We start from the raw sequence: 72,089 nt of genomic DNA, 5'->3' as shown, positions 1-72,089 counted from the left end.
CTTTGAGGCCTTGTAGGAGCGGACTGGTATATGCTGCGTAGTCTAAGATCCATGCTCTACAATAGTTGCATAACCCTATGAGTGGCTTGTGTGTGGCGCGCACTGTAGCTGCCCTGTCAGGGATTATCATCTTGCCATCATTGGAGATGAGTTGCCCTAAGTAGAGCACTTCCAGTGAACAGTACTGGAGCTTTTTCGTATCCACTTTGCACCCTTTCCTTGCTAACAACTGTAGTAGTGCGATGGAATACCTTCGACAGCTCTGTTCACTCTCGCTGCAGACCAGTAGTTCACCTACATACTTAATGATCATGCTGGGCACTTGGGTATTCCCTAGATCTTCATGTAATATCCTGTTAAAAATACTGGGGCTTTCACAGTACCCATGGGGCAAGCAACTGTGTTCATAGCGTTTTCCTCCGAGGGTGAATGCTGTAAGGTACTGTGAGTCTGGATGGAGGGGCACTGTGAAGAATGTCTTCTTCAAATCAACCACCGTGAAATGGGTGGCTTCTTTGGGAATGCTACACAAAATGGATGCTGGGTTGGGAAGAAGTGAAAACTCTTTCTGTACAATGTCATTAAGGGGTCTTAAATCCTGAATCATCTTCCAACTGCCTGTTGCCTTTTTAATAGGGTATATAGCCGTATTACATGGTGAGGTGGGGAGTACTATGATTCCTTGCTGTAACAGAGCCTGCAGTGTTTCCTGAATCCCTTCTTCTGCCTCTCTGGACAGGGGGTATTGTTCGACCCGTGCAAGTATGGCTCCAGGTTTGAGTGTTATCTTTACAGGTGTTACTTCTTTCAGCATTCCTACGTGCGGGTTTGTTGTCCACAAACGTGTAGGGACATACTGAAAATCACTCTCACTGAATGGGGGTGGTCCACTGACAACTGCCAAGAGGGGGCTCTGCACTTTCCTGTATTGTACCATTATGTCACAAGGTATACACATTTCGAGGATTATTTCTCCATCGTTATTAGCATCTTCAAGGAAGTCCCCGTCTGTCACTTCTTGTAGGGGTACATTTGGATCGATACACAACACTGTGCGCCATTGGCCCCGTGGGGGTCAGTTCCTAGCACTACAATCCTTTTAGTAGACACAAGCAAGCCTTCCAGATCTAATGACAGGATTGTGCCAGCAACCACTTTAGGGAACGCCACAGGTCGAAAAATGAAGTCTGCAGGTACTCTCCATTCCTTTCTGATAATCTTCGAGACAGCTCGGCCAAGTACTTAAACAAACATGTCTGGGTTGACAAGGATGCCCCTCATTACCGCCTGTCTGGCCACAGCATGTATTACCAGCATCGCTCGGAGGGAGCACATGCCAAGGGTGGCACAGACAAATCCCCCTGTCTGTGAAGGATATTGTCATGTTTAATTAACTAAGCAGATCCCTACCAAGTAGGTTGACAGGACAGCTCTCGGAATACGTGGGTACCACTGATCAGGCTCTAGCCTGGCTGACCTCTTTCCTCTCTGATCGACCCTCCCAGGTCCAACTTGGGTCCTTCCTATCATCTATCTTCCTCTCTACCTGTGGTGTTCCCCATGGGTCTAACCTCTCGCCCTGGCTTTTCAACCAATACCTGGCAACTCTCACCCACTGCATTGCCATTTTCTGCTCAAATTTCCAGAGCTACACTGATGACACTCAACGCAGGCTGCCCTCGGCCACCTCCTCTCCCTCTCTCATCTCAAATTGCCTAACTACCATTCAAGATTGGTGTGCCGCCAATGATCTTTGTCTGAATGCCAGCAAGTCGGAGATCCTCCTCATTGGCACACCTTCACCATCCTTTCCCCTCACTCGCTGGCTGGCCTCCATTGGCCCTCCTCCTACCCCCACCTGCGAGGCTAAGAACCTCAAGTTCATCTTTGACTCCATACTTTCCTTCTCCACCCACATCTCTGATGTCTCTAAAAGTCGAACTTCCTATTGCACCTCCTCAGAGGTACTCTGCCTTTCCTCTCCTTCCCCCAGAAGCTCATGGTCTCCCAAGCTCTGGTTCTCTCTTGGTTGTAACAGCCTCTTTCTAAATATACCTGCATCTACTCTCTAATCCAGAATAGGACTGGAAGACTTGTCCTTGGCCTCAAGCTCTGTGATGGTATCTCTCCAGCTCTGAAATCTCTCCATTGGCTCCCAGTGGATACAAGGATTAAATTCAAAACCCTCTGCATTGTCCAAAAGGCTTTCTGGGCTCTGGGCCCAAAATACCTTCAGCTATCCCTCTGCAAATACCTCCCCTCTCAAGCGCTTGCTCCTCTACCTCGAACTCCCTCAGGGTCAGTAGTTTTTTAAAGAAACGAGCTGGGGTCAGATCTCTGTCTTCGGATGGGGCCTCCCTCTGGAACAGCCTCCCAGCCACTCTAAAACTTGAGGAGAGCCATCTCCGTTTCTGGAAGCACTTCAATACCTTCCTCTTTGCTTCTGCCTTTGCTCCCCTGCTGATCTGTTCTCTCTTGGCACTGTGCACCTGGCCACCCTCTGTCCTTTGGGCCCAGGTACCTGCTCACCCTGCCACCCTACCGCACTGCCTCCGGGCCACCCCTTGCACTGGGGTCTGTATATGTACTCATACAGCCCCCCTTTTTTGTTCTTGCACTTATCAGACCTACCCTGTCTGCTGCCTTAAACCCAGCACTTGCCAATTTCTGGCTGCACAACCACTGTTTGTTGTCTTTATTATTTATTTATTATTATTTATCTGTTTCTCCTTTGCTCCGCACTCTCCACTTCTCCCCTCTTCCATGCAACCCCCCCCTCCTATGCACTTGCACATTCTCAATGTCACTGGGCCTAGTAAGATCATTGTTTTGTTCTCCCCTGTTCCCCTCCCTTGCCTTGTTGCACTCTCAAACACTTGTGTACAAGAGCGATAGAAATAAAATATCAATATCAATAAAGGAGGGGTGCTCGTACAACCTTCCCTCCCAGCTTGACGTCTAAGGCCCTCATTCCGAGTTTGGAAGTAAGTACTGTCCCTTACCGGCACGGCGCAAATAGTGTGTCCGTGCTGGCACCAGCCCGCTAATAAAGGACTATTACGACGTTGCGGGCACGAGCTTTGTGCCATGCCGGAAAGGGGCGTAGCGCCATGCCGCAAAAGGCCCCCAAAAAGCCCTTACCGGCATGAAGCTAGGCGCAGATTACACCTCCGACATAGTCCAATGCGACAATAGCAGTGACTGTAAATAGCAGTGACCGTAATTAGCGGTCACCGCTATTTACGGTCACTGCTAAATAGCGGAACCGGAAATAGCGTCATCGCACAGGAAAAATACAATCCATTGCCATCCTCAGCACACAGGACCCCTGGGACACTACAAATCGACCGGAAAGTTCATCCTACCACCCAAGAATGCCTAGAGCACTCAAGAAGGGATCTGCCTGCCTCCAAAAGGAGAGATTCAGCCAGGATGAACTGCAGATGCTCGTCGACACCTTGCATGAGCATGCAGGGACAGTGTTCAGCAGCAACCTGAGGAGGGAGGCCGTGTTGCCCAAAAAGGAGATTTGGGCACTAGTTGGCCAGAAGGTCAGTGCAGTGGGCAACACACCCCGCACGGTGAAGGATTGCCGTAAGCGGTGGGATGATCTGCGCCTGAGGGTGCGCAACATTCTATCTGTAAATCGTACCCAGGCAATGGAAAATGGAGGAGGACCAAGCTCTCCCATTAAGCTCACCCCGTGGGAGGAAACATGTGCAAGCATGATTGGGCCAGAATCAATAGAAGGCATAGGAGAGATGGAGTGTGGCGCCACGACATCTGCTGATGGAGGTGAGTGCCCAAAGTAAAAACTGCTAAGCCAAATCTGATGAAAGTCAATGCCAAAATCTGTCCAAAGAGTAACGCCATGGTCGGCCACACACACACACTCCCTGTAAAGTATGCCGAAGCAAGTGAGACACATGCCGATGCCTGGTGCAAGGCCGTAACGTACATGGCACATTCCACACAAAGTAGGAAATTCCATGAGGCACACAGCGTGCATGACCTAAATTGTGAGCATGTCACACAGCACAGTACCTGGCCAACATGAGTGACACCGACATATGGCTGCATTTACCACCCATGTATGAAATGACGTGCCCTTCCCAACACAAATGCCTATTACCCACAATTGTGTGTATGTGCAATCATACCAATGTATGAATGATGCCTATCCAAAGATCACTCATGCCGTCTCTCTCTTTCACCCCCACAGGCAGTGAGCATGACAGTGAAGAGCAGGACACCACCCCTGCACAGGACAGCAATCGTCCGTCTACATCCAGGGGATAAGCCCGGGGACGCCGTGTCCCAGCAAGGGAGCCACCACAGGGACACATACCACCTGCAACATCAAAGCCCGTGGAGGGCACACCACCCCCCCCCCCACTGTTCTGCCTGCAGACACCTGTCCGACACCCCATTCGGAGGAGTCAAGTGTGGGTGGGGAGGTGGCAGCCAAGGCACCCCTCACATTTGAAGACATCCCTGATGACATCTGGGGCACCATTGAGGATGATTCAGTGGACACAACACAATTAGCATCCCCCCAGGTATCCTTGTCATTCACGTCCATATTGTTACTTTCAATACACTGGTTGTGTAAAAAAAAAGAGTGGACATTCATCATTGCGCATGTGTCATTTAATCTTGCACAGTGCATAGTGTACATGTACCCCCACACCCAGTGCCCTATGTACAACCATTACGTCACCGTCTGCTGACATATATGTCAGAAATATTGTGCAATCACAGACTGGCGCACAGCATGTCCCTCCTGTGCATCGCCACCGTGATGATGTTGTGCCACATCTTCATCATCCCCTTCATCATCATCAGGTGGTAGCAGTTGCATGTCAGGGGGCAGGGGCACGTTCCGGCGGATGCACATATTGTGCAGCATTACACATGCCATGGTGATCTTGGCCACCTTCTCATGTCTGTAGAGGAGTGCCCCACCAGACCGGCTGAAGTAGCAAAATCGTGCCTTCAACAGGCCAAAGGTCTGCTCGATTACCACACGTGTACGGGTATCGGAATGATTGTAGTCCTCCTCGTGCCTGTTCTGTGGGTTTCGGACAGGGGTCAGGAGCCACGGCTTCAAGGGATAGCCATCATCACCTGCATGAGAGGGGAATGAAGGTACATTTTTGCTATTTCATGTTGGACAACTGTACTAGTCTCACATGCCTGCAGGTAATCAGTGCCCACATGCACATGCCCCTGGATGCACTGACCCCATTTCAGGTGCCTCTATGTGTCCTGTGCCATGGACTAATGGTGTGGGTTGCATCTTCAAGATGATACATGGTGTGCACTGACATCTTGTTGCACGTGCATCGTATATGCATACAGCAATGTTGGAGTCAAATTAGTAATGTGTTCTGTGCGATTTACTAGTAGCGGGCGTTGGCAGTAGTCTGTACAATATTGGGCATTCTGCGCTGATCATTCCCATGGTGACATGCAGCACTCCTATGGGTGTGCCGACCTGGTGACACACTGTGGAATCCCTAGTTGGTTCAGTTCAATGCACTCCCAGGGATGATTGCCCTGTGTGGTGATATGCTGGAGACAGGAACATAGTGCATATGCACTGCATGGTGCAGGATGCCTTTACGGTGGGTGAGGGCCACTGATGAGTGGTGCATGTGTTGTGGGATGTGGGCTGGTTACCTGTTAGTCATGTAATGATAGGTGTCGACCTTACTGCATCACTATGGGAATTGGGTGTCATATACCGTTTCTGATGCTTTGGGGCACAGTGTTCGGTGATGTGCACATTGTGCAGTCACATCAACATTCCCACCCAGGTGGAGTATGTATCCCCCCCATTGCCACCAAGGTGGAGTATGCATCCCCCCCATTCCCACCCAGGTGGAGTATGCATCCCCCCATTCCCACCCAGGTGGAGTATGAACCCCCCCATTCCCACGCAGGTGGAGTATGCATCCCCCCTTCCCACCCAGGTGGAGTATGCATCCACCCCCATTCCCACGCAGGTGGAGTATGCATCCACCCACCTCACAACCCCGATGCACTGCTATGGCCCAGGTCAGGCAACTCACCAAGCAGCCAGGCACGTCGTCCAGCATGTCGCTCCATGAAGCGTGGTAGCGTGGAGTTCCGCAGGACAATAGAGTCATGAGTTGATCCGGGATATCGGGCACAGCAATGTGTGATGATCTTGCTGGCGTCGCATACCATCTCCACATTGATGGAGTGGTATTGCTTGCAGTTGCGATACACCACCTCCATGGCATGCGGGACCACCAACTCCACGTGGGTGCAGTCGAGGGCACCTACACAATTTGGCATGCCTGCCAGTGCATGGAAGGCAACTTTTGTATCGAATATCTCCTGGGGAGTCCGTGGTAGGGATATGTAGTCCCTTGTGTTCTTGAGGAGGGCATCCAGCACTTGGTTCAGAATCCTGGAAAATAAGGGTTTTGATATGCCATGCATGTGCCACACTGTGTGCTGGTAGGTGCCTGGCAAGGAAGCGGAGCACAGACACTACCTTCAGTAGAGGGGGGGATGGCAGTGCGTATTTCTATGAGGCTTACTATGTCATCGTGTATCAGGTCCACTATGGTGGTGATGGTGTCCCGGTCAAGCCGGTACAAGGTGTGGATCTGCTCAGGGGTTAGATTGAATTGACTGGCTCTGATGCAAGGGATTGTGGGCTGCCGGGTGGTAATGGTGGCTGCACTGGTGGGGCATGCTGGGCCTGTCTCACCCTCCTTCTCCTCCTGCGTCTCCTCTGTGGTAGCGGCTGTTGTTGTTGATTGTTAGGCAGAAACCTGTGCAGTTCCCTTAGGGACCACTGCAAAAGATTTAGGACTACAGGTGGTTGGCAGTAAACCCAATTGGTAGCAATCTGTACCACCCAGATTTACCTGGTAGCTGTGGCTGAGCAGTCAGACTTCTCTCAAGATGAGTTAGGCAGTATATAGAGTATACACAATAGGTACAGAGACACAGTAGCACAAGCAAACACTGACCAGAGCTTTGGTGTAAAAGTATATAATTATTTATTTAAAGACACACTTGTAAATTACACTAGCACAAAAAGAGGTAAGTAACTTCAACACACAGTCACTATTATATATATATACAACCCTGAGTATTTACTAGACATGTCTTAGTGAGAAACACCACTTATTTTCAGACAGAGGTGAGCGCTTAACCTAAGATGGCACTCTAATAAGTTATATAAACAGGGGGAAAAAAGGCATAGTTTTGAAAGCACACAAATCTTAATACTTTTCAAAGATTAAGTTCAAAACCCTGTGCATTGTCCACAAGGCCTTCTGGGGCCTGGGGCCTAAATACCTTCAACTCTCTCTTCCTAAATATCTTCCTTCCCGAGCCCTTCGCTCATCCGTCTCCAACTCCCTCAGGGTCAGCCGCTTCTCAAAGCAACGAGCTGGGGGTAGATCTCTCTCCGCGGCAGGGGCCTCCCTCTGGAGCAGCCTTCCTGCCTCCCTGAAATTTGATGAGAACCATCTCCGGTTCCGGAAGCACCTCAAAACCTTCCTCTTTGCTTCTGCTTTCTCTGTCCCTCTCCCCTGCTAAATTCTTCATTGAAATTGCACTGAATCTGCAACTGGGCCACTCTCACCGACCTCGGTCCTGAGCCCAGCAACTCTCCACTTGCACTGCCTCCCTGGCAACCCCTGCACTGCAGGACTGTCTCTGTATCCCTACAGCCCCCCCTTCCCAGCACTTGTCTGCACTTATTCTTGCACTTGCCACCAGCTGGCCCTATTTATTTATTTATTTTATATATATATATATGTTTTTATTCTACTTACTTGTACTGCACTTCCCCCCTCCCCTTCCCCTTGCACTTTTCCCTTCACCTACCCCTGCACTTGCGCGGTCTGAATGATACCTGGCCTAGTAGGATGGTTGTCTGTCTTCCCCTTGTTCCCCCCTCCCTGCCTCGTCGCGCCTTGAAACACCTGTGTACAGGCGCGTTACAAATGCCTTATCATATATCATATCATATCATATATCATATCAAAGAACCACAGTGAGGCAGGTTAGGCAAAGTCTACTGGAGAGCAAGGAAGTTCAAATGCCAGGCCCACTCTTAGAGAGAGCAAGCGAAATGTGTCCAGGGTCACACACTGGGGTTATGCCCAAAGAGTCTTTGTAAATAGTTCACAAAAGATTGAGATCAAGTCAGGAAAAGTTAGTTAACAGGTCCCAGGCTAACCCAGGTTAGAAAGTCGAGGATTTACTGTCACCCCGAACGATCTGTCGCAAGGGAAGCCAGGCGGGACACAGTACCTGAAAATGGGAAGAATGCTCCAGCGGGGGCAGTTGTTCCTGGCAGTGGGTGCAAGTCGGTGTTTCGTCCAGAGGAAGAGGAGGCCTCGACGTGGAGGAAAGCTGGAGGTCGTTGCAATGCCAGGGAAGAAACCAGCCGCAGAGTTTTCCGGTTACAAGGTACCACCCTTTTCTTCGCGGTAGTGGTAAACCGTGGTATTCCGGTTGCCGGGGTGCTTTGCACGGGCAAGGCGGCCACGAGATGGTCCAGGAAGGCGAAAAGACGGGCAAACTGGTTATCCCCACCAGTCAAAGGAAGAAGACTCTCCGGGCTGGAGATCTCCTCTGCCGTCGGGAAAAGTGGTGAGACGGTTCAGCAGGGCTCCACCGGTGGTGTCGTCATTGCAGGTCAGCTCGGCTTCTCCCTCCTCGGATTCTTTAGGTCCTGTGGTGACTTCTGAAGTTCCAGTCCCCAAAGTCCTGCTTTTATGCAGAAAACCCCCATTCATTCAGCGTAGCTGTCACTCAAACATGCTAAGTGGTGAGCCGGGCGGCTCACCACTTGGGCCAATCACACAAGAGTGCGACTTGAGTTGCCGAGGCAACTCAGTCCAGGGTGCCTAAACTCCCTCCCACACCCCCTGTGGTACCCAGACAGAATGGCACCACTTTTGGAGGCTTCTGTGGAGAAGCCCGCCAAAAAGTGGAACAAAGGGCTCGACTTGGGTTGGAGTCACAGAAACAAACACAAATGCCATTTTGGAACCAAGTTTCGGCAAAAAATAACAACCAGTGAATTTATATTAATTTAATAAACCGGCGGTATGTTCGAGGCTATTTTAAAAAGTGGTAGCCTCGAACAATGGGAATATCCCATAGGAATATATTCGCGGTCGAATATAAAAAGTAGTATCCACTGCCACCAGCCAAAACTCGGTCGGGGGGAACTGGACAGTGCCCCCTCGAACAACAGACCCCGGGGCAATCGAATTGCCCCGACCAGTACGTCCACAATATGGTGGTTTGTACTGGTTCTGTTCACAAATTGAGACTAGTAAAGCCAATGGTGACTTTCCATGCCCTGGGAGACAGTAGTCAGTCCCAGGGTATGGAGTCTATGTTGGGGGGTCGCTACGACACCCCCGGGTTACTGTACGGAGGGTGCGGTGTAACCCACATACCAAAAACACATGAAGCCCTATGGGGTAAAAGACCCCATAGCCCATAAAACACATTACAAAGTCAAAGGATCTCTCAATTCATGTCTAAGAGTGGGAGAAAAAGAGTCTCACTCTTAGCAGGAGAAAAAAATAAATCCCAAAAATCCAGCAAAGCAGCTGGGGGACTCACTAGGTTTGGAAAATTAGCCTTTACAGAGAATTCTCCCTAACACTTGATGTTGTGGCAATGCAGTAATGCTACTACTATTGGAATCATCTTGCTGTGGGAGGGGGTGTGGTGTGTGGGTGTGCTCCTTTTGTACTGGGCCTGAGTCCATTGCCTCCACCTGTGCTGATTGTGTGCACCTGTGGCAGTTTGGGACACTGCTCAGGGCTTTTTACAGCATGTCGGCGATGCCGGTATTTACGCCGTGCCGGTAAGCTTCATGAGGCCGTTATTTGCATGTCCGTCTCACTTGTGATCTACTCCGGTTTACGGCGTGCGTGCGACCAGACCGCTATTAACTACATCGTACTTTACAATGCCGTTAATAGTGGTCTGGTTGGTTGGAATATGCCGTAGCGGTAATCGATGCCGGTATTCCTTTACCGGCTTCGTTTTTCCCTTTGCATCAACCTCGGAATGAGAGCCTAAGTCTTTTGTGTAAGGAACCATTAAAACAGCCACAGAGAATCCATGCGTGTTGAGAGTCTTTCCTGATAGTGGGAAGTTTCCTTCACTAATGCACAACTTCTCTGCTCCCTAGTCCACCATAAGGATGAATTGTTTATTTCATATCTATGCCCCCACCAGTGGTTCCTCTTCTGGATGTAAGGTCCTTGACAGTACTGGACACGCAAGTGCTTTCTGTGGGCTGTCCTACTCGCGGTATGTGTCTGTCCCAAGGAACGAGAAAGGGTTCCCCCCTACCACCATTGCCCCCTGGAATGGGGCTGCTGCTCCGTTTGGCGCAGTTGCAAATGGGTGTCTGCTTTCCGTGGCTTGTTGATTGGGGCGGTTTTGATGTGGCTGCACGGTCTCTTTCTGGTGTTGTGGGTGGTAAGGGCCAGGGATTTGGGGAGGCAATTACGTATATGCCTTATGAATCTCATACAGGATTAAGGACACTCCCTGAACAGGCCCTTGTGGGCTACCTGGGTGGGGGTACAGATAGGGTTGTTGATTGTAATTATAATTCCCTCCCTGTCTGCTGCAACATTCTCTCGAAAAGTTTCCTCACCTTCCACACGACCAGCACTGTCCTGGCCCACCACCCCTTGGTCCTTGTCCACCAAATCCCCCTCCTCTTTGCCCTCTGGACCCACCTCATCCTCACTGGGGCGCTTCTTGCCACTGGGGCACCGAAAAGTGTTGTTTTCCACTGTCCTTGTCCGTTGTCTGCCCATACTGCTGCCATCCTTGCTTGTGTTGCGATGGAGGCACACCCTTCCTCTCCCCTCTGTTCTGGGGCAGCACTGTCGATACCACTGTTACCTTCACTAGTTTATTTTGAACTAGTTTCACTTCCTCTGCCTGCCGCCTCTGGATAGTTTCTTTCTCGCGCTCTTTGATCCTCCTACAATGGTGCACTATGATACTTTGAATCTCTGGCCATCCCTTTGCCTCCACCCCAGCTATCTTATCGAACACCTTCTGCACTTCCTTAGGTAGTCCCCTTTTCACAATAAAATAAAACAAGGATGTTGATTGATCCCAGGCGCTGCTCTCCACATCTCTTGAACCCTGAAAATGTACTGTGCAGCATCTTCCTCATCCCCCATTGTGGACTGCATTGTTGATTTTAAGTCTGGGGTGTCTGGAAAATATTTGTCAGAGCGCATCCCATCCTCGCGGTCTAATCTTGTTGAATGATGCTCCATCATGGGCATTGTTACGCTGTGTTACTCCCGGATACCCCGCTTTAATCCACACTGTCTCTGGCTGATGTCCCACTGCAGCTACTAGCAAACTCTTAATGTCCCATATGGCTAGGGGCAACCCTGCAGTGTTTTTCTCAAATGCATAAATCCATTTCCCTGCTCCCGTGGTAAGCTGTGGAAGGGCCTTAAGGAGATTGTTTTTGTCCATTTGCGCCCAAGGGACATAATGCGGTTGCCCTGCGCCCTTATGTATTAAGGGCATTTGTAGTTTTGCCTTTCCTTTCCTGCCCTTAACAGCACTTCCCTTCTTTTTTGCCAATGCTATCCAACCAAAACTTTCCCTTAATCTTCTGTCCCATAGGCTTTCTACTCTCTGTATAGTCATGGCCGCTTGCTCGGCCCCTCCCTCTGTATCTTCATAGAAGTCAATCCAATACTCCTTGTCCCCTCATCGGGACCCAACATCCTCATAGCCCAGACTGTCTGTTTCTCCTTCCCGCTCTACATGAACAGCTCTTATCCTGAACAAGAAGTCACCTGACTTCCATTCGTCCCCGGGCAGTTGTGGGGGCGTTCCTGAGGGCAACATTGCAACCTCTGCCACCCGTGTTGCTTCACAGACTGCCCTCAACCTGGCCAATTCTGTACGCGTGGAGGCCAATGCTACCTCGAGGTCTCTCGCGCTTACCCCTGTATGGGTGGACAGCTCAGGGGTGCAACATATGGTGGGGGTGGGGCCGTACTTGGGCCGGTCACCATCGTACCCCCTGACACATATGTTGGGTTAATGTATCCTTCTGCTGGCCATGTGGCATGTGGTTAGATCGCCTTCTTCGTCTGCCCACTTTTCTCAGTCTCCTCCGTACTCATTTTCTTACTATTGTCAGGTGTCACCCCATCCTCCTTTGGGGCTTCTGTTTCTTCAAACATTCTCCCTAAGTCCAATATCTCCCTCCTATTCTGTAATGGTCTCCCTTATATCTTGCAGTTAAGTAAGTGGACACATGGTTCAAGGCGCACCTATCAAAAGACCCCCACTTTGGCCATTCCTTCTCCTTTAGTCTCAGTCACCCATTGGTTGTGGTACTTCTTGATTTTCTCACAGTACACGGGCAGGGCTTTACATAAAAGGTCTAGGGGCGTGTCCGTCCCCATGGCTACGTCCAGTCAGTATTGTGTGTCAGAGATATTCTTGTACAGTTGTCCCACAAAGAAACCAGGAATACGATACGTCCAGTATCACTTAACACATATGTACTATAATCGTGTCTGTACTACCAGTCAATACTGTCAAAATGTTCATAACAAAAACATCAATTCACTTTTTCCCCCTCCCCTGTTTCCCCCTAGAGCATCTTCATTCACTCCCTATATGCTCCCCTGATGCGCTCACACACACATCACACACGCCCCTCCTGGGCCTCCTCCGTACATATAAAAATACACTAACAAAATATACTAAAATAACAAGCTAAAACAACAACCACTACTCTTCCCAAGCTCTCTAATGATATGGAGCACCTATATTTCTTCTTGCATTTCTCTCTCGCACTGGTTGGGACATTGCAACGTGGCGCCACCTTCTCCCCTTACTCAGGGAGGTTCCCGTATTCCTTTTTCCTTATACTTAATATTTCTCAAGAAATAAAATAAACAAAAATGGCCATAAAAGTTTCCACAACCAGCAAGTCAAAATATACTCTCACTTCCATTCACTGGGTGTTCATCCGTTTCATGCTGCTCTACATCCCCAACCGTACTCTCTTATCCCTTGCTGGCTATACTCATGTGTTCACGTTCTTCCAAAAGCCTCAGTTCATGGGGAATCCCCAACAGGCCTGGGCCTCTCCCTGGGGCCGTACCCCGCTTAAACGAGCAGGCAGGAATTCTGCAAAGACGACAACCACAAGGGCCACTCAGTGTATGCGTTTTGGGACTGGTTACTGTAGGTGAGCGCGGCTCTTCCAGAGAGTTCACCTGGATACCTCGGCAAGTACGGAAGCGATGGAATCACTTCGTAAGGGTCACCAAATGAAGGCAAGTTTCTTTTTACGCTCACTCCAGAATAAAGACAACCCGCTAGGGAAATAGGCCAGGAGATAACATTGCAAGGATAACAAGGTTTAATTGTACCGAATACAAATATCAGCAAAGGACTCTGCTGCTCGAGTGCGCTCTGACTCATTCTGCCACAAACAAGGGTTTAAGAACCCCAAGATCATTATCACATACAGTACTAATGGGTGCCACTGATTGGAGGCACCCTACACATGAGCCTGCTCCATAGGGGATGCAGGTTGTAATTGATTAGTTCTTTCCCGTTGGTCTAGAATCATGTGGGTCTGCTGGGCTCATCCTCGCGGTGAAGGTCGTGGCACACATTATTACATTGTTGCATTCTAAACTAAACATGCTAAGCCTAGTTATTATATCATTGTGACAGGCACATGGACGGCACGGGAAATGGTGCCCAGGGGAAGGGAGGATAAAATACAGTCATGCTGACCCACACATTCAGGGCTTCATTGATACCGCAGTTCAAGGGATATGTACAAGGGTTATGTTTTCATGCTTGGAAGAATACAGCCGTGCATGCTTAGGTCTTCTGCAGACATGTGATAAGTGATGGGTCAGGGGTATCGTGCACCCATTGGGGGATATAAAGGTGGAGTGGTCAGGTCAGGCCTGTGGGGCTGGCTCCAGACTGGCTCGGTGGGGGTTAGAGGCCTACTGGCAGTTTAGTGGAGATGAATTGACGCAGTGAGGAGTTTGGTGTTGTCTCACACTCTTGCAGGGTGCACTCCTTTGGAAGATACTAAATATTCGCAACACTGGAGGGATGAGGGAGAACTGCACTTCCGTGGGAAAGGGGCTCTGTGGAGTCAGTCTGTCTTAAAGAGATTGGGCCTAGTGAGCAGATAACGTGAACAGCATGAGCCTGCAACTTATCTCTTTTAGGCCTAATACAAAATGGAGTCATGGGCTACAGGTTTTCTAGTGCCGTGCATCTATTTCTAAGCGCTACATTGCCTCTACATGTTTCCTCATAGTGCAGGTTGCTCCCCCCTTGTACACCACATCACCTCATATGGTGTTCACCTTAACTAAAAGCATCTAGGGGGTTAGGACAGGCTCATTTCTATCCCAACAGCAGTAGAGTTGTCCCTGGACGCGAATAAAGCCTTTGACAGTTTGACATGGCCCTACCTGCAGGAGGTTCTGGGAAACTTTGGCTTTGGTCCACAATTCTGGAAGTGGGTGTTTGCTAGCTTTGCTACTTCTTCCACCCATGTGAGGGTAAACAAGGCATACACAGGTCCCATTACCATTAATAGGAGTACCAGACAGGGGTGCCCCTTATCCCCATTACTTTTTGCACTAGCTATGGAGCCTCTTGGCCAGTTAGTAAGAGAGGACCGGGGCATATCAGGAATTAAATCTGGGACTGATCAACACAAAATCGGGTTATATGCAGACAATGGGCCTCATTACGATATTTGCGTTAAAAACCAAACTTTACCGGGCTGGAGGTGATACCGCGTCTGGGTAGCAATGATGTCGCTAACATCGGTCGATTACGAGAATGCGTGCACGCACATTGTGGCATGCCGGAATCGTTTGTACCGTCATGCTGTAAATGACCCCAAAACCCCTTTTAGCGGCATCATGGAAAACGCTGACACCCCATCTGCCTCCGTCCACCCCTAAATAACGGACACCGGTAATAACGGGCCCATTATTGTCGGGCCCAGCAATACCAGGCTCGTTATTGTTACCGGAACCAGAAATAGCGTCATCGCGCCGGAACGGGAAATGGTACAGCGGCCATCTTAAAAAACACAATCCATTGCAATCCTAGAGATACAAGACCTGGAGCCCCACACCACCAGCCACATCTGCACCCACACCTCAGCACAATGCCAAAGGCCATAAAATAAGGTGCATCCCGCCAGAGAAAGGAAAGATTCTCCGAGGATGAATTTAACATGCTGGCCGACACACTGGCAGAGAATGCAGACGTGGACTTTGCCTCAGATCTCAACAGAGCTGCACAGCTGAAAAAGAAAGATATATGGGAGCTAGTGGCCCAGAAGGTCAGTGCGGTTGGCACCACCGCCCGCACCGTAAAGAACATTAAAAAACGCTAGGACGGCCTGCGCCTCTGAGTGCACAATATCTTGTCTGCTAATCGGAGCCAGGCTCTGGCTACTGGTGGTGGGTTCAACTCACCCATTAAACTCACCCGCTGAGAAGAAATCTACGCCAGCACCATTGGAATGGAGTCTATAGAGGGCGTGGGAGATATGGAATGTGGAGCGTCGTCTTCGGCAGATGGAGGTGAGTGTCCAAAGAAAACACTGTAATGCTAAGTATGATGATGGTCCACCAATGAGACTGTGCTAGGCCGTAAAGACCCCTCATATGGAAACTAAGGCACAATCACCATATGCTAGTGACACGACAGACACAAGGTTCGTTTTTCCAAACAAGTCTGATTTATTTCCAAGTATTCTCAGTCGGCCAACTGGGGTCTAACGTCTCGCAACGTGTGTACCCAGACCTCATGAGACGCAAGAGAGCGAGTAACGCTCAAGCAGCAATATTTATACATGACATGCAATCTTTTAGAAGGCAATTCAAACCGTCCATAATGTATCTTTTAGGCTAGGGTTCGATGATTGACAATCATGACAATTATGACACATTATGACAAGTCCTTATTCAGTCTAAATATACTTATTCTAGCAACAGTGGCAGAGACAGTTCTTTTTTATGGAGAACATAGAGCTATTAGTACAGCAAGGCTATCATGTTCATAGGAGAGACATTCTTTAACACGTTATCTGTGCGTTTCTATTCATGGACCAAAAGCCAGACAGTTCTGAGGCAGAAAATACTATTCTGACAATCTTTCACCCATGGTCCTTTATTGCTTTATCATGTATGTTCTGACTTGTTTTCCGTGCAGGAGTTCATGTGGGACTCCTGGCGGTGCAGCTCTTCCTGTATTTGGTTTGGTGAACAGGCCCTTGGGATACCCTTATGGCACCCATGGGTGGGAGCATGACCCTGTACTCTTAGTGTATGTTTTTGGGCACCTGTGTGTAGCCAAAGAGCAGAGTACGGGCTGGTGGCAGCTATGTTCTGAATTGACAGGTGCCCTATGCATCCTCCATTTTGGGATGCCCCGGCCCTGTCATTGGAATCAGTGGATTCCTGATAGGAAACAAGATGGCCCCTATGGCCTTGTGCTTTCTATCGCCTGTTACCTTCTTTTCCCGAAGTCCCGGGAAGCCCTGACTCTGTCCCTTCCCCCTGACTGGCTGTTGGGTGGAAGTTCCATATATGGTGTTGTGGGGAAGTCCAGGCCTGACTGGCGGGAGCCTTCCCAATGACTGTATGTTGTGGGTATGCCCTAGTAGCGGGACCTGGGTGAATTGAGTGTGTGACGAATACGCATTCTGTGTTATGGGTGTCTAGTATCTGGTGTTTGACACAATGACTGAGACAGCCCTGCCCGGAACTAGTATGAATGCAGTGTGTCGTGCTGAATGGCAGAGTACTTGTCCGAATCCACATTCTGTGTTGTGAGTGTCTGGATGGAAAAGAATGGCCTGAATGCACTGTTCGCCTGATTAGCTGACTGACTGCCTGAATGCCCTTCTGAATGATTGGTTGCCTGAGTGTGAACCAGCAGAGTGAATGGGAGATCAACTAGTATATTTGGGGGCCTCTCACTGCTAGAAATCGCTCAGAATCTGAAGTCGAAACTGATCTTGAAACTGATGCTTATCTATGAAGCCCACTGGAAGAAGAAGAACTGCTGCTGCTGTCCTTCACTAATCTGAAAGCTGCTGTGTCTTCAAGGAACTGATCCAAGAGAGGGCCTGGCTAGGAAACCTATCCCCGAGCTACGAGGGATCATTGTGCACCAGCTGATCTTTGCCAAAGCTCCCTGGTAGACAGAAATATGAAAGGCTGCCGACCGGAGAAGGGGACTGCCAAGGAGAACGAAGAGAAGCACCGGACAGCCGTCCACCGTCGATGACCGCCGTCACCGACCAGAGCCACCGCGCTCCCTTTGCCTAAGAACATTTGATCCAAGGACTCCCTTGTTCACCATCGTCAACCGATTTCGTCCTGCCCGACAAAGTAAAGGTCGTCGAAGACCGAGGAGAATCCGCCGGTGGGTTTCCTGCCACCCGAAGACCTCAGAGACGCCGATGAAGCTACTGAAGCCAGCCGCGGTCACCACCCGTTCGCCTACACCGACGACCCGATTCCCTTGCTGGGCCAAAGTTCTTCACTAACTCTTTGCGGCAACGAACACTTGTCACCGAGGTGCACCGCACGCCTCTTCTTCACAGGACATTCACGAGCTTTCGTCAACGAGCACCGCGAAGATTGAAGGTGCTCCCTCGACGACCACCGTTCGCCTCTTTCTTCATCTCAGAAGTTCGACGACCTGTGGCTCCCGCTTGAAAGGGAGCGCACTAAAGAAGGGCCCGCCGATTCCCCAACGAAGAACTCCACAACACAAGTTACATTTGGGTTGCATGATATGATATGATATTTTATTTCTATCGCACTCATACACAGGTGTTTCAGAGCGCGACAGGGCAAGGGAAAGGGAACAGGGGAGAACAAAAACAACAATCTTACTAGGCCCAGTGACATTGAGAATGTGCAAGTGCAGGGTAGAGGGAGAAGGGGGAGAAGTGCATGGGAGGGGGAACAAAAGGAGAGTGCGGAGCGAGAAGGAAAAAACAAAAATAATACTAAAATAATAAATAAAAGGCAACAAACAATGGGAGTGCAGCCAGCAAGTGGCAAGTGCTGGGTTTACGGCAGCAGGCCGTGTAGATCTGAAAGTGCAGGAAGAGAAGGGGAGGGCTGTATGGGTACACATACAGATCCCAGTGCAGGGGGTGGCCCAGAGGCAGTGCGTGAGGGTGGCAAGATGAGCAGGTACCTGAGCCCAGAGGACAGAGGGTGGCCAGGTGCATGGTGCCGAGGGAGAGTGGAATCAACAGGGGAGAGGGAATGAGAAGGCAAAAGCAAAGAGGAAGGTTTTGAGGTGCTTCCGGAACCGGAGATGGTTCTCCTCAAGTTTTAGAGTGGTAGGGAGGCTGTTCCAGAGGGAGAGCTCAGCCGAAGACAGAGATCTACCCCAGCTCATTTCTTTGAGAAACGACTGACCCTGAGGGAGTGAGAGGTAGAGGAGCGGAGTGCTCGAGATGGGAGGTATTTGCGGAGGGATAGCTGAAGGTATGTTGGACCCAGACCCCAGAAAGCCATGTGGACAATGCAGAAGGTTTTGAATTTAATCCTTGCATCCACTGGGAGCCAATGGAGAGATTTCAGAGCTGGAGAGATACGATCCGAGGGCTTCAGGCCAAGGACAAGTCTCGCAGTCCTGTTCTGGATAAGTTGTAAAGGGCGGAGAATAGAGGCAGGTAGATTAAGAAAGAGGCTGCTGCAATAGTCCAACTTAGAGAGAACCAGAGCTTGGGAGACAGTGAGCTTCTGGGGGAAAGAGAGGAAAGGAAGAATACCTCTGAGGAGGTGCAGTAGGAGGTTTGACTTTTTTGATACATCAGCGATGTGGGCGGAGAAGGAGAGTGTGGAATCAAAGGTGACACCAAGGTTCTTGGCCTCGCAGGTGGGGATAGGAGGAGGGCCAAGGGAGGCCGGCCAGAGAGTGAGGGGAAAGGAAGGTGATGGTGTGCCAATGAGGAGGATCACGTAGAACTATAGAAGAAGATAAGACTCTAATAGACAATATATGGACTGGGCTTGTAATATATATCTTTATTTACCGGTTGCCCAGCTGGGGGGATCCTCATACGGAAATGTGCCTGGTGGTAGGGGCCCAGTATTCTGCCAATTGTCTAACCGACTTGTCTTCCTCCTAATGTTACCGTGTTGATTCGTATGCTATTTTGTTTTATTTATTTTTTTATTTACTTGTTTATAATGAAAACAAAATTAGATTTTTACAAGAAGTCGTTTCACGTCAAAGAAACAGGGAGGGGAAAAGAGAATACAGATAACAAAATGGGAGAAGAATCACAGTTGAAAGCAGATAAGCCGTTCTTTTCCAGGGAAGAAAAAGAGTAAAACTGCGTTAAGTGATACTGGCTTAATTGATAGTCTCTGTTGCCAGTCTAAGTGCAGCATCCAGCATCTTAACTGCCGCTGTAGACCATTTTGTTTTTTCACCTGACACCAGGCGGCACCACCATGATTCTTCCTCTCAAAGTGGTGCGTCGTACATCAAGGGTAGCAGATAAGCTTCTTGCAAATGCGCGGTTTTAGCACAGTTCAGAAGTAAATGTCTTATGGTTTCCACCGCTTCAGTCTGTGAACATAATCTGCAGGTTTTTGATAGTGATTTGGTCCGGATAGCTCTGATTTCTTGAGTTGGCATTTGGTTGAATCTCATTTTCATAACTATTTTCTGCAGTCTTTTGTTAGGGAATATTTTGCAGTAATTCAAAGATAAATTCAACTTGTTTGTTGTTGGAGATAAGTGAGCGAGTAACTTGTTTGCCGTTGTTGTCTCACACGTTTGGATCCAGTCTTCTTGGGCTATTTTTGTTCTTATCCTATCAGGATTTTGCATGAGATCCTCAGCCGTGCAAGCCAAGTCTGACAGATTTTTTGTGAGTTTTTGTTCCCACTTGTTCAGAGCGTTACAACGTCCTTGGTTGAGTTCCACCCGAATCGATTTGTATATCGGAAGAGTGTCTGGTGAAATCATTTTGCGAAGGAGTCACATCTGACTTTGTTCGACTGATGCTTTCAGCGATAATAGGCCCAGTTCACGTCTGAATGGATGACGATTTCGGAAGGCCAATACGGCTTTCCACAGGAAACCTTCCAGTTTTGGCCATATAGTATCGTGGATATTCAGGGCCGCATCCATACCATAGGTTACCGATGGAACTACCTTTTGTTTATAGAATTGAATTGCAGGTAGTAGGGACATTTTCCCGTATTTCCGGTCAACTAGTCTGGTTTGGGTTGTCAATGTTTTGATTTTGGCCCACAGCGCCAGATGGGTTGCTTTTTCGGATCTTGCTGAATCAATCATTATTCCCACATATTTTATACTAGCGACGGTCTCTACCTTCATATTATTCAAAAACCAGTGTCCGTCGTCTGTTGTTGTTAATCGGTTTTTCCCCATCGTCAGGATTTTGGATTTGGCAATGTTTATCTCCAGATCGTTTTCATGTATGTACTTGGCCAGATTGGTTAATTGGCGCTGAAGACCTATTTGGGTCTGATCCATAAGGATCAGGTCGTCCGCATAGAACAATCTTGATATTTGGATGTTACCCACTTTTGGTGGGAACGCTCTTACCGCTGGTTGAGCATGTTGGAAGTCCCCCAGGAAAGCAATAAAGAGAGCCGGGGTGAGCGGACATCCCTGCTTCACACCGCGTTCCGATGAGAACTGGTCCGACAGCATTCCTTGTGTATTTAAACGGACTCTGAGTTTTTTGTCCATGTGAAGTGCAATCACCGGATCTAAGATTTCCGCAGGACAGTTCCAGTTTGATAGTTTGGACCACAGCTTTTGCCGGCTGATTTTGTCAAAAGCTTGCGTCAAGTCTATAAATGCTATGTATACTTTCAGAGCACCATTCTTTACGTTTTCTTTTATGATGTTTAGGATCATGATGTTGATGCTGGTGCTTGCGTTCTTGACAAAGCCTGTTTGAAGTTGGTCCAAACAAGGAGATTTTCTTGCCCATCTGTGGAATCTGCTTAAAAGAAGAGTTGCAAAGATCTTGTCCATGATGTCTAGGAGGGTTATGGGACGGTAGTAGCAGGATTATCTCTATTTCCGTTTTTTAAAATAAGGAATATTACCGCATCAGTCCATGTTTTAGGGATTTGTTTAGTGGCTTGACATTGCTTAAAAACTTTTGTTATTAAAACGGACCATTCCTGTGGATGTTGTTTTAGATCTATATTAGTTAGACCATCAGGTCCCGGTGCCCTTGACGTTTTCAATTTCAATCTCATCGCCAGTATCTCGTCTTGGTCTGCGAGATCTACCCACGTTGACACTGTGGGACGTGCGTAGTTGCTTGAAATTTGCGGTAAAGATGCGAATTCGGATGTAAAGAAGGTTGTCCAAGTCAGTTCCGATACGCCATTTGACAATTGATTATTTGTCTTGCTGTTTTTGTTTCTGATTAAGGCCCAGAATTCTCTTGGATCTTTTGACGCTAAGGTATTGAGCATTTGTTCTGTGTCATTTTTATACATGGCGGCTTTATGCTGTATCAACCATGATCTATATGATTTTGTTGCCGCTTTAAAGATATCTTTTTGATCCCTGTTGTCAGAGGCTCTGGCTAAATGCTTCAGTTTGCGCAATTCTCTTCTTTTCGTGACCAGTTGGATATCGTATTCATGGACGCTGATCCATTTGATGAGATACGGTTTCCTTGTTTTTTCCTGTGCATCAGGAAGAATGGAATATAGTTCGGTCTGTTTAGTAAGTCCGTAGTACTTCTGTTTTCTTCATCAAACTTTTTTGTGATCTCCTTGATATTTGTCTCTGTGATTTGGATTCGTGTGGGCTCCATGATACCTCCACCTCGGCTGTATAGGTTTCTTTGGGGATGCTTACTGACTCGAGAGTCATTGTCAGCAAGTTGTGGTTGCTGGCTTTGGTTCTATAAACCTCAAAGAAATCTACAAAGGGCAGAAGGGAGTATGAGATAAAGATATGATCCAGCGTCGCTGTGGTTTCGGCTCGTTCCCAGGTTGGAATCGCTGGAAGCTGGCCTCGGGCTGTTGCCACGTTGTGGAAATTTCTAGTGTCCATGAAGTCTGACCACATCGCACCTCGCTCAAGGGATGGTGAAGAATGGGTAGTAAACGAGGGTTGGTCACATCTAGCGTTCAAATCTCCACAAATAATAAGGTGGTCAGTAGCCATTTCTGTTGTGAATTTGTCAAGGATATCCACGACGGCATCACAAAATTCAATATTGTTTGTTCTTTGTGGGTTCCAATAAACGTTTATAATAGCTATATTGGATTTAGTTTTGATCCTTGAGACGTTCTCTGGGTGATGCCACTCTGTTTGTAGCACCAAAGTACCATACGTTTCTGCCACTTTCTTTTTGATGGAAATACCTGAGCCAATTCTGACTGCGGTTAAAAGGCCTGACGATGGTCTGCCAAACATACCCTTGACCGCTGGAGAGATGTACGTTTCATATCCGTCGGGCACTCGTTTTTCCATCAGCCAGATCTCCTGGAGACAAATGATGTCAAATAGGGCCAGGTCTAGTGCGTCTGGTTTGGTCAAATGGTCATGGCCCCTCGTATTTCATGAGCACATAGTGTTTGACTTTAATTGATCCGTTGGCAGGAGTTTGGGTCATTGGTTGATGGTCGGCGTCGCTAAGCCTTTTCGTTATTAATTTTGAGGGTTTGGATTTAGCACCTTTTTCAACCATCTCCACGGCCCTGATGCCTCTCGTTTTTTGTTGTGAGACCAGTCAGAACTTTGGTCGCTCGATGAGCCGTGTCCACGGTTTTTCTCCAATCTGCAGTTTTTTCTTGTGTTTTCTACATGTTGAGTTTTTCTGTGGTTTGCATTCTCGTTTACCGAATAGTACTTCGATTGGAATCTCCCTCAACGTACCTCACCATCCTCCTTGTAATTCTCTCTTCTTTTGTGTAAATGCTGGTCTTCAGTTTTCGATCGATGGTCCGGACGCTTTTCAGTCAGTTTACTTGAGAGATGCAGGTTATTTACAGCCGATTCTGACGCAGAGATTTCCACTAGGGAAAAGCCCATTTGGTTTAAGGCCAGGTTTACGTCTTCTTTTAAATCTGTACCCACTGCATTTTTGACATGGAGATATGCTTTCGCCTTTTTGTTCCTATGGTATGGTTCGATCAACACGAAATCTGTGATGTTCAGCGATTTCAGAATGGGAATTTCGTTTAAGATTTTTAAGACTTTCTTTCTGTTTAGGACTAAGAAGTTTTTCCCAGCCGTCAGTTGTTCCATCTTGAAAATTCAATTTGGGGTTGCTCTGGTGTCAGTTGTGGACCTTGCCCGCATCCGGGCCGTGTTTTCAGATTTGTTGCTTTTCGACGTTTGAGGGGTGTTTTCGTAGTGTTCTAGTGTTTGCTTATGATTTGGTTGTATTTTCTTAGATATCAGGTCAGATATAACTTCTCGCCCCCCTTCACGAGCAACGTCTTTATATCTGTGTGTTCCTGGTGCAGTCGTGGTCAAGATTAATTTCTTGTTTTCTTTCTGGGTAGTGGCTTTGCCTGCTGCATTTGAGTTGAACTCTAGATTTTTTTTAATGTTATCAAGGGGGTCGTTGATCTCCTCTTGGTCCAAATGGACAGTTAAAAGTGATGAGTTCCCTAACGACTCTGCCTCATTAGAACCAGAATTGTCTAATTCAATGATCGTTTGCTCTCTCGATGTATTATGAGAAACTGGGCCTTGAGACGTTACGGGTGGTGTTGCTACTTTGATTAATGCTGATGAGGTTGATTTTGCGATGTTGAAAATTGTAGCGACCTTTGCAGGTTGTTTATTTTGTTTCTCATTCGGTGATTTAGTGTCGCGCCGGCGAGTCTTCCGAGTGGGATTTTCATTTTCACCATCGGTTTTTGTCTCATTTGCATCTGGTGGAGGGGTTTGTTCTGTTTGAAGACTCACTGGTTTGCTCGGGAGCAACTTGCGTTCTTTTTGGTTCCAATTAGGGTTTCAAGTCGCGCGATTTTTAAATCCCATTGCCTTTCTTTCTCAATGTTTTGTTGATTTAATGCTGTAATGAAGCCTTCCAAAAAAGTTACTTTGGTATTCGTCATAGATGAGAGTGTTAATGAGTCTTACATTGTGTCGTTTATTGACTCATATAACTTTACGAACGGTGCAAGTCCCACCGAGATAGATGACATAATTGTTACAAGATCTGTTTTTTTTGCTGGAGCGTATTTTGGTTGATTTCCAAACATGTCGCTAGGCCTTCTGTTTCTGGCCGGGGTTGAGACATCTTTTGGAGGGTAATTGTGTATTAATGATCTCCTGGGTGGGAGATCAGTGGAGTTCGTTCTTTGTCCAAAATTAGCCATCACCGGTTGAGCCAGTGTAGAATGGAACGAGCTCCTTTGGTTCAGTCCATTGATTATGGAGGTATTGACTGACGGCATTAATAAATCGTTCCCGGGTCCACACTTCTCAAATCGATGCAGCGGGACGTCTTCGTCAAGCAGATTAATTGAGACTGTCGCTACTCCCCTGGGAAGTAAATTGGCGATGTTGTTTCTCGCATCAAAGTCGCCAGGACTGTCTGAGCGTGGAGCAATGTCCTGCAAGCCGGGGGCCTCTACCAGAACGTTTTGACAAGGATCTTCTATAGTTTTCTTTTGTTTGGGGGCCGAGTGCACTTCTAAGACTGCATATAGCATTTCTGCATCCGAAAGCTCTACCTCGGCTTCCAGTTTCCTCTTTGTTTGCTTGGAGAAAAAGTCTTTCAGGGCATGAGACGTCAGGGGATTCTGGAAGGTTGACTTTCCTGTTTCTCCTTTTTTTGGTCTTAATCGACCTCCTTTTTTTTGCTGTTGGCATCCTTGATATAGTAACTCCCCCTGCTCCTTAAGGATCTTCTTCGTCAGTGCTCTTTTTTTTAGTAGTGCCATTGCTATGTCTCTTTTTTGAGCAATGAAATCATTAGCAGAGACGTTAGATGGACTGAAAGTTGTTTCACAGTCTATGCCCACCTCCGTAAACTTACCCTCGCCGTGATCGCAGGAAGCGTTTTGGAGATTGACTTTTTTTTGTCAGATAGGCTTGGCCGCGAGGGGACAGGAGGGGGCGCTTCTAAGCCTTCGTCACAGGTATTTGCAGTTTTGGAGGAAAGTGTGGAGTGGATTTCCACTTGTATGCTAAATTGAAGAATTTGCTGGTCGAAAGCTTCTTTGGTTGCTGCTGATGGCGGTTTGATCTGCGCAACACCAGCCGGAGGTACACCGTCCACGGCGCGTACCAAAGCTGCATCTCCTGAAGATTCAGCCGGTTCACCGCTGACTGTAGAATCCACGGCCCGCAAGCTGAGGTCAGCCCAGCGGCGTCCTTCGACTCCGCTTGGCTCCATCTCACTCACCGCACCGGCGGCTTGCGGGACGCATTCAGCCAGCGACAGAGGAATCCGGATCGCCGAGGGCGTGTCTGCCAACGGCATGCCGGACAGTGGATGGGATGCCGCCTCTCTGGCCGAGGCCTGTCCCCCCGCAGGTAGGGGTAAACCTGGCGGGGATGTAAGGTGAAAATGGGAAGGTAATGTTTCGGGAGGGAAGGTGAAGCGGGCGTAGAGAGAGAATCTTCCTCGGTGCTTTCCTCCGAATCTCGAGGCAACGCTCCGCTCTGAGCGTCCTCGTAGTCAACGCCCGCACCCTCAGAGAGGCAGGCGGCCGTTGTGTTGGAAGCTGTAGACAATGATGAGGCTGTGGTCGCCGCCTTTCTCTGTGGTGCGGCGCTGAGGCTGGAGTTGTTATCATAGTTTTTTCTCGCACCACAACCTTTTCGAGTGTCTTTTCGATTTTCTAATCGGGCATATTTGCTCCTCAGCACCCTGCCTGAAGGACTTTTCAGATGGGGCAGGGGAGTCGAATTGTCAAAGTTGTCGATATTTGAGTCTATAGCTCTGGGGAGCAGCGGTGCTTTGAGGTCTGCTTGCAAGTCCATTATTCCTTGCCTCCTAGCCTCAGTAGACTGCTGTTGACTACTCGCACCTCAGCGAGCCAGCTCCGCGTGCCGCTACGCGTGGATGATGGGGGTTTTAACCACTGGCACTGTAGAAAGACTGCAGGCAGAAAGACAGGTAGATACTGCTGTTGACTGCTTGCACCTCAGCGAGCCAGCTCCGCGTGCCGCTCTGCGTGGATGCTGGGGGTTTTAACCACTGGCACTGTAGAAAGACTGCAGGCAGAAAGACAGGTAGAGACTGCTGTTGACTGCTCGCACCTCAGCGAGCCAGCTCTGCATGCCGCTCCGCATGGATGCTGGGGGTTTTAACCACTGGCACTGTAGAAAGACTGCAGGCAGAAAGACAGGCAGAGACGTATGCTATTTGAACTGAGTACAGTTGATGCATTTTAATGGAATCAGGGTAATCGTGGTACCACCTAGAACTGTATATATTTACCATTTTAGAATTGTCGGAGCACAAAGTGTATTATCGTGATTTTGTATATAACCTTGAACCTTATTTATATAAACACTGTTTTAACTAATATAGTGGGTTTACATTCCTTTGTGGATGCTTGGGGACTACACTGTACTTAAGAACCAGCCTGCATCACCTCCTGAGAAGCTAGGCCTTGATTGCTCGATCATAGCTACCGTTATTGAGAATCTTGGCTGGGGTCCTCTGTGCCTCTCCTCTGCCATATAGAGAGCAGGAGTACAGACACCCCCCCTCCGGTCCATCACACTGGTGGCAGCTGTGGAATGCTTATGGTTTTAAGAATCAGTGTGTAACTTTGCCACTTACAAAATATCTACACTTTGTTAAATTGAGGTTTGGTTGTGTACAAGATAACTACATTACAAGCAATGGAATCTATTGCAAATGGTAAATTGACCCGGATGAGCTTAGAGGCTCTTCAGATTGCTTGTGAAGCCAGGGAGTCAGACTTTGAGGATAAGTCTAGGGCTGTGCTGATAGCTGCCCTGGTGGACTACCAGACTGATTGTGAAACTCTTGAAGGGGAGGATGTAACCAATGAGGGCCCTGCCCCTGGGGTTGTTGTCGAATCTGATTCTGGGAATGCCACCACTGCTGCTGCCTCTGTTCCGAACCCCAGCACTGCTCTTCAGGGGAAAGCCCAGAAAATTGAACTTTTGAAATTGGAGCTACAACAGGAACAGTTAGCCTTTCAATACAAAAAGTTGGAAACAGAAGTTGAATTGAAGAAAGAGGAGTTGGCAGAACAAGTAGCACTCAAAGATAGGGACACTGAGCACCAGGAAATTCAGTCTAGAAAGCTGGAGTTGAGACTTCAGCGAAGCCAGTTGAGAGTGGTAGGTGTCCAGCCACCAAGTTTATGAAAGATTTGGTTGGTGTGTATGCAGAGGGTTCTGATATCCTCCAATGGATTGAAGCATATGAGATGGCTTGTGGAATCCATGATGTTGATAAAAGAGATTGGGCTAAGTGTTTATTAAGCAGCGTGCCTCAGACTGGATATGACTGTATTCTGAAACTGAGTGTGGATGAAAGGAGTTAGTATGAGGTCTGCTTTGGTTGCCAAGTTTGACAAGACACTGACCCAATACCTTAAAAGCTGCAGGGAATTTAAGAAAGGAGAGAATGTGTCTTGGGTTGACTGGGTGAGTGCTGTGCACATGAACATGATGTGGTGGATTGATGGTTACAAAGTGAAAACATTTGTTGAATTGTCACACCTTTTGGTTTTTGAGCATTTTTCAGAAGCCTGTTCCCCGGAGCTGTGTCAGTATGTTGCTGACCAGAACATTTTAGATCCTTTCAAGCTGGCCAGGCTGGCTTCCAAGTGGGTCTCCCACCAGGTGTCCCCTAAGGACTCCAGTGGGAAGGACAAGGACAAAGAAAAGGTGACCTCTCAGAAAGCTGAGGAGTCCCAGAAGCAATCACAGTCGAGTAGACTAAAACTTTCCTCTCCTAAGACCCACAAATCTAGTGGGGATAAGTCCTATGTGGGGAGGAATAAGAGTAGTGGTCCACCTGCTGCAAAGCAGGATCCCAGTTGTTCCAGTACCGTATCCCGCACACCTGGCACATGTTGGGAATGTGGGGCTCTGGATCACAAGAAGGGTGACCCCAGGTGTAAAGGTAAGGCACTTGGAGTTTAGGCTGTCAGCCTGACCTACCCTTACCCCATGCCCGAGGTGGAGGCCACTGTCCTCCACTGTCATGATGCCTACCTCCAAGGTGCCAGACAAGACTCAGCTACCCCAGAGGCAGACATCATGTCTTTAAGGGAAGTCACAACAGCCTCAAGTAGGGGCTCTTTGGACTCAGTCCTGGCGCCTTTGGCGCCAGGCTCATATCGGGCCACAGTCCTGGCGCCATAGGCGCCAGGCTCATAAAAGGGGACTTTGTGTTAAAGGTGCTTAGTGTTAACTTACCTGATGCAGACCATGCTGCAACATCCAGGCCTTCTGAGGCCTCAATGGGACTACTTTATCTTTGGAACTACTTAACCACACGGGTGTGGTCAGGGGAGGAATACATACCTGAGAGGAAGGATACATACCTGGAACTACTTTGAAGGTTATTTAAGCCACGCCCAAGCAGCAACTCACGCTTCGCGTTGTTCTGCATCTAGCAGCTGGACGCTCACCCTGTTTGCTCCTGCATTCTGTCTTCTGCCACTCCTGCCAGCATCCTGGAACACCTGCAAAGAGAGAAGAGAAGAGAAAAGGGTAAAGAAGAGTCCTTACCTGCTAAAACCGCATTCCGGAGACATCTCGCCGACGGTCCTGAAAAGGAAGACATCCATTTAAAAGCACATCGCATCGATCGCTGCAGCGCCGCATCTCACTCAACTGTACAGGGTACCACCACGTTCTACGGCGACATCTGGACTCGCAGCCACATCACCGCGCCTAGGTAGAAAAAGACAAGAATAAAGGTGAGAGGGGAAAGAAAACAAGGAAACCTTAATTTCCATTACAAAGCTTACCTGTTGGGTTATTCCAACTTCATTTCGGGTCGGTGCCGCATCCTGGCATTTCCGGACCCCGGCCCCTAAGGGGAAAAAGAGACATCAGCGTTAGTGGTCGCATGAAAAGACGTTACCCAACGCCCATTAAAGACTTACCTGATTTCTTCTGGATTGATCTTTGTTTCGGGTCGGTGCCGCATCCAGGCATTTCCGGACCCCGGCCCCTATGGGGATAAAAGACATCAGCGTTAGTGGGCGCATGAAAAGACGTTACCCAACGCCCATTAAAGACTTACCTGATTTCTTCTGGATTGATCTTTGTTTCGGGTCGGTGCCGCATTCAGGCATTTCCGGACCCCGGCCCCTATGGAGAAAAAAGACATCAGCGTTAGTGAGCGCATTGATACAAGTACACTGAGAGAACTCTCATCAAGCTCACCAGAGTCTCATTCTTCGGTTCGACAGCTCTTCTCGGAATAGTTTCCGCACCTGAAAAAGAGACAACGAACAATTATTATTGCGGAATCATACTCCTTAACAGAATCCTTACGGTACTATACCGGGAAAACAAAACTTGAACCCTCTACAATCAAAATCCCAGTGAAGTAAGTGGATACAATGCGCCCCTGCATGAGAAGCAGGATGGAGAGCTCAACCTTTCAAACCCTAAGGTGAGACTTCACGTGGGGGTCGCAGGAGGGTTTCGTAGAGGGGTGAGAAGGGAGTGGGAGGCTTATACTTTCTCGCGCAGATTGTTAATACTCCCTTTTCAAATACAGAAAGATATTCCTGCGAGCCAGACAAGCCAGATTCGAAGGTCCGGTCCAGTCCATCTTCCGGGTCCTGCGCTTCACCATAGAAGAAGCAACAACATTCCAAACCAGACCTGCGCCTCCGTGGGAGTCAGGTGAGCGTAACATCCACTCCTCTACAGGGATCACATTCAGTGCCCTGGTAGAGATTCCCCTAGTGTCCTTTGGGGCCTGGGACCAGTATGCGGAAGTACTGGCGACAATCCAGCAGAACACCCATAGGTTTAAAAAAAAATATATATTTATTGCTTTTATTAAATGGTACAAACTTCAATCATAAAACAAACCCCTTCCCCCTTCCCCCTCCCTTGTTTCCCTGTATCAGCGGATGGCACCAGTCGGCCACATGATCGTCCTATCTCGGTACAGTTCTGAGGATCAAAGAATGTTCAGGATACGGATGTTGGTTGGACACCACCGCAGCATATAGTCATTTTGGAGGTAATGTACAACAAGGCCCCAATGTGCTTGAAAGTCTTCGGGTGTGCCTTGGATTTTATACATCATCCACTCCATTATGATGAAGTGCCCTATCTTCCTGAGCCATTGGAGTTGTGACGGTGGTGCTTGTTGCTTCCAAGCTTGAGCTATAGTTAGCCACGCCGCTATCACGAGGACCATTATCCCTTTCTGCAGGAGTATGGTGTGCACCTTCTGTTTCGGGTCCCATAGCCCTGCCAGCCATACCCTGTCCTCCAGGGCGTCCGCTTCTTGGACCATCTTCCCTGCTTAAGTCTTGATCTCCTTCCAGAAATTTGTAAGGGCCGGGCAGGTCTTCCATATGTGCATCCAGTCTCCCCGCTGTCCGCAGCCCCGCCAGCATTGTCCATCGGCGTTAGGGTACATCACCTGAAGTCTCTCTGAGGTTAGGTGCCACTGCAGAAGAACTTTCTGTCAGGTTTCCCTTAGGTGTATCGATTTTGTCTGCTTGGGAATATTTTTCCATACCTCTTTCCAGAGGGTGCGAGGTATAGGTTCCCCCAGTGGTTTTTCCCACTACCTCATGCAGTTCCATTGGATCTCCTCCCCTTGCTCATTCAGGTGGGTATACAGATTGGATATGAGCTTATGGGTTCCTGAGTCTGTTGTCATAAAGATTTCAAACTTCGTGAGGTCCCTTGTTCCTGCCTCCCTGATAGTCGGCTATGATAGCCAATGAGCTAGTTGCGTGTGCTGATATGCTTCTGCTCTCGTTATACCCAGTTCTTGGACGCTCTCGTTGAATGATCGAATCGACTGATTAACAAACATGTCTCGGATCTTTGTGCATCCAACTTGTTTCCAGGTAACATACGCATTGGGGTCCATTCCCAGTGGGAAGTCGGGGTTCCCAAACAGCAGGGCGAGGGGGGATGGAAGCGAGGTCAGATTCCCTCTTTTGATAGCCGCATCCCACGCGTTTAGAGTTGTGCTCATTACTTCACTTATTCTGGTGTTTTGATGTCTGTGCTTCTTATGGCACCAGAGTAGATTAGACAGCGGAGAGCCTGCAACTGCAGCATCCTGGTTTTTATTTTTAAACAATTTTTATTATTTTAAACAAACCACACACCAAACATTACAACCTTTTTTTAGGACGTTCATAATCAGTATCAACACATCATATTATACAGTGTTATTTTCTGTCCTCCCCACCCCCTCCCCACAAACTTGAGCCGTCTCATCCGTGCCATCTGCATGAGCATTTACAGGAAGCTCAGTGCTTGTCGACTCATCTGAGTCTTCTGTTTCGTGATTGACCTGGTGGGGGTTTGCATTGAGGTCACCAGTTGCGTCCAGGCTTTCATGGGGGCCACTTCCTCCTCTCCCCCCCCCGGTGACAGCTTCAAACCATACCACAGTTTCTGCTTCTGCCCATCTCAAGAGGTCCGCCCACCATATCTCCACTCTAGGCCTATGGGCCGCTTTCCAACACATTGCAGTTCTACGCTTGGCTAAAATATAGGCCAGGTCCTTCATCTTGCTGATATGCTTTGAATTAAGTGGCCTGGGAAAACCCCCAAGCATGCATGCACAAGCAGACCTCACGTCAAGCACTACTCCCCCGCTGGCCATTCTCTTCCTTATTTCTTCCCAGAATGACAATACATACAACTGAATCTGCTGGAGTCTCGCATTCCGGGACACCTTTTTGTAGTACCTTTGTGCTCTATCCCACTGTCCCTCTGTCATGGGTTCTCCAACCTCCTCCTCCCAGTCATTCCTCAGTTGGAGCAGTTCCTTCCCCGCCTTCGCACTCAGGAGCTCATATATCCTGGATATTTCGTGCCCACCCTCCGAGACATCATACATCATTTCCAGAGTGGCATCAGGTTCTTCCGCTAGCACCGTCTCAGGCCACCTCTCCCTCACCCGTTTCATGAGCCTGGTATAAGTAATATATTGGCCTCTATGCACCCCGGTCTCCTCCTGCAGCCTCTGAAATTCCAATGCCTCCCCTTCCTGCCATATATCTCCGAGGGTAGTTAGGCCCACCGGTTCTCAGTATCTGCGGACCCCTTTGAACAGCTGGGAGTCATCCCCGCATAACGCCACCAGCGGGACCTGCTGAGAAAGCGGATCTGGGTCGCCCACAGTTCTCCATGTTCTGCGCCAGACTTCCCAGCCCAGCACCAGCAGTCTCCCCATCCCCACCAATTTGGTTTTACGCAGCCACACTGTCTCTCTTAGAAAGTATGGAGCTGAATCACCTTGTAAAAGTCTAGCTTCTGCCGAGTCCTCTGCGGACAACCACCTAGTCACATACAACAGCTGTCCTGCCAAGTAATACAGTTCGAAATTCGGCAGGTTTATGCCCCCCTTATCACATGTGTTCTGTAGTTTCTACAGGGCCACCCTATTCCTAGAGTTGCCCCATATGAAGCCCCTGCACATGCCATGAAGTCTCACAAAAAAGCGTCTAGGGATCAGGTACAGGACATTCACAAAAAAATGCAAGAGTCTGGGCAGAACCACCATTTTGAGCAGAGCTGCTCTTCCCATCATGGCTAGGGGTAATCTAGACCAGAATGCCATGCTATTCTTAATTCCCTCAATTGCTTTCTCTGTATTGTTTTTGTGCTCTGTCTCTATCCTATGGTAAATGTTTACGCCCAAATACCTGAATGTCACGGGCTACCAGGGTATCTGCAGAATGGGTAGTCTCTCCATTGGGGTGCTCTTATACCTTCCCAAGGGGAACAAACTGGACTTCCCGGGGTTCACCGATATGCCCGAGAGGGTGGCATAACGATCCATCACCTCCAGCACATATTGCAGGTTCTCCTCCGGGTAGCGCAAATAGAGGAGCATATCATCTGCATACAGTGATATCTGGTGTGTGCCTCCTGACGTACGGATCCCCACCTCCCCGTATTGTGCAGCATCCTGTTTCGTCCATATAGGTTGATGAGAGACCGCCACCCACTCCTTGATTACACGTAGTTGCACTGCTTCGTGATACCGTCTAAAGTGAGGGAATGCCAATCCGCCCTCGCACCTCTGTGCTGTCATCATCGTCCTAGTTACTCTTGGCTTTTTATTTTGCCACACGTAGGCTGATGTCATCTTGTTCTGGGACCTGAAGAAGGATTTGGGAAGTTTGATTGGGATGGCCTGGAAGTAGTATAGGACCTTTGGAAGAATTGTCATCTTGACTGCCGCAATCCTACCCCACCAAGAGGTGTTAAGGGGATTCCATTTTGCCAGCAGGTTTTGTAGGTGAGTGAGCAAGCCCGGGAAGTTGGCTGCGTAGAGTCGCGTTATTGAGGAGGTCAAATGGATACCAAGCAAGGTGATACTAGTTTGGGCCAATTTCATCTCCTGTGCGTGAGACAGTTCTGCTATCACAATTGGATCGGCCATCAGGTTTAATATCTCTGATTTATTCTTATTTATTTTGAGGTCCGAGATTGATCCAAAGACCTCCAGTTCATGCATAAGGGCAGGTAGGGAGTGAGTCGGTTCTGTCAGGGCCACCAACATATCATCGGCGAAGGCCATAGTTTTGTGCTCCCTTCCTCCCATCCAGATTTCCTTGATCCGCTGTTGTAGATGTATTTGCACTAGGAGGGGTTCCAGGAATAAGGCATAGAGGAGAAGGGAGAGCGGGCATCCCTGTTTCGTTCCACTGGTTTGAGCTACAGGTCGTGATAGGTGGCCATTAACCAAAATTCTCATTGAGGGGTCCTTGTAGTTGGCTTTGATCATTTGAATAAAAGACTTACCAAATCCCATGTGTTCCAGAGTTTGAAAGAGCTGCGTCCATTCTACTCTGTCGAACGCTTTTTCCACGTCTAATGCGACTAGGATTGCTCTGATGTTCATGCGCTCTGTCTTTTCTAAAAGGTGACACACTCTCCTTGTATTGTCTGCTGTATGGCGTTCGGGGACAAACCCTGCCTGATCTGGATCTACTAGATTAGTTAATTGACTTGAGATCCTATTCACGAGGATCTTGGTATAGAGTTTTGCATCCAAGTTTATAAGCGCTATAGGTTGATAGGATCCTGGGAGGGTGGGATCTTTTCCTGGCTTGGAAAAGAGTACCAATTTGGCCTCATTCATGGAAGTTGTGATGTTTCCCTGTGCCTTGAAGCTATTAAAGAGCGCCGTGAGTCTGGGGACCAGTTGGGTTTGACATTTCTTATAGAAAGCCTCAGTGTAGCCATCTGGTCCCAGAGCTTTGAGTTGTTTGATAGCTCTCGTTACCTCCTCCAATTGTATGTCCTGATCAAGGGATTCCCGAGATTCCTTCGATAGTTGTGGGAGCGTAAGGTTTTGGAGATACTGTTTTTGCTTCCCCTCATTCGGATGTCCTGTGCGGTATAACTCTTGGTAGAAGCCTCTCATTATTTCCTCCATTTCTTCATTTGTGGTTTTGCATATACCGTTGGGATCCTCCAAGGCTTAAATCATCCTCTTGTGTCCTTTCTCCCGAAGTTGCCATGCTAATAGCTTGTCAGCTTTGTTGGCTAAAATGTAGTATCTTTGTTTCGTCCTTAGCAGCGCCAACTCTGTTTTTCTCGTTTGCATGAGATCCAGCTGGCTTTGGACATGTTGGAGGGCATGCTTCGTAGCTTTGCCAGGTTTGTTGACAGCCTCTTTCCATGCTTCCTGTAATTTGTGTTCCAGATCTTGCTCCCATTGCACCATTTGTCTGTCACTCCTTGCTTTCAGCGCTATCAGTTCCTCTATCAGGACCGCTTTAAAGGCGTCCCATACTGTCCCCTGGGGGTTCTCTCCTTTGTCGTTTTCGACAAAGTAGGTGTCTATTTTATCCTGGATTTCATCAACTATTATGTTGTCGTTCAGTAGTTCTGCTGGGAATCTCCAGGACCACACGCGTTCCCCCCCCCCCGATACCTGAGGGCTATGGATGTAATGATCAGGGTATGGTCCGATATGGAGATCGGGCCCACGCTCACATTTTTGATCCTCCCTATAATTTCCGTGGAGGCCCATACATAGTCTCTCCTTGAAAGGGTGTTGTGCACATGGGAATTGTGCGTGTAGCCCTGGCTCTGACCATTTTATGATCACCATACGTCGTGGAGGGAGTGGGTCTCAAACGCTTTCTTCAAGGATCTAGAGGGGGTTCTGGAGTCGCTGTTAGACTTGGTGCTTCTATCTTGTGTGGGGTTCCACGCTATATTCCGATCCCCTCCCAATATAATATCTCCCTTGGCGAAGTTCTCCAGTTCTCCTAGCATGTTGAGTAAGAAGGGCTCCTGACCTACATTCAGAGCATGCACGGATGCCAACGTCACTTGTCTGCCGTCCAATGTGGCATTCAGGAATACGTATCTGCCCTCTTTATCGGTTGTGTAACCCTGAATCTGTATATTCAGAGAGTCTTTTATCGCAATGAGGACTCACGCCCTCTTCCCATCAACGTTCGGCTGAAAGACGTTCTTGGCCCCCTTCAGTCTGAGTCGAGATTTCTCACTCCTTTTTATGTGTGTTTCTTGATATAATATGATGTCAGCCTTGAGCCTCAACGCTTGCCTTTCTAGTTTAGCCCTCTTCGCTTGCGTGTTCACCTCTGATGTTCTGCGATAGAATGGTCACTGGTGCCCTGTCCATCCTATCCATTTGGGTCCCGTTTTCCAAGTGTCCTACGTGACCCTCTTATCATTGTATTAGTATTGTGGTCTTGCCTGTGTGCTATCTGGTCGTTCCTTCCTTGAATTCCCACACTCTCTCCTCGCCGCTGTTCCCTTGAGGTCGGAACCGGGTTGCTATCCGCCCTGGTACGAAGTGTCCAGAGCTCCCAGTCCTCTCTTTCCCTCATATAACTTTCGTAGGGGGTCCTAAACCCCACTGTGGATGCCATTTGTGACCCTTTCTCTTCTCCCCGGCCTGCTTCAGACTGTTCGGGTGAGTCCAGCGCTATGTATCGCTTAATACCTGCTGAAAACAAGTCTGCTATGCCTTTTACGATGTCTGGGGGCCCCCAGGTCACTGCAAGCCTTACTTGTTTCTTCTTTCTCTGCCTGTTGTTTGTACTGTTGTCCAACTGTCCTGTCGATTTGGGCCCCGCGGTCTCCTCAGAGACAGTGGTTGTGCTGTCTCCCCCTGAGCCGACAGCCCCAGAATCTGTTCGCCTTCTGCGCAGGTGCTAACCCTGTGTTGTGATCCCTCCCAGGTGAATAGGAGGCCGAACGGGAACATCCACTTATATTTCGCCTGATTTGCCGCCAGGTGGAGGACCACTGGGCCCATCTATCTTCTTTTGAGGAGGGTGGATTGGGCCAGGTCCTGATACAAGTGCACCTCGTGGCCGTTCACTCTTGTCGGGGTTGCGTATCTGGCCTTCCGGAGTATCAGTTCTTTTTGCGCGTAGGAGGTGATTGCAGCCAGGACATCCCAGAGTCTCGTTCCTGGTTCACCGGACCTTTTTGGACCTACCCTATGGAGTCTGTCAATTGCTACTTGTGGCTCTTTCTCGCTTGCAAAAATTTCGGAGAATAGTTGTGTGACGGTTGACAAGAGATCTACATCCTCCACGGATTCCAGAAGATTTTTAATCCTAATGTTAGATCTTCTCAACCTATTTTCTAGGTCTTCACACTGCTGTTCAAGGGCCATAGTTGTTTCGGCCAGCTGGTCGAGTGTTTTGTCCGATCTCTGGGAGTCCTCCTCTACCTGTTGGAGTTCCCTTTCTACAATGTCCGTCCTTTCTCCAAGTTTGGCCACGTCCTGTTTAACTTCTTGGATGGATAGTCTCATCTCTTCCCTGAAGATTTTAAATTGGTCCTGCATTGGGCTGATCAGGTGCGTCTGCAGTTCTTTAAAGCATGTTTGCATGTCCTCCTTACTCATTGTTCCCCTTTCCATGTCTTTCCGGGAGGGGCCGTGGGCCAACTGGGGGAACTCTTCTGCTGCGGAGCTGGGGTCTTCTTGCGGTCCCCACAGTTGTCGTAGATTTCTATTTTGTTTTCTTTGGACAGGAGGGACTGTGCGGGCGTTTTTTGGCTCGATTTGGACATTAATGCGCAGTGCAGCTCCCAGTTGGCGCGTGGAGGAGACCGCCGGGGCCCGAATGTCCCTCCGCTACAGAGGCTTCCTATGGGCTCACCAGCCTGATAGGTCTGGGGTGTATTTTAGGACTTGCTGATAACGTGATGACTGGACTCTGTCCAGGTTGTTCCAGAAGTGGTACTTCCTCCTAAAAGGCTTGCACTAGGTCGCTCCCAGGGTAGTGACCCTCTGCACATATAGCGCTATCGTGGCTGCTTTGCTTGTTAACTGGGTGCCCTCTGGTACGCCCCAACATGGGTCATATAGTCCTGAGTGGGCTGTAGCTATGTGCTAGGTTTGGCAGTCTCGGCCACTCTGCGATGTTTCTGGTGGGGTAAGCGCTCCTCTCACCTTAATGGTACCCGTGGGGGTGCTTGATGCCTGTATCCCTCCGCTCTTGCTGTTTCTGCTGGTTCCTCAGATTTAGGGCGGCTCCTGGGCTTACACCTCTCTCCCCTGCTCCGTAGGGCCTCTGCTGAGGGCAGCTGGTGGTGAGGGGGGTATTGCACCCTGCCCCACGTACGAGGCTGAGAAAATGAGCTGTGGCGTCGGGTGGATGCTGCTGCTGTTACTGTGGATTCTCTGCCCTGGCATGAGTGGCGTTAGCACCCCGGTGCCATCAGGGATAAGGCTCCTCTGACTGTGGCCTGGAGAGGGCCTCTGCGGTCGCCGCTGCAGAGCGGGGCCCAATGCACGTCCCGCAGTGTGGGCACTCCGCTGTTGCTGCTTCTGGGCCAGGGCTAGCCGCCAAGTGTCCCCCCCGCTGCGGCAGCTTGCGGTCCTTCTATGCTGCAAGAGGGGGCAGAGTGGGATGACTGGTGGCATGGAGGGGGGTCATAGCGAACGCCGCCGATCTCCGCCAACCACCGTGGCACTCCCGACGCCAGTGCCTGGGCTCACCCGGGTGAGGCGAGAGCACCTCCAGGCAGCGCCCCGCCATTTGAGAGGGTGGGCATCGACATTGTCGGTCCCCTTGACCCTCCCACTTCAGATGGACATCGGTTCATCCTGGTCTTGGTAGATCATGCCACCAGGTACCCTGAGGCTATACCCCTTGGGAGTATTACTGTGAAGGTGGTTGCCTGGGCGCTCCTGGGCATTTTCACCTGTGTTGGATTCCCTAAGGAGTTTATCTCTGACAGAGGATCCAACTTCATGTCGAGTTACATGAAAACCATGTGGAAAGAGTGCAGGATAACTTACAAGTTCTCCACCTCTTACCATCCCCAGACCAATGGTTTGGTCGAGACATTTAATAAAACTCCCAAGGGCATGCTAGGCGCTTTGGAAGAGCCCCTAAGTAGGAAATGGGATCTCCTCCTGCTATGTCTGCGGTTCGCTTACAGAGAGGTACCTCAAGAGGGTGTTGGTTTCAGCCCCTTTGAGTTACTCTTTGAGTTGAGGGGGTCCCTTGCGTTGATCCAAGAAGGTTTGGATGCCAGCCCTCTAGGTCCTGCCAAACAAGTGGGGGACTATGTGTTAGGCCTCAGACGAAGGATGACACAGATGATGGGTCAGGCGACAGCGAATCTCAAGGGCAGCCAGGACTTGAACAAAAACTGACATGACCTTAAAGCATCACAAGTCGATTGGACTCCAGGACAGGAGATCCTTGTGATGGAGCCTACCAAGCCTAGAGCTTTGGCAGATAAGTGGACTGGACCTTTCAGGATAATCTCCAAGATGGGCAAAGTCAATAATCTGGTTGACATGGGAGTCCAAGGGGTAGCCCCTCAGGTATTCCACGTCACCAGACTCGAGCCTTTCCATAGGCGAGCCAAAGTCTCATCTCCCTAACTGGCTTCAGAGCAAGAAGAGGATGAGTGAGCCCCTTCCTGATTTGCTGCATAACAATCCCCAGGATGGCTCGGTGGAGGGAGTGCATCTCTCTCCAGATCTGATAAAAGAGCAGCAGAGGGCCTGCAGGGCTTTGCTCCGGCAGTATGCCTCTCTGTTCTCACTGACACCAGGCCTTACACTGTGGTGTAGGCACGGAATTGACACTGGTGACGGTGTGCCTGTCAAAAGCAGGTGCTACCATATGTCAGATATAGTTAAGAACCACATCCAGGCTGAGGTCGCCAAGATGTTGGAGCTGGGTCTTATTGGACTCTCAACCAGTCCCTGGTCCAGTCCCGTGGTCCTTGTCCCCACTGCAATTTCCCAGACAGGTACCAAGGATTGGAGGTTCTGTGTGGACTACAGAGGAGTCAATGCCGTCACCAAAACTGACACACACCCACTGCCCAGGGCTGATGAGCTCGTGGACACCATAGGTGCTGCCAAATTTGTGAGCACCTTTGACCTTACCTCAGGCTATTGGCAAATAGCTCTGACAGACCATGCCAAGGAAAAGACTGCATTCTCGACACCTGAGGGACTGTACCAGTTTAGAGTCATGCCTTTTGGGTTGAAAAATGCACCTGCCACTTTAAAAACATTTAGTCAATCATGCACTCAGTGGGCTGGAGGCCTTTTGTGTGGCCAACTTAGATGACATCGCTGTCTACAGTGCCACTTGGGAGGAGCATTTGACTCACTTTGATAAAGTGTTGCAGGCTTTGAAAGGGCTAACCACACTATCAAGGCCACCAAGTGCCAGATAGCTCTGGGGAAAGTCACGTATCTTGGTCATGAGGTAGAAGGGGCTCAAATCCAACCTCTGCCCAGTAAGGTACAGGATGTACATGACTGGGAGACTCCCACTACTCAAACCCATGTGAGAGCCTTTTTGGGCCTCACTGAGTATTATTGCAATTTCATGGCGGACTATGGAACCATAGCTGCACCTCTGACAGCTCTGACTTCGCCCAAACAACCAAGGAGGGTTAATTGGACAGAAGACTGTCAGAGGGCCTTTGTTGGTTTGAAATAAAGTCTGTGTAGGGCACCTGTGTTGTGTGCGCCTGATTACAGGAAACACTTAATCGTCCAGACGGATGCCTGCGACACCGAAATTGGAGCTGTCTTGTCCCAGTTAGTTGACACAGTGAGGGAACATCCAATCATATTCATCAGTAGACAACTCAAGGGTAGATAACTTTGGTGGGCTACTGTTGAAAAGGAATGTTTCAGAATAGTTTGTAGCCTTAGTCATTTAAGGCTCTACCTTACCGGGTCTACCTTCAAGGTCCAAACAGATCATAAGCCCTTAAAGTGGCTTATGCAGATGAAGGGTGAAAACCCAAAACTGCTCAGGTGGTACATTAGCCTCAAGGGCTAGACTTGACCATAGAGCATAGAACAGGGAAGAGTCATGATAATGCAGATGGCCTTTCCAGAATGTATGTTGACCATCTGGATTAGGGTGTCTATCTCGTGGGAGATTAGACACCCTAACCTCAGTCTGGGGGAAGGGGGCGACTGTGATGCTGGAAATGCATCAGAGGGACAGGGCCTCTGAGTCCTTGTCCTTTATTGCTTTATCATGTATGTTCTGACTTGTTTTCCGTGCAGGAGTTCATGTGGGACTCCTGGCGGTACGGCTCTTCCTGTATTTGGTTTGGTGACAGACCTTTGGGATACCCTTATGGCACCCATGGGTTGGAGTACAACCCTGTACTCCTAGTGTATGTTTTTCGGCACCTGTGTGTGGCCCATAGTGCAGGGTGCGGGCTGGTGGCAGCTCTGTGCTGAATTGACAGGTGCCATGTGCTGCCTCCATTTTGGGATGCCCCGGCCCTGTCATTGGAATCAGTGTATTCCTGATAGGAAACAAGATGGCCCCTATGGCCTCTTGCTTTCTATCGCCTGTTACCTTCTTTTCCCAAAGTCCCGGGAAGCCCTGACTCTGCCCCTTCTCCCTGACTGGCTGTTGGCTGGAAGTTCCATATATGGTGTTGTGGGGAAGTCCGGGTCGGACTGGCTGGAGCCTTCCCAATGACTGCATGTTGTGGGTACGCCCCCGAGGGGTGGGACCTGGGTGAATGGAGTGTGTGACAAATACGCATTCTGTTATATGGGTGTCTAGTATCTGGTGTTTGACACAATGACTGAGACAGCCCTGCCCGAAACTGGTATTAATGCAATGTGTCGTGCTGAATGGCAGAGTACTTGTCCGAATCCACATTCTGTGTTGTGAATGTATGGATGGAGAAGAATGGCCTGAATGCACTGTGCGCCTGATTGGCTGACTTGACTGCCTAAATGCCCTTCTGAATGATTGGTTGCCTGAGTGTGACACAGCAGAGTGAATGGGAGATCAACTAGTATATCTGGGGGCCTCTCACTCCTAGAAATCGTTCAGAAGCTGAAGTCTGATCTTGAAACTGATGCTTATCTTTGAAGCCCACTGGAGGAAGAAGAACTGATGCTGCTGTCCTTCGCTAATCTGAAAGCTGCTGTGTCTTCAAGGAACTGACCCAAGAGAAGACCTTGCTAGGAGACCTCTCCCTGAGCTACGAGGGACCATTGTGCAGCAGCTGATCTTTGCCAAAGTTCCCTAGTAGACAGACCTACGAAAGGCTGCTGACCGGAGAAGGGGTCCGCCGAGGAGAACAAAGAGAAGCAGCGGACAGCCGTCCACGGTCGACGACCGCCAGGACTGACCGGAGCCGCCGTGCTCCCTTTCCGTAAGAACATTTGATCCAAGGACTCCCTTCTTCATCATCGCCGACCGCTTTCGTCCTGCCGCAGAAAGTCAAGTTCGTCGACGACCGAGGAGAATCCGCTGGTGGGTTTCCCGCAACCCAAAGACCTCAGAGACGCAGACAAAGCTACTGAAGCCAGCCGTGGTCACGTCCCGTTCGCCAATGCCGACGACCCGATGCCCTTGCTGGGCCAAAGTTCTTCACTAAATCTTTCGAGCAACGAACATTCGTCACTGAGGTGCACAGCACGCCTCTTCTTCACAGGACGTTCACAAGCTTTTGTCAACGAGCACAGCGAAGACCGAAGCTGCTCCCTCGACGACCACCGTTTGCCTCTATCTTCATCTCGGAAGTTCGACGACCCGTGGCTCCCGCTTGAAAGGGAGCGCACTCAAGAAGGGCCCGTCGATTCCCCGACGAAGAACTCTACAACACAACATTTGGGTTGCAGAACTATAGAAGAAGATAAGACTCTAATAGACAATATATGGACTGGGCTTGTACGATATATCTTTATTTACAGGTTGCCCAGGTCGGGGGACCCTCATACGGAACTGTGCCTAGTGGTAGGGGCTCAGTATTCTGCCAATTGTCAAACTAACTTCCCTTCCTCCTAAGTCTATGGCTGATATCGTTTTACTGTGTTGATTTGTGTGCTATTTGAACGGAGTACAGTTGATGCATTTTAATGGAACCAGGCTAATCGTGGTCCCACCTAGAACTGTATATATTTACCATTTTAGAATTGTCGGAGCACAAAGTGTATTATCGTGATTGTGTATATAACCTTGAACCTTAATTAATAAAGACTGTGTTTTAACTAATACGGTGTGTAGACATTCCTTTGTGGGTGCTTGGGGACTACATTGTACTTAAGAACCAGCCTGCATCACCTCCTGAGAAGCTAGGCCTTGATTGCTCGACCATAGCTACCGTTATTGAGAATCTTGGCTGGGGTCCTCTGTGTCTCTCCTCTGCCATATAGAGAAGAGGAGTACAGACACCCCCCTCCGGGCCTTCACAGAGTGTTATGGTAGGTTGGTCTGTTTTGTATGATTTTTCGGATGTCGTTGATTTTGTCCTTGAAATGGTCTGCCAAGTCGTTGCAAAGTTTCTCTGATGGGGTTGGAATGTTGTCGCAACCGGGTGGGTATCTCATTTCTTTAATGATGTTGAACATTTCTTTTGTGTGTTGGTGGCAATGGTTATTCTGTCATCATAATGCCTTCTCTTTGCCTTTAGTATTTCCTTCTTGTAAGCGCAATTGTTTCTGGAACAGTATTTTCTTGTCTTGGTTGTATTATTTCCTCCATTCTAATACCATCTTCTTGTTGTCCTTTTTCATGGTGCTTAGTAGCGGGGTGAACCATTTTGCCATTGCCCTTTTTTTCGAGGGGGCAAAGGGTTTTTCTGGTCCGATGTTTTCAATTGTATCAGCAATCCATTTGTGGAGTAGCTCCGCTTTCCTGTCTAGGTCAGCCAGCTCTAGTTCTGTAGTTGAGGGTTTGGTCATCTCCGGTTGTTCCATTAGGTTGCTTGCTTTGACGGTTTTCCAGCCTCTTTTTGTGATGGTTTTGAGCTTGGGGGGCTGGATGCTGACTTTAGTTGGTAGTGTGATCACAAATGGGATGATGAGATAGTCGCTGCATAGTATTTGTATCGGTGGTGCCATGGTGATAGGTTTTTCCTTGGCGAAGATTGCGTCAAAGGTATGTCCTGCTGAGTGTGTTGCTCCTTTGACCAACTGTTGTTGTTTCATGGTTGTTAGCTGCCCAATTATTGAGTTTTGGGAGTTGGCGTGTTTTTCTTTGAACCAGATGTTGAAGTCCCCCAGGATTATTAGATGTTCGTAACTTGATGGCTATGTTGGTGATGGCTTCTATGAAGTTGTCGACGATGGTTGCATCATATGTCGGTGGTCTGTAAACCAGAATGAATGTGATATTCGTTTTTGGGTTCGCTGATAGGTGTATGACCATGGTTTTGCAGTTGATGATGTTGAGAGGTTCGTTTGTTTTTATTTTCAGGTGTCCTTTGAATGCTATTGCGAGGCCTCCTCCTTTTTAATTTTTTTCTGTTTACCTGAAGGCATTTGAAGTTGGTCCGGAGGCAGCTTGGGAGTGTGATTATGTAGTTGTCGTCCAGCCATGTTTCTGTGATGAATGTGATGTCGATGTCGTTGTCGCAGAGAAGGTCAAAGATCTCTGTTGAGTGTTTTGACATGGATCTTGCCTTTATTTGGTTGCAGTGGATTTTAAAGGTGTAATTTGGTTTGTGTTTTGTTGTCGGCCTTGTTTTCTGAGTGGTGTTGCGATTTCCTTCCAGGTCGGTCTCTTGTTGACGTGTTGGTATAGATGTGTCTGAGTCGTTGAGAAGTTCAGGGTTTAGTCTTGAGTTTTTGTTTTCATCATCAGGTTCCTCTTCAAAATTGTGTGGCTGTCGAGTGGAAGTTCCTCTTGCTCTGGTGATATAAGGTGTTAGTGCGTCGATTATTATGTTCTTGTTATTTTTAGCATTGTCTGTTCTTATTCTGCGTGCTTGTGTTTGGTTGTCTGCTGTTGTTGATTCATACGTTGGGTTGGGTCGTTCTGGTGACTTGTTATTTGTGTCTTAAGTGGAATTACACCAACACCATGTGAGGAACCAGGAGCACCAAAAACCCCAACACAAAAGTCAAGGGACCAGACTAACCTGACTCCCAATGTCATATGCTCTAAATGGTCAAAACCCGGAAGGGGTGACTCAAGGGAAATCAACCGAGTTTCAAGAATCTGAAATGACATATTGGACATCATGAATTGAAGAGCCATAGATCCAGTGCTGCCTTAAGGCATTGAAGAAAACCAATGCACTAACGTGTAGGTGCCCCGCCACTCACCTCGGGAACTAACTGGAATTAATCCAGTATTCAAACTACTGTTGCCGATGTTGGTGTTTGCTCAGCACAAGTAAATTGGGTTTCAATTGAGTCTGTCCGGAAAAAAGGAAGAAAAACCAGGAAGGGGAGGTTGGTTAACTCAATGTGATGGAGTCAAACCATTTTCCTCAAAAATGCTGAGGTAGTTATGAATAGCACTTTAGAGTAGATTTAGCAAGTGTAGTTATTTTGGTCCTAGTGCAGGCAATCCCCACGTTATGCCATTAGACCTTGCGAACGTCCACGTCTATGTTGGGGAGGGCGTGCAAGTTTAATTTAGACAGTGTGTTATCCCTTTGACTAACAAATGCTATTGCCCTAGGGGAGCACCCGCATTTGCATTGGAAAGCCCATTTCGCGTTAACGTAAAGTACATTGCGCGACTACGGGCACACAGGTTACAGCAAGGCGCGAGTACTGCTTAGGTTGCTCTAAAGGAAACCAGAAAGCTCGCGCTCTTAAGGAATTGATATTTACATTGCATGAATACAGACATACGCGTTACAGCAGGAAGCGAGTACTGCTGAGGTTGTTCGAATAAAACCCAGGGAACTCGCGCTATTAAGCATGGTGTAACATTGCGACAGTGCGTGTACTTACAATTGAAGCCTGCTGACGGCGACTGTCCGCGCTGCCAAAAGCATATTTGAATCTAAGTCTGCTGTTGTGTCGGCAGTCACCTGCTTGAATCGGCACCAGGGTCTCATCACAGAGTTTCCCAAGTTCTATCGCGGTGGGCCAATTGTGTTTAAACATAAAATGCGTGACGTTGAAGGGGCTTCCTCAGTGGTCATGTGATCACTGGGGAAGCCCGTCATGTGATTCAGAACCATGCAATTCTTAAAGGGGCAGTGCGGATGGAACACCGCATTTCGAAGAAGCAGCTTTTTTAAGTTAAATGCATTAATGGAGAAAAACTCCAATTAAAACCCAAAACTATTAACGAACCATAGGTTGTAAAAATGTTTAGCCAGAGCACTGTCGGTATTGGAGTCACAAATACTGTGTATTGTTAAGGCACATGCAGAAAAAGTTTTTGGGTAATTATTGCTTAGTTGTTACTGAACCAAAAGATCATGATTAACTGGAACAAAATTGTAGTTGTGTCCCAACAGCCATGCAGTTATAGTTCTCATAATGTGTTCAAACACAGATATTTTATGTTAAGTGAGTCACATAGAGACGCATTATATATCCGCATAAGAATGGTATCAATGTGAATTGAACTCCCAAGATTCCATCGTGTTAAGTCCTTTATCTAGTGTTTTAAGGTTGAAAATCCACAGTTGTTCTTTGTATGACAACTTGTTCTTGGTCTCAATAAGTCCACTGGTGACAATTTTCTCGACACAGAACCACGTAAGATCTTCTACATTAATGCCTGTCTCCACAAAATGAAGGACCATGGGGGCATTAAGTTTGCGGGTTGGAATTTTTGAACGATGTTCATTGATACGAATATGTACCTCTCTTGAGGTTTTTCCTATATAAAATTTATTGCAAGGGCATTGTATCGCATATACAACATTTTTGCTTTTGCAAGTGGTAAAGGGCCTCAAGTCCCATGTTTTTCCTTCTCCCACAAATGTGGTCATTTTTCTTGAATATTTACAGGCTGTACATGAGGTACAAGGGTAGTGGCCCACCACTGGGTTCAAATTAATGTCTCTAATGAAGTGACATATTGTTGGAAGTCGGTTAGCACGGTTTAGTTTTTGTCTCAAGTTTTTTCCTTTCTTAAAGGCAAAGAGAGGTTTTGGCAATTTCATGCCCGTTGAATTGAGGATTCTCCAATTTTTCAGGATAATACCTTTAATCGCCTGACTGTGCTGGCAAAAAGTAGAGACGCACACCAGTTGTTCTTGGTCTAGATTCCTGGTTTTAGGGCTTAGGAGTGCTTCACGATTCGTATATCGTACTCGCTTTCTGGATTGTCTAACGAATTTCTTGGGGTATCCTTGTTCAATGAGCCTTGTTTCCAAGACCTCTGCATGTTTGTTAAAGTTGACTACATTTGAGCAATTGCGTCGGAGTCGCAGGAACATGCCATGTGGGAGATTCTGGAATAAGCTTTTAGGGTGTTGGCTGAAAAATTGCAGTGTGGTGTTTCTTTCCGTTGGTTTCCTAAATAGCTGCAGTTGTATATGGCCCGATTCATTGTAAATGGAGAGATCTAAAAACAAGATTCTCGTGGTAGAAAATTCAAAAGTAAAGTGTAAGTCGTTATCCATTTGATTGAGCCAATTCACAAATTGGAGAAGTGTGTCCACATTACCTTCCCAAATTAATAAAATATCATCAATATATCTTCGATATAGCTTAATCTGTTGAAAAAATTGATTACTGTCATATAACACTTTCTTTTCTTCAATTAGGGCCATAAAAATAATAGCCAAATTAGGGGCAAATATACAGCCCATTGCAGTTCCCTTGCTTTGCAGAAAAAAGGTTTCTTTAAATTTAAAGAAGCTATTTGCCAAGACCAAATCTGCAGCTTGACACAAGAATTGAGTTGGCACATTATGTGGTAGTGGACGCCTATCCAACATAATTCGTAGGCTATTGACTGCTTTATCCTGTGAGATGTTAGTGTAAAGTGCTTCTATGTCAAGGGTGACAAGAATTTGTTTGGTGGAATCAAATGTCAACCCTTCCAAAAAATTGATAACATCCCTAGAATCCAATAGGAATGTTGGTTTTGCCATTGCCACAGGCTTGATGAAAAAATCAATATATTTTGACAGGGGCTCTAAAATCGAGCCACAACCAGATACAATGGGGCGTCCAGGTGGTTGGTTGGTGATTTTATGGATTTTTGGGATTATGTAGAACAAGGGAATGCACTCATCAGAATGATTAATAAATTCAAACTCTTTTGTGGAAAGAAAGCCTTCTCATTGAGCTTTTTCACTGAGAGCCAATATTTTTTCTTTTCTTGCCAATGTGGGGTCTCCATTGATTTTTAAATAATGACCTGGAATAGCCAACAGTCTTTGTACTTCTTGGTCATATAAATTGTCATCCCAAACCACGATGCCACCGCCTTTATCGGCCGCTTTAATCCCTATAGATGGATCATTGGACAAGGTATCTATGGCCTTAAATTCGGCCAAACTAAGATTGGGACCACCATTGTTCCTTACAAATTGGATGGATTTTTCAAGTTTTTAAGAACAATTTTTTCAAATGTCACCACTTCTACTGGGACCTCTGATGCGGTGGGAGTGAAAGAGGATGGTTTAGCCAATCCTGACAGATTTTTCTTCATTGGGCCATCTTTATCTGCAAAGTAAGCCTTCAGTCTGATTTTCCTCAAAAAATCTTTAACCTCACTCATAAGAGTCATTGCACTAGCTGTTTGTGTAGGTACAAACGAGAGCCCCCGTTTAAGGATAGATAACTCAGGTTCGGGTAGTATTGTTGATGATAAATTAAATACTGGTAATGGGTCTTCTACCAGCGATATGCCTGATTCCTCGTTTGGAATTCTCTGTGGGATGGTCCTTGTAGCGGGGCATTCTGCATTTGCATATTGCACGTTGCCCTGCCTTGTGGAAAACTTCTGCGGCCTCTCCGGCCGCCCCTTCCTCGAAAAGGGTGGTCTCCCATGTTGGAGTTGGGGGCTTCCTCATTGCTGGAATTATTAGAGGAAGTGTCCGAAAAATTGACCCATCTTTTTCTACCTGAGTCCTGGTTATGATTATTGTTCTGTTTCCAGAAAGTCTGAGGGTTGAAATCATCTGCCAAGTATGGGCATACCAATTCCTTCTTGAATTGAGAAATATCTTTCTTCAATTTATTTTTATTTTTTTCAATAGTTAGATTTTTGAATTCTTGGAAAGTTTTCTCTATTAATTCAAGTTTTTTTTTGTTTCAGTTATCAACACATTACTCAAAAACTGTTTTTCTTTCTCCACAAGTGCTTCTTTGATTTTATCACTTACTCTTTGAGCTGTAGTTATTGTGAGTACTAGTAAATCTCTACTGCACTTAGTAGCCACCTGACTAAATGCCACCTTGTACTCTGTGTCATCTAAGAATAAGCACGGAATGATTTTTACTTGGAGCCCTTGTGGTATTATACTGGTCTTTAAATATTCTTTTAGTACGTGCCCATGCATTTCTGTACAGAATTGTTTTTTCTTAAGTCTAAGCAGTGCTTCAGATGAAGTGCTACTATCTGGGTTTGGTAATTCTAGATTATCAAAAAATGACGGGCCTTCAATGAGTTCAGTTATCTGAGCTTCTGTGAAAGAGATGAACAAGTTACTTACAAATTGTAACGTTCTTTCGACTGGATGTTCCTCCCACATATTCCTCATCTTGTGATAATTCGTTATCTCCAACTTCGTTGCTTCGGAAAAAAGAATTCTCTGCAGAGGGCGCTGTGCTCGAGGTTGTGGCGTCGATTGTCCCTCGACGGACTCCGTACTCTGTCGACGTCACCAATGGTATAACTAGCTCGAGCCGCGCCCGTTGCTTCAGTTCTGTTTTTTCGATGAAACATATAGGAGGAACACCCAGGCGTTCCCCATGAACGATACATTCTTCATGAGAGGAAAGCGTAAGAAAACGTAAACTGTACTGTGGGGTAGGATGGGAGGGTCGATGAGGAATACGTGGGAGGAACATCCAGTCGAAAGAACGTTACAGTTGGTAAGTAACTTGTTCTTCGAATGGATTGTGTCCTCCCACGTATTCTTCATCTTGTGATAGGCTCCCATAGCAGTAGCAATTTTGGAGGCGGGAGTACTAATTTCAGTTTTCGTGGACAGAATGCAGAACTGCCTTGGCAAATAAACCCTCATTAGAGGAGACAGTATCCAAACAATAATGTTTAACAAAAGTATGCATTGTTTTCCAGGTTGCAGCTGCACAAATATCTGTTGCTGGGACTCCCCTCTTTAGAGTCGCAGAAGTAGCCATTCCCTTTGTAGAATCGGCACAAAGCCCATCTGGTGGTTCTTTTCCTGCTAATCTGTAGCATTCAACTATGGCTAATATGATCCAGCGGGAAATGGTCTGTTTTGTTACAGATAATCCTAATTTATGACCAGTATAACCCACGAATAGTTGGTCATCTTGTCTCAATTTAGCCATCCTTGAGATGTAAAAACTAAGAGCCTTCTTGGGATCTAGTCTGTGTAGTCTCTCCTCTTCCTTGCCCAAATGAGGAGGAGGATAAAAAGTTGGTAGTACTATTTTTTGTGACAAATGGAAGTCCAAGACTACTTTTGGTAAGAACAAAGGTTTAACTTTAAGGACTACCTTATCCTTCTAAAAAATAGTACATGGTGGTTTTCATGAGAGAGCCTGAAGTTCACTAACCCTGAGAGCTGATGATAGGGCCACAAGAAGGACAGTCTTTAGAGTTAAAAGCCTCAATGGACATGAATGCAGAGGCTCAAATGGTATGCAAGTCAAGAATTTTAGTACTAAATTTAAATCCCAAGTTGGTACATGAAAAGGTACTGGAGGGTATACATTAGTAAGCCCTTTTAAGAATTGAATGATTAACGGTATTTTGAAATATGAAACCTCTTCCGAGGAGCGCTTGAAAATGGACAGCGCAGCAAGGTATCCATTGATTCCAGATTAGCTAGATGTAAAAGAAAAGAAAAGAAAGCACCATTGGGGTGCCACACTGAAAAGGCTCCACATCCTTGTCTTTGCACCAGTTACTAAACCTGTTCCTGCGACATCGGTACAAAGATTTTGTTGCTGGTCTTCTGGCCGAAAGCAATATTTCCATTACGTCATCCGGAAGATCCCCATCCTTGTATATCAACCTCTCAGAAACCATGCGTGAAGGTTGAGTTTCTTGACCTCTGGATGGAGAACCCGACCTTCCTCTTGCGAGAGAAGATCCTCTCTTTGCGGAAGACGTATTGGAGGGCAGATGGACATGTCCAGAAGGTCCGGGTACTACGTCCTCCTGGCCCAATCCGGGGCAATTAGGATCATGGTTTTCCTGAACTTTCTCAACCTCCTGATTACTTGAGGAATCACGGGGACTGGGGGAAAGGCGTATAGCAGTGGAAACTTCCACTCCACTACGAATACAATTTGAGGAAATTCCCTTCAGCAGTACTGATCGCACTTCTGGTTGATCGCGGTGATGAACAGATCCACTTGAGGGGTTCCCCAAAGGGCAAAGATCTCCAGAAGGACTTCCTGAGCTATCTCCCACTCGTGAGAGACCGTACTCTGCCTGCTCAGAGCGTCTGCCACCGTGTTCTTCTCTCCGGCTAGGTGAATTGCCGATAGAGAGATTCCTTCTCGTATTGCCCAGAACCCTAGCTGCATTGCCTCTCTGCACAGTGGTAGTGACCCTACTCCTCCTCTTTTGTTGAGGTAGTACATGGCCACCATGTTGTCCGTCATTATCAGGACATTCTTTCCCTGTACAGAGGGCAGAAAGGCCTTCAGAGCTAGTCTGATTGCCCTCAGCTCCAAAAGGTTGATGTGTAGTTTGGACTCCGATGGAGACCAACGACCGCCGATTGTCAGATCGTTGGTGTGTGATCCCCACCCCGTGAGTGAGGCGTCCGTCACTACTGTTATCTCCGGCCATGGTTGCCAAAAAGACTCTCCCTTGAGAATGTTGTTGTTGCAAGCCCACCATAGAAGACCCTGAGCAACTGCGCTCGGGACTTGCAGAAGATCCGACATATTCCCTGAGAACTGCGACCACTGAGTTCTGAGTGCCCATTGGAGGGATCTCATTCTCAACATGGCCTCTGGTACTAGGAAAATGCAGGATGCCATGAGGCCGAGCAACCTGAGAAAATCGAAGACCGTTAGACGTTGGGCATTCTGGAATTTTGTTACCATCTGCTGGATGTGGAGAGCTCTCACCTCGGGAGGCGAGGCTTTTCCCGAGGAAGTGTCCAAGACTGCTCCGATAAACTGGAGCTTCTGGGATGGTATGATGTGGGACTTCTTGAAATTTAGGGAGAAGCCCAATTTGTGGAGGAAGTGGCAGGTGATCGAAAGATGTTCCTGAGCTTGTTCTGGAGAACTTGCTCTGATCAACCAATCGTCCAGGTAGGGGTAGATGTGAATGCCCCCTCTCCTGAGACTTGCTGCCACAACCGCCAACAGTTTGGTGAAAAACCTCGGGGCGGAGGTCAACCCGAATGGCAGAACTCGAAATTGATAATGAGAATTGCCAATCGCGAACCTCAGGTACTTTCTGTGCTTTGGATGAATTGGCACATGAAAGTAAGCATCCTGAAGGTCCAATGATACCAACTAATCTTGAAGTTGGAGAGCCTGAAGGATCTGAGAAAGAGTCACCATCTTGAACTTGTCCTTCCTGAGGAACTTGTTCAAGTTTCTCAAGTCCAAGATGGGTCTCAGTCCTCTGTCCTTTTTTGGGATGAGAAAATATGGGGAGTACCGACCCCTGTTCCTCTCCGCTACAGGTACCAGTTCTATGGCACCTTTCTCTAGCAGGGTTAAAATTTCCTGCAACAGGAGCGGATCCGGAATTTTGGCGGAGTTGGCTCCCGGTGGATGATTCTGAGGCCTTTTTTGGAAGGGGAGGCAGTAACCTTGGGCTACTGTTTCCAGTGCCCAAGCATCTGAGGTAATTCCCCGCCATTCTTTCAGATGCTGAGAGATCCTGCCTCCCACTGGTGTTTTGTGCAACAAGGTCTCAGAGGGTTTTGGAGGCGGCTGCAGGAGTGGCTGAGGGTACAGATGTCGCTCCTGAGGCTGATTTTGCACCTCTTCCTCGTGCTCCATGAGGGAAGTTTCTTTTGCCCCTTTGAGAAGCCTGTCCTCTTCCTCTACCAAAAGAGGAGTAGTATCGAAAAGAACGACCCCTCCAGGAAGATGAGCCGGAATAGGGTTTTAGAGGCTGGCGCAAAGAGGCGCTAAGTGATTTAGCTGCCGCTTTCGAGGTCTGAAGTTTTTCTAGGCTTTCATCAGCCTTTCTGCCAAAGAGCCTCGAGCCATCAAAGGGCATGTTGAGGAGTCTAGCTTGCACGTCTGGTGCAAACCTCGACTTCCTCAACTACGCAAATCTGCGTGGCACAACGCTTGCAGCCATGGATCTGCTGATACTATCAGCAGTATCCAGTCCAGACTGGAGACATTCCCCCATTGCCTCCTTCCCGTCTTTAACTAAATTCAGGAAGCCTTACCTTTCCTTGCCTTTCGGAATATGATCATCCGCCGTCGAAATACAGTCCCACGGGGTATGGGTAAACCTGGCTAGGGTGCAGGTGATATTTGCCGACTTAAGTGCCATACTGCCTGACGTGAAAACTTTACGTGCCCAGGCATCAACTTTTTTATCCTCTCTATCTGGAGGGATAGTTGGATAAGCAGTTTGTTTTGAAGTGGATGCTGCCTGAATGACTAAACTCTCTGGAGTCGGATGTTTATTTAATTATTCAGGATCCGTTCCAGCTGGTCTATATTTTTTTGGAAAAATGCTATCTGCAGCAGCAATACTCTCTGGTTTCTCCCAGTTTTTCTCCCAGTACTTTGAAGGGCCTTGTGGAAAGGGAGAACAGGATCTTTCTGAGGTCCCTTGACGATTATATCCGTCATGTCATCCTGTTCAAAAATGGGTAAAGTATTACCCCAACCCATATACTCAATTACCCTGGTCATAAGATCCCTGTACCCAGCCTCTGCATGCTCTGCAGGATCAGGTCTGGCAAACTCTAATTCTGGGGATGTGTCAACTCCACTGGCAGAATGTATAGTATCACTCAGGTCTCTCATTCTAGATTCCTGATCAATAAGTTCTTCAGGAACTTGTCTTGTACCATAAGAAACTCCAAGAGGAGTAACTTCGTCCTCTTCTGAAGCAGATTCTTCATAAATTGCTGACATAGACTTGAAAAAGTCTGATCTGGGCAATGGAGTGAATCTCCTTTCTTCCTCTACTATCTGTGTCGAAGGAATTGATAAATCCTTCGAAATTGTCGAAGGGATCTTCGAAGACTTCGAAGATGACTTTGATACTGGCGTTGAGGATGTTTTTGGTTTTACAGTCGAAATTATTTGACTCCGAGGGCGTCGACGAAGTCGTCGAAGTCTTCGACGACTTGTGTTTTTTGCATGGCACTGGAGAGGTGCTTGACTCTCGAAGAGTCTTCGATGGATTTACGTCGACTCGAGTTCTTTTAGATTCCTCGACGCTACCGGTCTTTGCCATGGTAGTCTTGGACTTCCCTTTGTCGTCCAATGAAGCGACTTTAGGGGTATGGCTTTTTCGAGGGTCTTTCGAGGGGGTTGAGGCCACGTTCTCGAAAACCATCATCTTTTTGCGGAATTCTTCCCACTTACTGGGAGAATCCGATTTAGTCGGACATCGAATTTCTTCGGTCGACTCTGAAGAAGAAGATGATGATGAGGGAGATCTATGTCTCCTCTTCATTTTTTTAGATGATGACGAAGAGTGTCTCGATCTACTCCTAGATCGAGATCTCTTTGAGTGCCTATGGCGATCCGATTCCTTCGAATCAGTCGCTTTCTTATGTCTTTTTGACATAGCCTTCTTAGAGGCTTCCCTCCCCACCGACAGTTTACCTCTCCTCTCACAAAGAGCTTTCTCGGTCATGGATTGACAGGACCCTCAGTCGTCGGTTCGGTGACTGGAACCGAGACACCAGAGACAAATCCGGTGGGGATCGGTGATCGACATTTTAGATCCACAATCTACACACTTCTTGAACCCCGTCTTGGGTGTCGAAGGAGTTGAAGATGACGACATTTTCTTCACAGAAAATAGAAGCGCGCCGTTCTCGATAGCGAAGCGATCGGAAAACGGAACTGAAGCAACGGGCGCGGCTCAAGCTATTTATACCATTGGTGACGTCGACAGAGTACAGAGTCCGTCGAGGGACAATCGACGCCATGACCTCGAGCACAGCGCCCTCTGCCGAGAATTTCTTTTTCCGAAAGCAGCGAAGCTGGAGATAACGAATTATCACAAGATGAGGAATACGTGGGAGGACACAATCCATTCGAAGGTGTCTGATTCCGCCATGGCGTGGATAAATCCCACAACAAGTACTACAGTGTGAACTCTGGAACAACAATAAAATGAATTTGCCCCTCACAAGGAGGGGACTAACACTCAAAATAACTCACCGGACTAACACCTGCACAGCCAAGGGCTGAATATAAGCACACTGAAAGGAGCAGGAAAACCCCACACACTGGACTAGGGTATTAGTGAAACACCGTATACTAAAAGAATTTGGCCAGAGGTTGTTTTTTAATTTTTAAAGGTATCAAAAATGTATTTATTGAGATACATTATTTTCAAAAAATGATTTAATCATTGATTAATGCACACACATTAAATTACATTAACATTGCAGGAGAGCATAAGACACCAGATAATAAAAACCTAACATCACCATCATTCATCAACAGTGAAACCATCATTTGCAACTCAAATCAATCAGCCTCATTTCACTCACAGTAAAAATTTTGACTAAAACTTTTAGTACAATCCATATGTGGTAGCATTTCATAGATTAGCCCCACATGGTCTTAAATATTTAATTTTATCCACATGGAATGTGTATCAGCACAACCATTAACCAAAAAATGTGCTCTATACCACGAAGTGGGTACGTTCAACAAAGAATGATAAATCCCATCCCCGGATGTTCTTCTCTACCGGTTTCGACGTTTTGTGAAATAATTGGAATAACGTCTTCATCAAGAGAAACAATTGATATAATATTACCACTGTAAAAAACAGAAAGATACAACAATTATATGTAGTAATCTCCTGCCTATACTGGCTGGCTCAAGCTACCAACATGCAATTGTTTATATCATTAGTTACATTTAAAATACACAAGATACACCATGTAGTGGCAACTCCCAAGGTGTCCCTGTTGTTCCAAAGTATCTAAAAAGGAGGTTTGTGAAACCCTAAACCCAATCAGAACACTGTGTCTTAAGTGGAATTACACCAACACCATGTGAGGAACCAGAAGCACCAAAAACCCCAACACAAAAGTCAAGGGACCAGACTAACCTGACTCCCAATGTCATATGCTCTAAATGGTCAAAACCCGTAAGGTGTGACTCAAGGGAAATCAACCGAGTTTTAAGAATCTGAAATCACATATTGGACATCATGAATTGAAGAGCCATAGATCCAGTGCTGCCTTAAGGCATTGAAGAAAACCAATGCACTAACGTGTAGGTGCCCCGCCACTCACCTCGGGAACGAACTGGAATTATTCCTGTATTCAAACTACTGTTGCCGATGTTGGTGTTTGCTCAGCACAAGTAAATTGGGTTTCAATTGAGTCTGTCCGGAAAAAAGGAAGGAAAACCAGGAAAGGGAGGTTGGTTAACTCAATGTGATAGAGTCAGACCATTTTCCTCAAAAATGCTGAGGTAGTTATGAATAGCACTTTAGAGTAGATTTAACAAGTGTAGTTATTTTGGTCCTAGTGCAGGCAATCCCCACGTTATGCCATTAGACCTTGCGAACGTCCACGTTTATGTTGGGGAGGGCGTATACTGCATTGATTGCCTTTGTGGACTTACATACGTAGAACAGACATGAAGAGCAATCAATATCCGTATCAACGAGCATCGGTCTAGAATTCGATGCAAAAACATTTCAGCCCCACTTGTGTCCCACTTCTTAGAATACCAGCAATCAGCAGACGACTTCCTGTGGTGAGTTGTAGACATAGTCCATCATGTACCAAACCTGCAAAGAAACCTTCTTAGCAAAGAAGCGAGGTGGATTTACTGTCTAAATACGCTAGAAAGAGCACTCAATGAAGAAATGCCAACATGCCCTTCTAATCCCATGACTCTGTTAGGCAACTACACTCATTCACAACTGCAGCCTGGGGAACATAATCTTCAGAAGCCTCTGGCCATTTTATGTCCTCTTTGCTTATTCATACATTGATGATAACCACACCACGAGGTCGGAACCTGATTCTGACTTACGACCTGGGGGCGCACAGCACACCCTTTAACACTTACGCCCTACCATTTCTTAGCTATAGGGATCGAGCTAGCTGGTTACCTATGCACAGGAGCTGTACCCCCCCGGTTGCAGCCACACTAGGATAGTCTAACTTTTTGGTGCAATCTAGCTGCATGGAAGGTCCGTAGACCCTTGGCGTTGCCTGTTGTAGCACACACTCCATGATATCCCATTATTAGTTCAACAGATTTGGATGGTATCTCACCTGTGCACTACAGAGTCACGCATGCTATTTCACTTTTGGTTAAGGTATTTCACCACTCTCCTGGTGGAGGTTCGCAATAGGGTGCTCCCGTTTTTAAGCTTTAACTTCACTTGATGAAGGGGGTTGGACCCACGTTAGTCACTTAGTTAAATATGGAAGAAATGAGCCCTAAACATCTCCTCACCTGTTGGCTTTTGTTTTACTCTTTGTTTCTCAGGGGTCAGTTTAAACCACCCTGTTTTGGTCCTGACCAAGGCGGAGCTACAATTGCACCACCGTCGAAACGTACAGTCCCCTATGACATAACTATAGACACAGGAGTGTGGCAGCAAAGTCTTATATAACAGCACTGTGCCATATGTAGATCCTTGAGCCCATTAGTTGTTACACGTGGCTTGTTTTCAGACGTTAAAATGCTGTACTTAGCTAGATAGAGAGGCATTTGCATCTACTATGCTTTTCCCATTAGTAGGGAATAATACAGGGTCTTTCCCTAAGGCATTTAACCCCTCCATTTTATTTTTATGTTGTAAATGATCTATTTATTGTTTTGCCTGTTTGTAATTTCCATGTTCTTAATATCATTTGGTCTACATGCAAAAGTAATAGATGTATGTCTGTCCAAAATGTACAAATATATGTAAGAATCTTGCGAAAACTAATGCAGAATAAATACTTTGCTAAATGCAAAGCAGAACATCACATGTATGTGCAGACGTTTTATTCTTCTCTCTGTCTGAGAAATCGGAGTCCTGGATCTTGATTTAAACTACTAGGACTAGCAATATGCTTTTGGAGTACCGACTAGTAATCAACACCTAGGAACTTAGAGGAACTGGTCTCCTTCTCGAAATGTTTTCCCTGGCAGGACACCTTCTTGTTTTGCTTCAACATTACCATACGGCCTCAACTAAAAGCGTACAACCACTTTCTATAGGCTGCTTGACCCGGCTGAGTACTCTGATGCCGTAGCCTATATGTTGAAGTTGCAGAATGATCTGGGAATCTATATTTAGCCAGAATACTAGTCATGTATCTGGGAAAGACCCTCAATGCACAGCGATGAGGGAATATGGGTACAAGATTCTATGCAGGTGGTACATTTCACCCAGTCATCTGCATGAAATCAACCCTGGGTTCTGGGACAGATGCTGGAGGTGATGTGGGGCAAAAGGCAAAAGGAACACTCGGACACTTATGGTGGTCTTGCCCCCAATATCAATTGTACTGGAAAGAGAGCATCTAACACATTAGAGACCTTACAGTGATTGTCCACCCACTGGGTCCAAGAGTAATCAGCTTGAGGGACTGAACTGCTGACGCTGGATACCCGCTGCAAGACCAGTCAGCACGGGTGATAAAGCAATTCCTAGTAGCAGCCAGATTAACCTTAGCTAGGTCATGGAAACTGGTCGAAGGCCCGATAGTGGCTCGGTGGTGGGTCAGAGTCTGGACATTGGTCCTCACTGACTCATACCAATCTTTCTATGCAGCATGGCTCCCTATCATTCATTTCTTGGGATCCCAGGAATATGCTACCCACAAACTGCTGACTATCTGCAGACTATCCGGCACTTTGAGTTACTGCGATATTACTGGGACATGCTGTTTACACGGGCACTAGTGCCACTTTATTGTTACTGTTATTGTTATTTGATTAAATTATTTTGTTGCTGATCTGTTATTCTGTTGACCAGAAGCTTGCTCTGAATTGTGCTTAATTAAGAACATGATAAATAAAGCGCGTGAAAAAACATACAGCCTTGAACTAGGTGATAACTTGATCAAGATCTTCCAACATGCCTTCGATTGTGGAGTTTTGCCCACATCCATGAGAGAAGCCCTGCTTGTTACAGTGCCCAAGCCAGGCAAAGACCCTACAGATTTAAGCTCTTATTGCCCCTAGTCCTTACTAAACACAGATAGAAAGGTACTAAACGCCCTATTAATTGCCAGGGCACAATCGGCTGTGACAGGTTTGGTACACCCAGTTCAAGCAGGCTTTATGCCTGGTGGAAACACGTCACACAATCTGAGACAAGTGCACAATTTCATCGCACAAACCCAGGATATAGATAAACACAGTGCAGAGATGTCTTTAGACGCAGAAAATGCATTTGATTCTGTAAACCGGGAGTGGGTATGGGCAGTACTGGATACAATTAAACTGGAACCAGGGCTGAGTCGTTGGATCAAGACATTATACACATTCATAACTGCCAGGGTTAAAACAGGTGGACTGATTTCAGAAAAATGAAAGGTAGGAAAGGGCACGAGGCAAGGATGTCCACTGTTCCCCATCCTTTTTTCTTTAGCATTGGAACCAGTGGCATGCATGCTGCACAGAGATATGTCCGATGCAGGGACAGTATTGGACGGTAAGACGCGTGTCATTTCGTTATACGCTGCTGATAGGTTACTTTTTGTATACAACCCTGGGGTAAATGTACCAATATTGTTCGAAATACTGGACAATTTTGGCACCCTGTTAGGAATCCAGAGCAGTGTGAATAAGTCCTGTATTTTCCCCTTGGCAGGATTGGCATCAATACCGGCCCACAGCTTATCTTGTTTGCTGATAAAATGGGAAACCGAAACGTTCCCATGCCTTGGTATCAGGATCAGGCGAACCTTCCAGGATACAAACGGGTTAACACTCTGAGTGATCGAGGGGATTGAAAATTCTGGTTGCGTTGCCTTTGTCTCTGATGTGTAGGACAGCATTAACGAAAATGGTTGTCCTCCCAACATTCCTATATATTGTCACAAATGTACCATATGACATACCAGTGAGTACTCTCCCAATATTCCACTAAGTCTGAATGTCAGCTATATGGTTAACTCCAGCAGGAAAACTTAGGACGAATGGGCGGAAAAGTACTGGTTGCATGGGGTGATTTATTTGGTGATGGTCGAATAATACCTTATTCTGTCCTCTGTAGCGATTTGGGCTGCATAAGGGCCAGTTTCTATTCTCTGCTGGATTAACGGGTAAGGCACGGAAAGTTTGGAACTCGCTCACAGAGGTACCTCTGTGCAACCAACTGCTGGCTAGGATACAGATTCAGGGATGGTGCACCCCCCCCTACTACTACGATATTTATAAAATGCTAGAGGGGAGAACTCAAGGTGTTCAAAGATTGGGAGAGTGACTTGCACTTGATGTTCGATGAAGAACAATGGGCTAGCATCTGCTCATATACTAAAGTGGTGTCCTGAAAATGCCCGTCTCAAACTTATACAATACAATGTTCTCCACATAACCTATTTAACACCTGCCAGACTATATAATATGAATCCCCTGAAGCTCAGTGCTTGTCCCAGATATGGTTTGTTAGAACCAACTTTTCTGCGTATGGTATGGCAATGCCTAAAGTTGAATTACTTTTGGAATGAGATGATAGCAAAGATTGATGATATTCATGGGTCCAGAAGGCGAATATGGTCTCCAACTATGTGCTTATCAGGGCTAGTTCCTAGATGGAAGTCCATGAAACAGGTTAATAAGATGATTGACTTGGCACTTATGTTAGCTAAACGACGCACAGCCATGATGTGGTTTAGTCCCTTTGGCCCAGCGGTCCCTGCTTGGAGGTCTGATCTATTAAAGTGGGCAAGGGCAGAATTAGCAACATTGGTAAGGATTGAAGGGGATGATGATATCACAGACCCATCAGGCAGAAGGAATGGGAAACTTTGCTTGATTAATTGCTATATCACTCCAATAACATACCACCTTAAAACAAATTTAAACATAAAGGAAACCCTATATGAGAAGGTTGGGATGTATAATAATGTTTTTAAACTAGTGACATAACTGCGACACATGCCATAGTCTGAAATTGTGCCCAGATTCAGGACCTGTGGGATGGGGGATTGGAGGTTGCTGGGGGCAACTTTTCTTTAGGCATCTTATTCTGTATGACATATACAGATGTTTCTGATTGCATTGTATTTTTTTTTGTTCTTGAGAAAATACATATTTTTTTTAAAAGCATTGGCAATGCTAACTGTTTGGGATTGTGAGTAGGCATGGCAAAGACACTTGCCAGGCACAGCCGTAGTGGTATTAACTGCCCATTGTTGGTTGCAAAATCGTGCGAGTTCCTGGGCATCGAATAGCAGTGCCTGGGTAAAGCTTAAAACTGATGCACAAGCCAAAAATGTTCGCTTTGTCAATGCTTATTTTAAATAGACCTTCAGTGGCTTTACCAATGCTTCTTTATTTTTTAAAAAAATATATTTTTATTGGTTTTACAAATGTTCGTAATAATCACAATTACACAAACTTCACCCCCAACTCCCTCTTCCTCTCCCCTCTGCCCCCTCGGATGGCAGGTTCAGGTCCTCAAGCTGTGTGCAGGATCACAAAATGTCCACAATTCTGATATTGCGTGGAACCATTGGAGCATATAATCACTTTGCAAGTATGCCAGAATATCCCCCCAGGCTGATCGAAAGGCTTCCGGGATTTCCTGGATTCTGTATGTCATCCATTCCATGGAGACGAATTTCCACACCTTTTGAAGCCAGTCAAATATTGTGGGCGGGTTCTTTTGTTTCCAATGTTGACCGATTGTCAACCAGGCCGCTATGATCAGTGTCATCACTCCTCTCTGTTGTGTTTTTGTGTATTTCTTCTGGTTAGGGTCCCACATGCCCGCTAGTTATACCTTGTCCTCCAATCTGTCAGCTCCTTGTACCATGTTCCCTCTTGTTCCTCCCAGAAGGCTGAAACTCCACCATATATGTTTCCAGTCTCCTAATGCTGAGCAGTCCCGCCAGCAAATGTTGCTTGTAGTAGGATACATTGCACAAAGTGTCTCCGGGGTATAGTGCCATTGCAGGATGACCTTTTGCCACATTTCTCTTAGTTGTATGGATTTTTATTCCATAGTTCTTTCCACATGTTTCTTGTTATTGGTTCTCCTGTTGTCTTTTCCCACCTCTTCATATATTTCCATTGGATTTCTTCTCCTTGTTTGTTTAAAAATGTGTAGAGGTTCGAGATCAGTTTGTGGGTGCCAGTATCGGTTGTCATATATTGCTCGAACTGAGTCAGCTGTCTGGTGGCAGCCTTTTTATTGGGTGGGGGGACTGCAGCCAGTCCCTTAGCTGTGTATATTGGTATTCTTCCGTGGATTTGGTCCCTACCTCCTGTCTGCATTCCTGAAACATCCTGATGTTCTGGCCTTTGTACATGTCCCGTATTTTTGTACATCCCGCGTGTATTCAGGTGGTGTTGTAGGCCTTCTGTTTCATTCCTGGTTGGAATTCGGAGTTCCCAAAAATTGGGGTGAAGGGTGACAAGTATGTTGTTAAGATTCCCCCTTTTGATCGCTGTATCCCATGCGTCGATTCCCGCTCCCATTACCTCGCTGATTTTAGTGTTCGGATGCCTGTAGCATTTGTGCAGCCATAACAGGTTTGACAGGAAGGCCCCCACCACTGCTTTGTCCTGTTGTGCCCAGATATTTATTTTTTTTATTTGAAACTTCAGACTTGATTGCCTCAGTGCTCACACTGTGGCATCAGACTTTTGTTACAACATAAAGAGTTTTGTTAGTTTCCTCACTAAACATACAGTTCAGTATTTTCAATGACACTTCAGCATCTTGTCTAAAAGAAAACAAGAAAGAAACAAGGAAGACAACCAGTTTTCGATCAATGATCATAAAAAGCCTCCAGCTCTAAAGAGTCTATAAAATCTACCACAGCACAGCTTAATTTCACTGAACTGCCAGCCATTGCATATGACCACCAGTCCCGAGATTCAAAGTTCACTGGACTGAAGCTTCCCAAGTGCAGAGTTCGTTTTTGTATGATCTGAGTACATTTTGTAAGTAAATGTTCCAAAGATTCAATTTCTTTCAGGCAGAAGCGACACTTATTGTCATTTACTTCTTTTAAATGACGAAGCCACATCATCGCCTTGGTTTTTATTGAATTTAAGCGAATACGTAGAAATTGCTCACGATGATGTCGGGAGGGACAATTTGTTAGGTAGCTGTAAAGAAGACCGGTGGGGGGGTCTGTACTTCTGCTCTCTATATGGTAGAGGGGAGGCACAGAGGACCCCAGCCAAGATTCTCTAATACGGTAGCGATGGACGAGCAATCAAGGCCTAGCTTCTCAGGAGGTGATGCAGGCTGGTTCTTAAGTACAGTGTATCCCCAAGCCCCCACAAAGGAATGTCCACACACTGTATTACTGAAAACACAGTCTTTATATAATTAATATTCAAGGGTTATGTACACTTATCACAATAACGCACTTTGTGCTCAGGAAAATCAGCAATGGTAAATATCTACAATTCTAAAGTGGTACCACTAATATTAGACCTCATTAAAGTGCATTCACAATACTGTAGAAATGGCACACAGATCAATAAGAAGGAAACCAGCAATAGAGAGAGGAGAGATAACAGAGGGTTGAAACAATAGGCAGAATACTGGCCCTTGCTACTGGACACAGTTCTGTGTGGAGATCCCCCCACCTGGGCAACCTGCAAAATAAAGAGATATAACCCCAGCCCAGTCCAGATATTGTTCAATAGTCTATTTTTCTCCTATAATGTTTTTACCCCCCCAATGTACCTGGTGGAGTCGAGTTCCTCGAAAAGGCGTCGACAAGCGTCGAGGGACTCGCTGTTCGGCGACGGGGAATCGACGGCCCTTCTTGAATGCCTTCCTTTTCAGGCGGGAGGCACGGGGCGTCGAACGTCCGTCGACGAACGAGGCCGAACGTTGTCGAAGAGGCGGCAGCTCCGTCCGAGCGGTGCTCGTCGGCGTCGGGGCGTCGGCGTCCTGCAAGGCGGAGGTGTGCGGGGCACCTCGATGACAATAGTTCTGGACCGCAAAGATTGTAGAGACGGGAGCCCAGCAAGGGCGTCGAGTCGTCCGAGTCTTTGGGGTCGTCGGGTGGCGGGAAACCCACCGGCAGGTTTCTCCTCGGCGCGTTGGTCGTCCTCGACTTTCTCCGGCAGGATAAGCGGTCGACGATGCGGTCGAGAGAGTCCTTCGATTGAATGTTCTTAGGCAATGGAGCGGACGGCTCCGATCGTCGGCGGCACGGCGTCAAGTGGTTCCCACGGCTGGGCAACACAACTTCGACGGGCCTCCAGCGGTTACACAGACCTGTGAACCCTGGTCGACGGCAATGGACTTCGACAGCGTCGATGTCCGGGTGCTTCACTTCGATCTCCTCGGCGGTCCCGTCTCGGGTCGGCAGCCTTTCGAGGGTCTGACTTCCAGGGCGCTTCGGCGAAGATTCAGCGGTGCTCGATGGTCCCTCGGAGCACGGGAAGAGGGCGCCTTACCAGGTCCTCTCTCGGGTCAGTCCTCGACGATTTCGACAACCTTCAGTTCCGTCGAAGCAAATGCCACAGCAAGTCTTCTTCTTCCAGCTGGACGTCGAGGATCAGCAAATCCAGTTACTCTTGAGTGGAGACTCAGCTTCTGAATGCTTCTGAACAATTTCCAGTGGTGAGAGGTCCCCAGATATACTATTCTGTCTCTCATCCACACTGCTGGCACACACACAGCAGCCAATCACACAGAAGGGCATTCATGCAGTCAGTCAGCCAATCAGGCACACAGTGCATTCAGGCCACACTCCTCCCTTTCAGACACTCACAACAAGGAATGTGGATTGGGACAAGTACCCAGCCATTCAACACTACACACTGCATTCAGGCCAGTTTCGGGCAGGGCTGTCTCAGTCTTTGTCTCTCATGCCAGAAACCAGACAACCACAACAAGGAGTGTATATTGGTCACACACTCCATTCACCCAGGTCCCACCCACAGGAGGTACCCACAACATACAGTCACTGGGAAGGCTCCAGTCAGTCTAGCTGGGCCTTCACAACAACACCATATATGGAACTTCCACCCAACAGCCAGTCAGGGGGAAGGGACAGAGTCAGGGCATCCCAGGACTTTGGGAAAACAAGACAACAGGCAATAGAAAGCAAGAGGCCACAGGGGCCATCTTGTTTCTATCAGGAATCAACTGATCCCAATGGCAGGGCCGGGGTATCCCAAAATGGAGGACACCCAGAGCACCTGTCCAATTCAGCATGGAGCTGCCACCAGCCCATACCCTGCTCTGTGGGCCACCCACAGGTGCCCAAAAACATACACTAGGGGCACAGGGTTGTACCCCCCCACCCATGGGTGCCATAAGGGTATCCCAGGGGTCTGTTCACCAAACCAAAAGAGAGAGCTGCACTGCCAGGAGTCCCAAATGGATTCCTGGGCAGAAAACATAACAGAACACACGATAAAAGGCAGAAGAGGACAAGGATTCAGAGGCCCTGTTCCTCTGATACATTTCCAGCATCACAGTCGCCCCCCCCAGACTGAGGTGGAGGGTGCCTAATCTCCCACGGGATAGACACCCTCATCCAGACGGTCAACATACCTTCTGGAAAGGCCATCTGCATTATCGTGACTCTTCCCTGGTCTGTGCTCTATGGTGAAGTCTAGCCCTTGTAGGCTAATCGACCACCTGAGCAATTTCGGATTCTCACCCTTCATCTGCATAAGCCACTTCAGGGGCTTATGATCTGTTTGGACCTTGAAGGTGGACCCCGTAAGGTAGGGCCTAAAACGCCTAAGGCTCCAAACTATACTAAAACATTCCTTTTCAACAGTAGCCCACCTAAGTTCTCTACCCTTGAGTTGTCTACTGATGAATATGATAGGATGTTCTCTCCCTTTGTCATCTAACTGGGACAAGACAGCTCCAATTCCGGTGTCGCAGGCATCCGTCTGGACGATAAAGGGTCGGCTGTAGTCAGGCGCACTCAACACAGGTGCCCTACACAGACTTTCTTTCAAGCCATCAAAGGCCCTCTGACAGTCTTCAGTCCAATTAACCTTCCTAGGCTGTTTGGGTGAAGTTAGAGCTGTCAGGGGTGCAGCTATGGTTCCATAGTCTGCCATGAAATTGCGATAGTACCCAGTGAGGCCCAAAAAGGCTCTCACCTGGGTTTGAGTAGTGGGAGTCTCCCAGTTCTGTACGTCCTGTACTTTACTGGAGAGAGGTTGGATTTGACCCCCTCCTACCTCATGACCAAGATAGGTAACTTTCCCCTGAGCTATCTGGCACTTGGTGGCCTTGATAGTGAGGTTAGCCCTTTTCAAGGCCTGCAACACCTTATCCAGATGTGTCAAATGCTCTTCCCAGGTGGAACTGTAGACGGCAATGTCGTCTAAGTAAGCCACACAAAAGGCTTCCAGCCCACTGAGCGCATGGTTGACCAATCTCTGGAAGGTGGCAGGGGCATTCTTCAACCCAAAGGGCATGACCCTAAACTGGTAGAGTCCCTCAGGTGTGGAGAATGCCGTCTTTTCCTTGGCATGGTCCGTCAGAGCTATTTGCCAATAGCCTGAGGTAAGGTCAAAGGTGCTCACAAATTTGGCAGCACCTATAGTGTCCACGAGCTCATCAGCCCTGGGCAATGGGTGCGCGTCAGTTTTGGTGACGGCATTGACTCCTCGGTAGTCCACACAGAACCTCCAATCCTTGGTACCCGCCGGGGAACTTGCCTTGGGGACAAGGACCACTGGACTGGACCAGGGACTGGTGGAGGGTTCAATAACACCCAGATCCAACATCTTGGCGACCTCAGCCTGGATGTGGTTTTTGACGGTATCTGACATACGATAGCTCCTGCTTTTGACAGGCACACTGTCACCAGTGTCAATTTCGTGCTTACACCACGGTGTAAGGCCCGGTGTCAGTGAAAACAGAGGGGCATACTGCTGGAGCAAAGCCCGGCAGGCCCTCTGCTGCTCTGTTGTCAAATCGGGAGAGAGTTGTACTCCCTCCACTGAGCCATCCTGAGGGTTGCTATGCAGCAAATCAGGAAGGGGCTCACTCTCATCCTCTTCTTGCCCTGAAGCTAGCAAGAGACATGAGACTTCTGCTCGCCTGTGGAAAGGCTTGAGCCTGTTGACATGGAATACCTGGGGGGCTACCCCAGAGGCTCCCATGTCCACCAGATAATTGACTTCGCCCATCTTGGAGATGATCCTGAAGGGTCCAGTCCACTTGTCTGCCAAAGCTCTAGGCTTGGTAGGCTCCATCACAAGGATTTCCTGTCCCGGAGTCCAATCCACTTGCGAAGCTTTCAGGTCATGCCAGTACTTATTCAATTCCTGGCTGGCCTTGAGATTTGCTGTTGCCTGACCCATCATTTGTGTCATCCTCCGCCTGAGGCCTAACACATAGTCCCCCACTTGCTTGGCGGGACCTGGAGGGGTGGCTTCCAAGCCTTCTCGGATCAAGGCGAGGGGCCCCCTCACGGGATGTCCAAAGAGTAACTCAAAGGGGCTGAAACCAACACCCTCTTGAGGTACCTCTCTGTAAGCAAACAGCAGGCATGGCAGGAGGAGATCCCATTTCCTCCTTAGGGGCTCTTCCAAAGCACCTAGCATGCCCTTGAGAGTTTTGTTAAATCTCTCAACCAGACCATTGGTCTGGGGGTGGTAAGAGGTGGAGAACTTGTAGGTTACCCCGCACTCTTTCCACATGGTTTTCATGTAACTAGACATGAAGTTGGATCCTCGGTCAGAGACAACCTCCTTGGGGAATCCAACACGGGTGAAAATGCCCAGGAGAGCCCTGGCAACCACCTTGGCAGTAACAGTCCGAAGGGGTATTGCCTCAGGGTACCTGGTGGCATGATCTACCAAGACCAGGATGAACCGATGTCCACCTGAAGTGGGAGGGTCAAGGGGACCGACGATGTCGATGCCCACCCTCTCAAATGGGGTGCCAACCACTGGTAATGGCTGCAGTGGGGCAATGACCCTGCCTCCAGTCTTGCCAGACAACTGACAAGTTGGGCAGGTCCTGCAGTGGGACTCCACCTCTACTCCCATCCGTGGCCAGTAGAAATGGGCAGAGAGCCTCTGCTTAGTCTTCTTGGTCCCAAGATGACCAGCCAAGGGCACCTCATGCGCCAACTGCAGTAGGAAGGGCCTGTAAACCTGGGGTACCACCAACCTCTTGCGGGCACCAGGTTCGGGCTTAGTGGGCTCACTAACAAGGAGCTCACCCTCCCAATAAATCTTGAATGTCCTAGGCACTTCACCTTGTGCCTGGGACAGGGCCTGTTTCCTCAGGCCCTCGAGAGAGTGGCACTCTCTCTGTCCCTTACAGAAGTCTGCCCGGGAGGGTCCCCCTTCAGCTAACAAGCATTGAAGGTCGGGATGATCCTCCGGGTTGAGAACCTCTCCCACAGGAGAGTCTTCTGTCTCTTCTCCCACAGGAGTTGAGTTTGGGTTTTCCGCTGGACCCAGCCCGTCCGGAGCATGGATCCCATTGGGTGCTGTCGGAACAGCAGGAAGAGAAGGTGTTCCCTCCACAGAGGTGGCCTTCTTGGTCTTCCTTCTTCTTGCCTTAGGCCTCGCCTTTGGCTCGGATACCTGACTCACAGCCAGACCCGGTGTCACCTGTGACCTAGTGACTGCAGCAGCAGTCATGGGAAGACCATCCGAGATCAACCCCAACTCTACTAGATCGTTTCCTAACAGAATGTTAGCAGGGACATTGTCCTGAACCAGGACAGGAAGCTTTGCTGTCTTGTCTCCAATCATGAGTGTGACTAGGGTTACAGGCGATAATTTGGGAGGCCCACCAGCTAACCTGGTGGTTCTCAGAGGAGCACCTACATAGTCCTCTGGCTTGAGCAGGGTCCTGTCCACCACTGTCATGCTTGCCCCAGTGTCTCTCAAACCAGTAGAAGGCTGGCCATTCAAGAGGACACTTCTCAAAAACCTACGGGTGTTCTGCGGGATAGTCGCCAGTACTTCTGCGTACTGGTCCCAGGCCCCAAGGGACACTAAGGAAATCTCTACTGGAGCACCAAATGTGATTCCTGTAGAGGAGGGGAGGACAGTGGCCTCCACCTCAGACACGGGGTAAGGGTAGGTCAGGCTGACAGCCTGTACTCCAAGTGCCTTACCTTTACACTTGGGGTCACCCCTTTTGTGATCCAGAGCCCCACAATCCCAACAAGTGCCAGGAGTGCGGGGTACGGTACTGGAACCACTGGGAGCCTGCTTTGCAGCAGGTGGACCACTACTCTTATTCCCACCCACAGAGGACTTATCCCCACTAGATTTTTGGGTCTTAGGAGAGGAAGGTTTTGGTTTACCCGACTGTGACTGCTTTTGGGACTCCTCAGCTTTCTGAGAGGCCCCCTTTTCTTTGTCCTTGTCCTTCCCACTGGAGTCCTTAGGGGACACCCGGTGGGAGACCCACTTGTCAGCCAACCTAGCCAGCTTAAAGGGGTCCAAAATGTTCTGGTCAGCCACATACTGACGCAGCTCTGGTGAACAGGCTTCAGAAAAATGCTCAAAAAACAAGAGGTGGGACAACTCAACAAAAGTTTTCACCTTGTATCCATCAATCCACCCCATCATGTTCATGTGCGCAGTACTCACCCAGTCAACCCAAGACACATTCTCTCTTTTCTTAAATTCCCTGAACCTTTTAAGGTATTGGGCAGGTGTCTTGCCAAACTTGGCAATCAAAGCAGACTTCATACACTCATACTGACCCCTTTCTTCCACACTCAGCTTCAGAATACAGTCATATCCAGTTTGAGGCACTCTGCTTAACAAACACTTAGCCCAATCTCTTTTATCTACATCATGAATTGCACAAGCCATTTCAAACGCTTCAATCCATTGGAGGATATCTGAACCCTCCACAAACACACCAACCAAATCTTTCATAAACTTGGTGGCTGGGGACCTGACACTCTCACTGGATCTAGCTGAAGTCTCCACTCTGGCTTTCTCTAGCTGGATTCTCTGACATTCAGTGTCCTGGCTTTTGAGTTCAAGGTCCTTATTTCTGAGTTCAAGATCCCTATTCTTGAGTTCCACTTGCTGTGCCAGCTCCTCTTTCTTAAGCTCAGCTTCTATTTCCAACTTGCGATATTCAAAGGCTAACTTCATCCTCAATAACTCAAGTTCCATGGAATTGCTGGGGTTTGGAACAGAGGCAGCAGGAATGGTGGCATTCCCAGAAACAGATTCAGCGACAACCCCAGGGGCAGAGTCCTCACTGGTTGCATCCCCCCCTTCCTCAAGAGTTTCACCATCAGTCTGGTAATCCACCAGGGCAGCTATCAGCTCAGCCCTAGACTTATCCACAAAGTCTAACTCCCTGGCTTCACAAGCACTCTGGAGAGCCTCTAAGCTCATCCGAGTCAATTTACCATTTGCAATGGCCTCCATTGCTTGTAATGCAGTTATTTGGTACACACCCAAACCTTAATCTAATAAAAGTGCGGATATTTTGTAAGTGGCACGGTTATACACTGAGTCTTAAAACCATAAGCATCCCACCGCTGCCACCAGCTTTGTAAAGAAGACCGGTGGGGGGGTCTGTACTTCTGCTCTCTATATGGTAGAGGGGAGGCACAGAGGACCCCAGCCAAGATTCTCTAATACGGTAGCGATGGACGAGCAATCAAGGCCTAGCTTCTCAGGAGGTGATGCAGGCTGGTTCTTAAGTACAGTGTATCCCCAAGCCCCCACAAAGGAATGTCCACACACTGTATTACTGAAAACACAGTCTTTATATAATTAATATTCAAGGGTTATGTACACTTATCACAATAACGCACTTTGTGCTCAGGAAAATCAGCAATGGTAAATATCTACAATTCTAAAGTGGTACCACTAATATTAGACCTCATTAAAGTGCATTCACAATACTGTAGAAATGGCACACAGATCAATAAGAAGGAAACCAGCAATAGAGAGAGGAGAGATAACAGAGGGTTGAAACAATAGGCAGAATACTGGCCCTTGCTACTGGACACAGTTCTGTGTGGAGATCCCCCCACCTGGGCAACCTGCAAAATAAAGAGATATAACCCCAGCCCAGTCCAGATATTGTTCAATAGTCTATTTTTCTCCTATAATGTTTTTACCCCCCCAATGTACCTGGTGGAGTCGAGTTCCTCGAAAAGGCGTCGACAAGCGTCGAGGGACTCGCTGTTCGGCGACGGGGAATCGACGGCCCTTCTTGAATGCCTTCCTTTTCAGGCGGGAGGCACGGGGCGTCGAACGTCCGTCGACGAACGAGGCCGAACGTTGTCGAAGAGGCGGCAGCTCCGTCCGAGCGGTGCTCGTCGGCGTCGGGGCGTCGGCGTCCTGCAAGGCGGAGGTGTGCGGGGCACCTCGATGACAATAGTTCTGGACCGCAAAGATTGTAGAGACGGGAGCCCAGCAAGGGCGTCGAGTCGTCCGAGTCTTTGGGGTCGTCGGGTGGCGGGAAACCCACCGGCAGGTTTCTCCTCGGCGCGTTGGTCGTCCTCGACTTTCTCCGGCAGGATAAGCGGTCGACGATGCGGTCGAGAGAGTCCTTCGATTGAATGTTCTTAGGCAATGGAGCGGACGGCTCCGATCGTCGGCGGCACGGCGTCAAGTGGTTCCCACGGCTGGGCAACACAACTTCGACGGGCCTCCAGCGGTTACACAGACCTGTGAACCCTGGTCGACGGCAATGGACTTCGACAGCGTCGATGTCCGGGTGCTTCACTTCGATCTCCTCGGCGGTCCCGTCTCGGGTCGGCAGCCTTTCGAGGGTCTGACTTCCAGGGCGCTTCGGCGAAGATTCAGCGGTGCTCGATGGTCCCTCGGAGCACGGGAAGAGGGCGCCTTACCAGGTCCTCTCTCGGGTCAGTCCTCGACGATTTCGACAACCTTCAGTTCCGTCGAAGCAAATGCCACAGCAAGTCTTCTTCTTCCAGCTGGACGTCGAGGATCAGCAAATCCAGTTACTCTTGAGTGGAGACTCAGCTTCTGAATGCTTCTGAACAATTTCCAGTGGTGAGAGGTCCCCAGATATACTATTCTGTCTCTCATCCACACTGCTGGCACACACACAGCAGCCAATCACACAGAAGGGCATTCATGCAGTCAGTCAGCCAATCAGGCACACAGTGCATTCAGGCCACACTCCTCCCTTTCAGACACTCACAACAAGGAATGTGGATTGGGACAAGTA

This window comes from Ambystoma mexicanum, chromosome 4q (genome assembly GCF_040938575.1).
Source record: "Ambystoma mexicanum isolate Mex_15411 chromosome 4q, UKY_AmexF1_1, whole genome shotgun sequence".
Lineage (NCBI taxonomy): Eukaryota > Metazoa > Chordata > Amphibia > Caudata > Ambystomatidae > Ambystoma > Ambystoma mexicanum.
This window is presented reverse-complemented; position numbering follows the sequence as displayed.